The sequence below is a fragment of the Panthera tigris genome, chromosome D4 (genome assembly GCF_018350195.1).
Source record: "Panthera tigris isolate Pti1 chromosome D4, P.tigris_Pti1_mat1.1, whole genome shotgun sequence".
NCBI lineage: Eukaryota > Metazoa > Chordata > Mammalia > Carnivora > Felidae > Panthera > Panthera tigris.
In genome coordinates, this window is record NC_056672.1 from 19,705,857 (window position 1) to 19,777,074 (window position 71,218).

At 46.3% G+C, this 71,218-nt stretch overlaps 1 protein-coding gene across 1 annotated transcript; it reads left to right on the forward strand.

Annotated features, from left to right (window-relative positions):
- The first annotated feature begins 21,480 nt into the window (after positions 1–21,480).
- On the forward strand, positions 21,481–54,541 carry LOC102954995 (phosphoserine aminotransferase). Its single transcript, XM_042964577.1, has 9 exons — positions 21,481–21,611; positions 26,861–26,921; positions 27,856–27,925; positions 30,488–30,693; positions 31,511–31,683; positions 33,892–34,061; positions 41,655–41,783; positions 52,328–52,465; positions 53,400–54,541. Exons 1-9 carry the CDS (start codon positions 21,552–21,554, stop codon positions 53,503–53,505), a joined length of 1,113 nt encoding a protein of 370 aa, XP_042820511.1. The 5' UTR covers positions 21,481–21,551; the 3' UTR covers positions 53,506–54,541.
- The last annotated feature ends 16,677 nt before the right edge of the window (positions 54,542–71,218 follow it).

The following is a 71,218-nucleotide window of genomic DNA, read 5'->3' on the forward strand; positions in this document are numbered from 1 at the left end:
AAATCTTTCCTAAGAATCGAGGTACCTTGCTGTATACCAGAGAGCAGATGCTTTCACACATCATTCCAAGACTTGAAAACCTGTAAGGGGTCGGAAGTATTATCTTTATACCCTTTCTATCAGTCATACCCTGGTACACGCTACTGCTTACAGTCAAGTGAACCGCAGCCTGTTTTTGTGATGAGAGGTGAGAACAGGAAATTTTATTTATTTATTTATTTATTTTAACATTTATTTACTTCTGAGAGAGACAGAGACAGAGCATGAGCAAGGAAGGGGCAGAGACAGACGGAGACACAGAATTCGAAGCAGGCTCCAGGCTCCGAGCCGTCAGCACAAAGCCCAACGCGGGGCCCGAACCCAGGAGCCACGATATCATGACCCGAGCCGAAGTCAGACACCCAACCAACTGAGCCACCCAGGCACCCCTGTTTCCTTTCCTTTATGGACACTTAAGCTTCTATCATTTCCTACAGTTGCTTTCTTCTCCAGTGTGGTTAATATAATAACCTCATAGCTATATAATAAGTTTAAATTGGCTAATGCCTCAAAAAGTTTTGGTATAGTTTTCCATTCATTTTTGTTTTTTTAAATATTAAATACTAGAACTTTTTTAATAAAATAATTTTTTGCAGAAATCAATAATCTGTTTTTAAAATTTTTATTTATTTTTGAGAGAGAGAATGCACACAAGTGAGAGAGGAGCAGAGAGAAAGGGGGGCAGGGAATCTGAAGCACGCTCTATGCTGATAGCAGCGAGCTGACGTGGGGCTCAGACTCACAAACCATGAGACCATAACCTGAGCTGAAGTCAGACACTCAACCCACTGAGCCATCCAGGCACCTCAGAAATCAGTCATCTTAAAGAGTGAAGTCCGTAGTCTTCAAGGCCTCAATTTTGAATACAACTGATAAGATAAAGTTTGGCGTTTTCTGCACTAATAGGAGCAGATTTACCCTGAACCTTTCATAGGGGGTTAACATTTTAGACCTTTAGGTTAACGTAAAGCTTCAGGCCTACAACCCGATTTTGCCTTACCTTTAAAGTGTTTCCTTCTCGGGGTGCCTGGGTGCCTCAGTCGGTTAAGTGTCCAACTCCTGATTTCAGCTCAGGTCATGATCTTGCAGTTTGTTGGGTTGGGGCCCTGCATCAGGCTATCCGCTGGCCATGTAGAACCTGCTTGGGGTTCTCTCTCTCCCTCTCTGTCTGTCCCCACCCCTGCTCTTATGTGCGGGCGCTCTCGCTCTCTCTCTCTGTCTCAAAAATAAACTTAAAAAAAAACAAGTATTTCCTTTTTGTCCCAATTTTAGTATACGTGCTGCCAAAGCAAGCACTTGAGTATTTCCTTTTATAAAGAAGACCAGGATTGAACTTTCCATTAACCTGAGTTAACTCTGTTCTACAATGTACAGAGAAATTTCTAATCATTTAGGGTTCCTTCCTGCCTGGTCAATGTGAAACCCATAATTCTTCTCTGTTACAAAAAGATATCTCTCCACCTGACTTCTTCTCCATCTCCCCCATTCTTCCTCGAAGGAGGGTCAAATGCCTCAGACCTTGGGTTAGAAATCAGCCTTACAGGGGCGCCTGGGTGGCTCAGTCTGTTGAGCACCAGACTCTTGATCTCTCGGTTCATTCATTGGTTCAAGCCCCAAGTCGGGCTCCTCACTGACAGTACAAAGCCTGCTTGGGATTCTCTCTGTCCTTCTCCATCGGCCCCTCCCCCACCTCAAAAATAAATAAGTAAACTTTAAAAAAAAGATCGGCCTTGAAGGTTGTTGGTCTTGTGTGTCTGTAATAGCTTACATTGCTGCTTCAGTCCTTGCCAGTGACTTCAGCACCACACGCCTTTCTTCAGGACAGACTCTGAGAGAAATTAGAAACAGCTTCATTTCATCAGGGACTTCAAAGTCCCATGTGGAAGAGACAGGGTGCTTGCTAGAACGAGAAACCTCTTACCTGCAAGCAGGCAGAGATACTTCTTTGAGGTGGGTTTCCTTTTAAAGGTTTTGAGGAGGGGCGCCTGGGTGGCTCAGTCGGTTAAAAGTCCCACTTCAACTCAGGTCATGATCTTGTGGTTCATGAGTTCGAGCCCCTCGTCGGGCCCTGTGCTGACAGCTCAGAGCCTGGGGCCTGCTTCGGATTCTGTGTCTCCCTCTCTCTTTCTGCTTTTCCCCCACTCACACTGTCTGTCTCTCTCTCAAAAATAAATATTTTTAAAAACTAAAAAAATAAATAAATATTTTAAAAATACATAAAGGTTTTGAGGAGAAGCCACTTTGGAGAGCTACTGCCACGGCACTTGGGCCTCAGCCAGCCCTGGACGTCTGCCAGCCATGGGGAGGGTTCTGTGGCAGCAGGACTGATGCCACGAGGGTGGTTTTCTCCTGGTGGAGTCGTAGTTCACGAGTCATGGACCCCAGACAACCGGCCAAGGGAGTGACATCCTGGAGAACCTGAAGCCAAGATTGTTGTGTAGTGGAGGCAGCTGTGGAAAGAGCCAGACTCTACCCCCATCGCTGAACGAGGCCCCTCTGACCGACCCTGAACTGAGAAGAAACTGGGCAGGAAATAATTGTGGATTTTTAATTTCTTTAGAGCTCAACCTTCAAGAGAAAGGATATTAATTTTTTTTAGACTTTAATTCCTCCCTGAGAATTTAATAATGTGAGGCATTTCATATAGTTCAAATCAGGGCATTTTAATATTGCTGGCATTTATTATTTGGAATAGATTTATGCCTTCATTTGAATTCATCGCATAATCTCCAGTGAGCTCTACTGAATGTCCTACCTGGGAAAATCTAAGATGGAAAATAGATTGCAGAGGGAATTTTTCGGCTAGAGCGTTGGGGTAGCCTAGAGGGAAATTAAAAAAAAAAAATTTTTAACATTTATTTATTTTTGAGAAACAGAGTGAGGCAAAGCATGAGTAGGGGAGGGGCAGAGAGAGAAGGAGACACAGGATCTGAAGCAGGCTCCAGGCTCTGAGCAAGCGGTCAGCACAGAGCCTGATGCGGGGCTCGAACCCACAAACTGTGAGATCATGACCTGAGCCAAAGTCGGAGGCTCAACTGACTGAGCCACCCAGGTGCCCCGAACCTTGAGAGAATTTAATCAATGCTCCGTTGAGACCCATTTCACAGCCTTCAGGGTGCCCTGGCTGACCTCAGGAGGGATCGCAAGGGGATGGTGATAATTCCCGGGGAGCAGCCTCATCACGGCTGAGGACACTTAGCATCCTTTCTCAGGAGGTATAGATGCACTCAGGCGGTGCTGAGCCCTGCATGTTAAGAAACCTAAATGTTAGAAATATTGGGGACACAGGGAGAGAGACATTTTCCCCTCCCTTCAAGCGTCAGCCTAAGTCACCAACCGTAAAGGTGAGTCGGCTTTCTCAGAGCTTCTGGACACTCAGCTTTCCTTCTCCCTGTCAGGTCCCTTTCTTTCTCCCAGGATGAGGGAATGGCTTCTTCTCGCTGTTGAGGTTGGCATTGGGGTTATTCCTTACACAGGCATGGCCTCCTCCTTCTGGGGACAGGCAGGATGTGGTCTTCTCTGTCATCCTGTCCACTCTCTGCAGTAAATCCATCAGAGCCTTCTCTGCCACTGTTGTGGGACAGGGGAGGGAGGGGTAAGGAGGGGTGGCACAGCAGGCCTGCCATTGCATTGCCTGGTAAATAAATTCCACTTGGTGAGGGAAGAGGAATAGAAAGACTAGCCTGGACGTGACTTCCAGACAGAGTCCGCGGTCCACCTTGAAAAGTACTGACGTGGCTACTTCAGTCCCCATTGGAGCCTCGTGGGCTTCTGTGAAGAGGGTTCAGTTGGGTTCAGAACTTTGAAGGGGAGAATGGTAGGATTAACTAGCACCCTAGAAACAACACAGACTGTGTTCCTCCACATGTCAAGAAAATATGACAATTAACTCAGGAGTCCCACCTCCATGGCGTCTGTCATAGGAGAGAATGATCAGTTAGAAATCCTGGCAAAACCACCTCACACCCATTAGGATGGCTAGTCTAAAAAACAAACAAACCGCAGAAGATAGCAAGTGCTGGTGAGGCTGTGTATAAATTGGAACCCTTGTGCACTCTTGGCGGGAATATGAAATGATGCAGACGCTATGGAGAACAGTCTGGAGGTTCCTCAAAAAATTAAAAATAGAACCACCCTATGATCCAGCAATTCCACTTCTGAGCATATACCCCAAAGAACGGAAAGCTGGGTCTCAAATATGTATCTGTGCTCCCGTGTTCACAGAAGCATTATTCACAGTAGCCAAAAGGCGGATACAACCCAAGTATCCATTGATAAATGAATGGATAAACAGAATGTGGTATGTGCATATGCGAGATAATAGAAACTAGATATGTTGGTCTCTGTCAATAGAAAGTACATATATTTTATGCATATGTAACTATATATATATATATAGGCTCCTGTATATATGTATATATGTAACTCCTATATATATATAGGCTCCTGATTCTTTGCACAGAGCTCCTAAAACCCTTGTAATTTCCTAAGTCGTCAGGGCACTATAGGAGCATCTCTTGTTCTAATGAGGTGACTCTGGGTGGACTTCTGGATGGCTCCCGGATGAGGGCTGGTCACCACAAGGACCAAGACATAAAGAAGAGCTTGGAGTTTTCAGCACCCCTCCCCCCCCCCCCCCCCCCCCCCCCCCCCCCGCTTCTCTAGGGAGAGGATAGAGGCTGGAAATGGAGTTAATAATTGATCGTGCCTATGTGAGGAGGCCTCATTAGAGTTCCAGTAGTATGGGGTTCTGAAAGCTTCCAGGGAGGCAAACACCTCCATGTACCAGGTGAGTGATATATGCCACACCAGGGGCAGAATCTCCTGAACTCAGGACCCTCCCAGACCTCGCCCTATGTATTTTTCAAATTTAGTTGTTCATCCATATCCTTTACTATATCCTTTAATAAACTGATAAATATAAGTAAGTGTCCCTGAGTTCTGTGAGCTATTCTAGGAAATAATCAAATCCAAGGGGGAGGTCATGGGAACCTCTGGTTTGTGGCCAAGTCAGACAGAAGATGTGGGTAACCTAGGGACCTACTACTTGCTCTTGGCATTGAAGTCCAACGAAGTTTTAAGGGACTGAGCCCTTACCCTGTTGGATCTGATGCTAATTCCAGGCAGAGAGCGTCAAAAGCGAGTTAACTTGTGGGACAGTCAGCTGGTGTTGCAGAATTGCTTGGTGGGGGAAATGCCCACAAGTCCAATGTCAGAAATCCTGTAAGTGTGGAAGTCGTGTGAGAGTAAAGGAGACACACAGGGGGACGACTGTTTTTTTTTTTTTTTTCCTAATACCACGTACAACAGTCATATTCACAGTGACAGAAAGTTGAATGATGGTTTCCAGGGCTCAGAGGAGGGGGGAGAAGGGAATGGAGAGTTAACGGGTTAAGAGTTTGAGTTTTCCAAGCTGGAAGAGTTCTGGTGGTTGCTGGCACAACAATGTGAATGTACGTAACGCTACTGGACTGTACATAGAAAAATGATTAAGATCGTAGATTTTTTAGTTATGTGGATTTGACCACAATTTTTTTAAATCCTGGGGAAGATTTGTGACGAATGCGTCTTGGATCAGGGCTTCGTTCTTGAAGCCATCAGTTGTGGCCAATGGGCAAGGTCAGCTCAGAACATCTGAGCGTCCGCTCCTTTAGAGAGAGGAGCACTAAGTGCCTGCTGCCGCTGGCATTCATATAACTTGAAACTAGTGAGCCACTGGAAGGCTTTGGAATCCTGTGCCTGAAAGATATCTGTGGCAAAGAAAATCATAAATAGAACGAAAGAGTCATTGAAATTTTTGCAGAAGAAACAACTCTGTAGTTTTGTGCTTTTTTACCAGGCAAGAGGAAAGGGTGAAATATTTCTTCTTTCTGAAGCTGTCCAAGCTCAGAAGAATAAAGCTAATAAATCTCAGAAGTTCAATCTGAGATGCCAGGACAGGGAGGGCAGGAAAGACTGATATTTTGCTGAAGCCCTAGGATAAAATGTTCTTGCTTGAGAAGTATTTCCCCAACGATGTATGATCTTCGGAGTTCAGGCATTTAAGGTCGTGTGCAATTTGCAGCAGTAAGGATTTAGCGATTTTAAAATAAAAAAAAAAAAGTCTTTCTTTTGTAATGTCACCTAGCACTTTGGTTCAGGGTAAAATGTTAATCATTGATTTTTTTTTTTTTTTTTTGAAACTTGGTTTTCTGCTGGGCTAGTCCCTCAGACTGAGGGGTCTACCCACATGGGTGATGAAGTGGAATGTCTGAGAGACAGCGCACATCAGCAAAACAGCTCAGAATTCTGGGTATTGAGAATTTAAGATGAGGTCGTCAGGCCGAGCTGTGCAAAGGAGGGGAAGGAGAGGGGCCATCCAGTGCTTGTCTTCCCAGCCCTCTGCCTTTCTTCTGTGGAGACCATCCCACTGTGGGATGAATTAATCCCACCTCTCTTCAGTATTGGGGTGCTACCAATCCTACCCCTTTGCACCCCTGAGTGCAGGAGTAAGTATGTGACCCAAAGGTCCCGGAGCCCTTCAGGGTTGTTTTCAAACTAGAAACAAAGGAAGAGAGTCCCTTCTCTTGTCTTCTCTTGTGGCAAAGATGGGACAGTCCCTGGCTGTGGTTTCAGGCCTGAGGAGAAATCCAGTTTGACAGAATGAAATGATGTGAAGAGAGAAGCAAAGACAAAGACATATGCAAATACACACCTTACAGCACATGAGGGTTCTGTCCAGGTTGTCCCTGAAGCAAAGATTCACCCATGTCCACCACCTTGAGGTTTGGTTCCAGGCTCCAGAAATGGATTCGTTTCCCCTCTGCCTAAGCTGGTCAAGGTTGAGTTTCTGTCATTCGCAATTGAGTGAGTCCCAGGATACAGCCCAGCACGTCAGCATAGGCCACTCAGCACTCACAGGGTGTGGAGGTGTCCTTCAGAGATAAACTAAGGCAGGATTCGACTACTGCCTTCCCTTTCTGAGAAAACCAGCAGTGACAGGAAGTGGACTTGAACACTGGACTCAGAAGAGCAATCTGCCTTCTGCTCCCACTATTAACTGCCATCTTGGATGAGTTACCTTCTAGAACTTGTAAAACGAGGGGGCTAGATAGTGCCATCCAAACAGCATTTCAGCTTATATTCTTTCATTCATTCATTTATTTATTTAACTTCAGAGAGAGAGAGAAAGCGTGCCTAAAGCAGGAGAGAGGGGCAGAGGGAGAGAGAGAGAGAGAGAGAGAGAGAGAGAGAATCTTAAGCCCAGTGTGGAGCCTGATTTGGGGCTTGATCCCATGTCCCTGGGATGGTGGCCTGAGCCGAGATCAACATTTGGATGCTCAACCCACTGAGCCACCCAGGCGCCCCTTCTTTCAAATATTTAAATGTCAATTTATGCTACCAGTCTTCTCTTCATTTTAACTCCAACCCTGCCTTCGGTTCTTTGCTGACTTGCTCAGTTTTTAACAGGATTTAAAAATGAATCCTTGGGGCGCCTGAGTGGCTCTGTCGGTTAAGCGTCAGACTTCCACTCAGGTCATGATCTCGTGGTTCTTGAGTTCGAGCCCCATGTCGGGCTCTGTGCTGACAGCTCAGAGCCTGGAGACTGTTTAGAATTCTGTGTCTCCCTGTCTCTCTGACCTTCCCCTTCTCACATTCTGTCTCTCTCTCTCTCTCTCTCAAAAATAAATAAACATTAAAAAAAATCATTTAAAAAAAATGAATCCTTCCTGTGCTGCCTAGAAGGACTAAGAGAGGGAAAAATAGCACACCCTGTATCTCCCCAGTTGAATACTCAGATATTTAATAAAGACAAGACCTCTGGACTTGGCAGCACAGGGCAGAAGAAAGAGGAGTCCTCAGCATTTTCTGTTCCCGAGGCTGAATGCTGTCACAAGCTGATGATTTGCGGTGGGACAGAAGTGGCCAAAGTGGCAGAAGGTATGTACCCAGGGTTGAGTTCTGCTGTCTGAGCAGTGATTACAATTGCTATTTTGGAAGACTTGGAAAAATTCCCTGTGTAGGTGTGAGTTCCCCTGACATCCTCATGTAAGATCCTTTTAACAGCCTGGGACTGTAGTTCCTAAGCAAAATACATTAAGGTTTCTGTGTTCCTTTCAGGAAATATCTTGTCTGCGTTGTGAGGAAGGGGAGTAATGCAGCGTCCCTTGAATAGGCTAAGTCCCTCCGAAACACATGCTTGCTTGTTTGTTCCTTTGAAGTGTGTGTGTGTGCGCGCGTGCGTGTTCCTACAAGCACAAGAGCAGTTAAAGAAGAAGATTATGATTGGTTGATACCAGGAACTTTTAGTTTTTCTTTGTGCTGAGAGAAATTTAAAAAAAAAAAATAGGTCAGAAGATTTCTTAGAATAATTCTACTTTCAGAGGCTTGGCTGAACTTCTCAGCAAAAGTCCTTCGTTGGCCACCCGCTAAGGAATGAACTTCACCAGTTCTGGACCCTGGGACAGTCAGCACTGTTGGAAAGTCTTACTCTCAGACCGACGGTGAGTTCTGTATTTACGATGACATCATACTTAATAAAGAATAAAGAAGATGAAGCCCATTCTTTAGTTACTGTCTCTTGGGATACTCTAATATTTGTTTCTGGTGATAAAAACAAAGTGTAGAAAGCCTCCAAGAGGAGAGGCATCCCCAGTTTTGGTTGTCCCTAAAATAGCTGGATCTCACAGTGTCTTCTGAACAAGCAAGACAGGAACCTGAGCAGTTCTGGCTCCTACGCCTTACCTCCTCCCACCTTCTGCTACTACCTGTCAAACAGAACCTTCTCATCAGACCTTATCCCTGGTTTATTTCTTCCTAAGGCCCATGGAGAGGAGCAGGCTGAACAATTATTGGCTCAATTAATTTATCCTGCTTACTTAGGCCAAAAAAAGAAAGGAAGAAAAGCGTGTGTGTGCGTGCACACATATGCCATGGCTTTGTATTTCTGGGTTCTTTACGTTCTGAATCAAAAACTGCTTAATATCTCTTATGTAGAATAAAAAAGCAAAATGCAAAGCAGTGCTCACAGTATGTTACCTTACGTGTAAAGGGGAGGGAAGAAATAACTATAGATATGTTTTTGCCTGGATTTGCTAAAGAAACTTGGAAAGATGCAAAAGAAACTGACAAAAGTGTCTGCTAATAGAGGTGAGATGGAAGCTAGCTGGGGGGAGGATAAGGAAATTTTCATTGTACATCTTTTACATGTGTGGTTTTTGAACCAGGTGAATGTATTGCCAATTCAAAAAAAAAAAAAAAAAAAAAAAAAAAAAGACCTGGTCCCTAAGCTAAACTTGTCTCCATGGTTGGATATTCCCTGTCTACCCTCTGAATGTCCCTAACGTTTGAACATTTCAACAACGATCATGTTACATTGGCCTCCGGAAAACTGAAAAAGGGAGAAAACTGTTAGGGATCAACGCATGGTGTTAACATTTTTCCTATGTAAGGAGCTCTAGGAAAACAAAGGCAAAGAACCAGAGATTTCTCCAGGTCCCAAGACTGTATGTAAGTGCGCCAAGTTCAAAAAGTAGGGAAGAAGAGGGACTCCCCCAACCACTGGGTCTTCTGATATGAACATTTCTAAACGTGCATCACAAATCGGTCAGAAAGCTTCTCCTCTGTGCCAGACCTCTAAGGATAGTTAATAATGTCCCTCTGGCACTCAGCAACTGCAGAGAGATTGAAAAGCAGCATGATGGCAACGGCTAACTTAGTGATAAATGGATGAAAGCAGGTGATAGTTAGCTTAGGATGGAAAGGGACTTCCCACCTACAGAGAAAAACGGAAAAGTGTAACCAAGGCTACTTGGGATACCATGGATCAACCCTGGGGCCGGCAGAACAGGGGAGCAGTGCCTGTAAAGGGGGACAGGAACGTTACGTGAAGCCCTTGCCTGCAGTTTGGAGAGGACACAGGCTTTTACTGAGGGAGTGGCGGCGAGGCGGGGCTGTGGGGCAGAGTGGGGCCAGGCTTCTGCATCTGTCTACACGCACACGCCCTTCGCTTTCTAGATCTCAGATTGCTCAGGTTCAGGTTGTATTTCTTGAAGCTTGCTCTCTTTTGGGAGAGTTCCAGTAACCTTGCAGACACCTTGAAATCATTTTTAAAAGCAGGGAAGTATGCATGAGACCAAAGGGTTATATTTTCTGGGCTGGAAATGCAATAGTTTGGTGTCCTCTCCTTGGTTTGATTGACCAGATTCTTGGTGACCTTAGCCAAATCCTTGATCTGGATTTCAGTCTTCCTTCCACCAAATGGGAACAAATATTGGTTACCATCAGGAGGTAAGAGCTGTTGGAGACACAGAGGGCGGGACTAGCCCTACAGTATCACTTTTCTCAACAGAAACTGGAAAAGCGACACTAAATTCCTGAGATCTATGATTTAAATTCTGTCAACGTCCCCAGAATACACGTAAGACACACTGGAAACGCTTCATATGTAATGCCCGAGAATGCTCCCATGTTGTTTGGAAGAGGGCAGATGCTTTTCATTTTATTCTTCAGAAACACACTTGGTCATTTTTATTTCTTTCTTTCTTTCTTTCTTTTTTTTTTTTTTTGATGTTTATTTATTTATTTTTGAGAGAGACAGAGTGTGAGTGGGGGAGGGGCAGAGAGAGAGGGAGACACAGAATCTGAAGCAGGCTCCAGGCTCTGAGCTGTCAGCACAGGGCCTGATACAGGGCTTGAACTCATGAACTGCAGGATCATGACCTGAGGTGAAGTCAGATGCTTAACCGACTGAGCCACCCAGGCACCCCTTGGTCATTTTCTTCTATCTGTAACCTTAGAGTTTAGAATGCAATTTCTTTTGACCCCTGAGTTCCATATCATCAGTCTACTGGTTCGTTGCCCAAGGAAGTTTGGTCACGTTTAGAGATTTGAGACTCATGGGGCCAGCCTGGCACCACGTCATTCTATGTTACCTGAGAAGATTTTTGGTGCTATAAGTTACAGGGACGTTGGGACAGACATCATCAATATGGAGATTATTATTAATTAAAAAATTTTTATTCTTTTATCCCATTCCCGGGTACTGCCAGCCTCCACCCCAATCCTTGGGCAGGCCATCTGGGACTGACTTTGTGCGATTTATAGGTGAAGTAATTTTCCTCTCTGCTGCCCCAGGACAATGCTTGGGAGAGGCTGGCTCTCAGAAGGTGTGGGTGGATAATTCTAGATGATGTTCCAAGATTCCTTCCAGCTCTGTGGGTACTCTGTCTCCACCCTCTGCCACCCTGCTCCCCTATCCCCTCTTTTTCCCCCACAACACGCATCCCTTCCACAACCTGCAACTCACCAAGGGCTGCTGTGAACTTTGGCTGCTTGTGCCCAGGTAGAGAAGTGCAATCAGATCCAGTGCCTGTTGGACAGGAGCGAGGGATTTGCTAATCTCCCACTTGCAGCTTTGCTCACCAGTGAAAACCTTAACCTAGAATTCTAATTGCACAGCGACATGTCAGTACTCGATGCAGAGAAGGAGCCTTCCAGTCTCTGCACACGCCTTGGGCAGGATGGGCCTCAGCAGTCACCACGTTGCAAAGTGGTGTGCCAGGCTCACCAGACCTTCTCGTGGTCTAATGCCTCTCCTCACCCCACTCTTTAAAAATAACCAACTTTGGCACGCCTGGGTGGGTCAGTCAGTTGAATGTCAGACCCTTGATTTCAGCTCAGGTCATGATCCCAGGGTTGTGGTATCGAGCCCCACACTGGGCTCCACATTCAGATTCTTAAGCCCCACATTGGGCTCCATGCTTAAGAGTCTCTCTCTCCCTCTACCCTTCTCCCTGGCTTGCACACACTCTCTCTCTAAAATATAATAAATAAATAATTAAAAAATAAAGATAACTCACTTAAAAATGATTATTAAGTGTTTAATATTCACTATAGAAAATTCTAGAGCTATAATAGATATCCTTTCTTTCTCCCAGTGACAAAGACTATCAGCATCATTGTTAATTATTCTTCCTGCCCCAGACATTCACTCAGAAAATGCCTACCATGCATGTACTAATGCTAATGCTGGGGCTACAGTGTGAACACAGTGGGTGTGATCTCAGCTCTCAGAGGATATGTGTTCCAGTGGGGGTGGCAGCGGGGTGGGGGTACAATGAGTAAGTATGAGAGTATTTCAGAGCCTGGCAAGTTATGAGAGAGACAGCCCGGGAAATAAAGTGATGAGGAACTGGAGGGTATGCTGATAAGGTGGTCAGGCAAGACTTGAGGAGGTGGGGTCTGAACTGTAGACTGAGGGACAGGCAGAGCCAGCCTGGGGGAGGTCAGAGAATACCGGGGAGGGAAGGAGCTCCAGGGGGTCCCGGGACTGATGGAGAAAGGGAGGTTGAAGCAAGTCAAATGCTGAGCCAAGAGGTGACCAAGGACCAGGCCAGGTAGAACCTTGTGGGCCTGTTAGGAGTTTGGTCTTTGTTCTAAAGGTAATGGCCAGCTGTTAAAGGGCTTTAAGCAGGGAAGTTACATGATCTACTTCATATATGTTTTTCAAAGATGACTGTTGCTCTGAGGAATGAACTGTAAGGGGGCAAAAAGTGAATGCAAGGGGCCCAGGTCTAGAGGTCTGGAAAAGAGCATGGGAGCTTGGGTAGGCAAGTGAAGACAGAAAGAAGTGGATGGAATAGATAAGTTTGGAGGTTCAATAGACTTGCTAAGAAACTGAAGATAACAATGAGGGAAGATATAACCTTCTCTGAAACCTTGAAGAATGGGGTGAGGAATAATTCATTACTAAAGGCAAGCTGCTTTCTGTCTCTAGAGGTAGAGACCTCAATAGACCTTTTTGTTTTAGGAAAATTATCATAGTATATACAGTATTTATTTTTTTTTAATGCTTATTTATTTTTGAGAGAGAGAGAGAGAGGGAGAGAGAGAGTGTGAGCAGGGGAAGGGATGGAGAAAGACAGAGACACAAAACTCAAAGCAGGCTCCAGGCTCTGAACTGTCAGCACAGAGCCCGACGCGGGGCTTGAACTCATGAACTGCAAGATCGTGACCTGAACCAAAGTCGGATGCTCAGCCGACTGAGCCACACAGGAGTCCCAGTATATGCAGGAGTACTTACAAATTCAGTTTCTCAGTGCACAAATCCTTGTAGCTTACCCTAGACTAGGCACTGATCTAGGTGTATTAGCAAATTCACAGACTTTGGATTCTACCACACAGACTAGACATGTAGGGGCCACGGGTAGGCCTGCCCCAAAATGTGCCACTGTGGAATATTGATTATTATAAGTGAAAGTTTCTTTGAAAAAAATGCTTATTTACTTGGAAAGAGAGAGAGAGAGAGTGCGCACAAGCAGGGGGGAAGGGCAGAGAGAGGGAGACAGAGAATCCCAAGCAGGCTCCAGGCTCATCTTGGAGCCCCACACGGGGCTCGAACTCATGAACCATAAAATCATGACCTGAGTCGAAACCGAGAGTTGGATGCTCAACTGACTGAACCACCCAGGCGCCCCTATAAATAAAAGTTTCTTAAGTGCCAGAAGACACTCAGACCCCCCTCTGTCCCCTTGAAAGCAGGAAATAACTCTCCCTATGAAAGGTACCCTCCCTGTACCATGAAGGAAAGAGACATCCTTTTCACCAGAGATGGGCAATTCAGAGCAGAGGAGGCTGAATAAACAACCTTGTTACTCTTTACTAATTTACTCCCCCTGCCCAAATTCTGTTTAGAATTCCCTACTAACCGAAGCTCCCAAAGTTAACTTTTCTTTGTCCTGTCAATTCCTCACAGATGTATTGTCTTTTTGTCTAGAAAATGTAAAAACTGCATGCCTCAGTCATTTCCTTAGATCTCAATTTCATTATTGGTCCTCCATGAGCATGTAGTAAAACAAATAAAAATTAAAATCTCTGGGTTTTTTTCTGTTAATTGGTCTCACATCCATTCAATTCTTAGTCCAGCTGAAAGATCCTGAAGGACAGAGACTTTTTCCTTCCCTTCATACACGTAAATAAATAATAAATGAATGAATTCTATTGCATGTTAGAGGTGATTCTTGTTTTGGAAACAAGAGAAATGTTAACAAGGTAAGAGGAAGCAGGAGCCCCAGGTGTGGATGGGGCGGTTTCGATGTTATCAGGGTGATCATGGAAGGCCTTGTTGAGCTGATGACTTTTGCCACATATAAATAGATTCTCTATAAATTTATCAAACACCAGAAGCTGCAGGAGACAGGGAATATGCCTCATTGTTCGTGGTACATGGTAGGAACACAGTATTTGTGGAATGAATAAATGAACCTGAATGCATTTATTAACGTTCTGGTTTGGGACTATAATTTGTTGTATAAATTTGAGTAGGAATTGTGACCCCCCTCAAGGAGGCAGGTTTGGTTTTTGTTTTTTTTTTTTAATTTCTTTTTTTAACATTTTTATTTATTTTTGAGACAGGGAGAGACACAGCATGAACAGGGGAGGATCAGAGAGAGGGAGACACAGAATCCGAAACAGGCTCCAGGCTCTGAGCCGTCAGCACAGAGCCCGACGCGGGGCTTGAACTCACGAACTGTGAGATCATGACCTGAGCCGAAGTCGGCTGCTTAACCGACTGAGCCACGCAGGCGCCCCCCTTTTTTTTTTTTAAATGGGGGAATCATTGTTATGTTTGAAGAATGGAGATGGTTAATGGTTGAAGTGATAGCAAGTGGCTTTTGTTTTCATTTGATTTTTCCTACTGAGCATATTCCTGTGTTATTAAAAAGTCCTTGCGGGGCGCCTGGGTGGCTCAGTCAGTTGAGCCTCTGACTTTGGCTCAAGTCATGATCTTGTGAGCCCTGCGTTGGGCTGCTTCAGATTCTGCTTCAGATTCTGTGTCTTCCTCTCTCTCTGCCTCTCCCCAGCTTGCGCTCTGTCTGTCTTTCTCTTTCTCTCTCTCTCAAAAATAAAAAGTCTTCAGGACATCTGGATGGCTCAGTTGGTTAAGCATCTAATTTCGCTCAGGTCATGATCTCACGGTTCATGGGTTGGAGGCCCCGCATTGGGCTCTGTGATGACAGCTCAGAGCCTGGAGCCGGCTTCAGATTCTGTCTCTCCCTCTCTCTCTGCCCCTTTCCTGTTCTAGCTCTGCCTCTCTCTCTCTCTCTCTCTCTCTCTGTCCCTCCCCCGCTCATGCTCTGTCTCTCTCTCTCTCTCTCTCAAAAATAAGTAAACATTAAAAAAATTTTTTTTAATAAATAAAATAAAAAGTCTTCGTGTGCATTCCATGTAATAGTGGTATAGCAGTTCACCACATGCATAAACCACGATCTATTAAACTGGCCTTCCCATGTTTTCCAGTTGTTTCCCTCCAGCCACATTGCCCATCTGTCCTTTCCTCTGTTTCATCTCTAGGATTACAGAAATGGTTCACCTATGCAGCTTTCAATTCTTGTTATTTTTTATTAATCCTTGCTGTCTTTCTATACCAAACATAAGCCAGTAAATAAATTAGCTGATGGTCATCATTTATTTCTGAGGCAATGTGTGTTGGAGTTGGGATTTAGTTGAGGTATAAGAAAAAGCAGGGTCAGAAGCAGGAAGTCCCAAGTCCTGCACTGACTCTGCCCCCATTATCCCTGGCTTTGCTCTAGCTCCTTCCTTTATCTTTGTATTTGCTCTGGCCCCCGAAGAGGAAAAAAAATTTAAAATGAGGGGTGCCTGGCCGGCTCAGTGGGTAGAGTGTGTGGCTTATGATCGGGGGGGGGGGGGTTGTGAGTCTGTGCCCCGTGTTGGGTGTAGAGATTGCTTATAAATAAAATATTAAAAAATAAAAAAAATAAAAGGAAAAAATAAAACCACCACCAGATTATTAACACTACAAAAGTCATTCTACATTTTTAAAAAATTTATTGTTTAATGGTTATTCATTTTTGAGAGACAGCATCGAGGGAGAAGGGCAGAGAGAGAGAGACAGAGGATCCAAAGCAGACACACAGCCCAATATGGGGCTTGAACTCACAAACCGTGAGATCATGACCTGAGCCAAAGTCAGGTGCTTAACAACTGAGCCATCCAGAGGCCCCTGCAAAAGCCATTCTAAAAGACACTTGATGGTTTCTATAATGGGCACATGAAGACTTTGGACAGCTGATTGAACAAGTGCTCCGTGGCCCATTTTCATGCTTCCACGTGGAACCCAGGTGAGGCAGCCCAGGTGAAGAGTGTTAATCCAAAACTGCACAGGTACATGACCAGGGGCAGCCCGGCTGGGTGTGGTGAATACTGTGTCTACACATCAGACAGATGGTGTCAAGGGGTTGCTCTCTTCCTTAAAAACAAAACAAAACAAAACAAAACACACACAAAAAAGTAGTGACATAAGTACATTTTCAGGTTTAAAAAAAATCCTGATGCCTTTTCCATACCAGAATCCTTTTAGGATGTTGGGAGATATAAGCAGTGTGCAGTCCCCTGCGGGGGATGCCCAGTGGTCCATACAGAGCGTTTCTCTTAAAATGACTCCCTTAGAGATTTTACTGGTGCAAACTTTGCTGTAGAATGCTCTCTATACTGACCATTCAAAAAGGGAGACAAAGGGGGCGCCTGGCTGGCTTAGTGAGTAGAGCATGTGACTCTTGATCTTGGGGTTGTAAGTGAGCTCCCACACGTAGAGATTACTTTAAAAAAATGAAAAAAAAAAAAAGAGAGAGAGAGACAGAGGGATGAATAGAGCACTACTCTGTATGATACTAATCAGGGTGGATATGCAACATTATACATTTGTCTAAACCCACAGTATTTTACAACATCAACAGTGAGCCCTAATGGAAACTCTGGTCTTTGGGTGACAGTGATGTGTCAACATAGGTTCATTGATTTGTAACAAACTTACCACTCAGGTGGGGAATATTGATAATAGAGGAAGCCATCTATGCATATGTAGGGGATGGGGGAGAGGAAAAATAACTTCCTCTCAATTTTCCCGTGAACCTAAAACTGCTCTAAAGATAAAGTCTACTTTAAAAAAGATATATAAAAAAAATAAATAAAGCAAAATGGATGAACCTTGAATACATTGTGTTAAGTGACATAAGCTGGTCACAAAAGACAAATTCTGTATATTCAGATGTGGAAATATTGGGGTTTGGCAGAAACGGTCAAGAAAGAATTTTTGAGATGTCTTCGGTTTATTAAAAGCTTAGGGATAGGACTCATGGGCAGAAAGAGCTGCACTGGGGTTGTGAGGAACGACTGATTATATACTTACAAGTTGGGAGAGGGTTAGGGATAGCGTAAGTCTCTAAGGAATATTGCAAGAAATGTTTCCAGGACCTTGAGGGGGCTAGAGCTGTTGTTAGGAAAAGGTCATTTGTTACTGTCTAATGAAACCTCAGTCATGAGACCATTCATATGTATATCAGTGGTCCATACGCTTGGAGAATGGTTGCTAACATATATCTTGGAGGGATTTGAGATAAAGGAAGTTTCCAAAGGAATTTGTATATGTTAAAAGAAACTTACAAGAATCTGGAGGTCAGGATAATGTTAAGCTAAGATTGCCTTTTGCCCTTAACAAAGTGTCAACATCCAGACTGCTGAGTTCCTAGAGCAAGGTCATTCTGCCTGTCTCAAGGACTTGGAAAGTTGTAAGGAAATTTAATTTTTTTCTTTTGCCTTTGTTTCCCACACCGTGTTCCCCTTATGAGAGGTACTCAGAGCAGCCACATGCATAGAAACAGAAAGAACGGTGATTTATGGGGGCTGGGGGAAAGGGGAGTGGGGACTTACTGATTAATGGATACAGTCAGAGTTTCAGTTGGGGAAGACGAAAAAGTCTGGAAATGGACAGTGGTGACGGTTGCGCAACACTTAATGTACTAATGCCACTGAGCTGTACCCTTAAAAATGGTTAAAATGGTAACTTTTCTGTTATGTATGTTTTATCACAAATTTTTAAAATGCAGTGAAGTAGGGAGAGGGAATAAACTGAGGTCGTAAAGTAAGCAGGGTGAGTAACTTTTCCCACCTTTTGGGGTCAGAATGAAAAGTGTTATAGGATTTTGACTTTTTGTTTGAGTCCCTTGTCCTGTCCCTCATTTCCTCCAGGAGTAATAACAGAAAAGGATCTTCAGCTCCAACTACAGAAAAGGGCAACAGAAATACTCTTCCCTCATTCCCAACAGGTTTCTTTTCTGTTCAGTTCTCTTCTCCTTCCCCTCTTTTTTTTAAAAGTGTGTTTATTTATTTTGAGAGAGAGAGAGAGAGCGCCTGAGTGGGGGAGAGAGAGAGGAAGAGAGAGAGAGAATCCCAAGCAGGCTCTGTCAGCGTGTAGCTTGACTCGGGGTTTGAACTCATGAGCTGTGAAATCATGACCTGAGCCGAAATCAAGAGTCAGATGCTCAACTGCCTGAGTCACCCAGGCGCCCCTTTTCTCCTTCCCCTCTAAATGGGATGGCCAACCCGACTGGAAATGGTGGCACATTCACATGTTACAGTAAGGGCTCAAGAAATAACACCTGTGAAACTGACATTTGCAAAATACATCTTTCATAAAGAAGCTGCTTTTAACCTCAGTGAGAGCCTACTAAGAGGGGAGGGGCCCTCCTGAAATGCAGGAATCCCCTGGGCTGTCTTTATACATCTGCACTGCAAGATAGGCAAGGGTGACAGAGGGATATTTTGAGATTAAATTACATTTCCCCAGTGTTTTTTTTCTTTTCTCGTTCTCTCATTCAAGCAGGGAGCAGAGTGTATTCCTCGCTGAAGGAGGGAATTATGCAGCAGAATACTGTAAAGCAGTCGTTAGAAGGAGAGCTGGTGGCCAGCAAGCTGAATCAGGCCTGGAGGGAATCTAGGCGGGACCCCTTAACAATATTGACCTGTACAGTGCGTTCTGAAATTTAAATTCGGAGACGTTTAAAAATTGGAAGACATCACATCAACATCTGGGTTTTTGGTTTTTCCTTATAAATGGGAAGACAGCTCCATCAACTTTGCCCATTTGGCAACAACAGCTGGACCTGAGCTGCAGCTGTCGTGTGGAGAGTGGGGTATTAATTCGGATAACAGGAGCCACCGGAACAAAAAGCCCCTTGGATTTCAGTGGCACGACACAAAAGAAGAGATACTTTCTCGATTGTGAATAACAAGCCCGAAGTCGGTGATACAGAGACTGGATGGAGATCCTTCCTTTCTGTGTCTCCACCATCTCCGGGGACCGCAGAGTCTCTGATTTCAGCCTGTGGAGTGGGGAAAAGAAGTGCAGAAACACACCATTTCCCCACCCCGGAAAGGGACATCCTCGGTTCCATTCCACTGATGGGACCCAGGCACTCCATCTGCCTGGATGCAAGGAGAGCTGGGAAATGAGGAGACTGGCTGGGCCACCACTTCCTGGCGACGACTCTGTTCCATGGAAGGAAAGCAGGAACGCGTGGTGGGCCCGTGCAACTCCTGCACAAAAGGGTGCACGTTCCAACTCACCACAATTTCACCACCACCTTTCTATTCCCAAGTGGCCCAGGATACACTGGAATTTGTGGTGCAGAATTAAGGTATTTGTGCCCAGCGTGTGAGGAAGAAACAGAAAGAAGTGGATTCTCTCTGGAATGAAAAAGAGATTCCCTTGGGCTGGGAGGAAGAGAGACAGAGAGAGAGAGAGAGAGAGAGAGAGCCAGAGGTCAGCAGTACCTGCCTGGGCAGAGGCTCTGTGTGCCTCAGTTCCCTGTAATATCATCTCAGAAACTGGAAAGCCCTAGAAGGAATGACCTCGTGGCCTGTCTTGGCCGATAGGATGATCGCCACCTCCAGCCCACCCGAATTTCCTGTGTTCCTTGTGGGACATAGACGTGGTTTCATTGACTGAAGCAGCCATATAAACCTGAATAGTGGAGACAACTCAGCCAAATTTGGGGGGATGGAGACCAAATGGCTGGGTGCTCCCCTCTTCATCCCACACTGCAGGGCCGTGTAAATCCCTGTGGTTAGGGACTCCAGGAAGGAGGAAGGCCAGCTCCCCCACTCCTTCAGTGGATTAGCTGCTCAGGGTCTATAGCTAAGTCTTTATATAAAATAATGGATGCGTGACTATTCTTGCACATCTTAGTTTATGGACTGAGATTCACACCTTTTTACTCAGTTTTTCAATTTCTTAAATGAGGGTGCTGTGGAAGGCAGTGACCTTGTTCATTTGAGCTTTTTCTAGAAATTTTGCCCTCCAACTCACAAATCCAAAGCAGGACCTCCACCCCCAGCCCCATCCCACCCACGTACCACAAAAAACAAACCAAAGCCAAAAAAACCCAGTCATCTTACAAGCCTTTTCAAATGGGGCGGTAGGTCCCCCTGTGGGTGGTGTTACAGGAAGCCCCAGTGTGTATTCCTGGAGCACTAGTTTTGCTCAAAGGTTTGGTAACATATGTTTTATATTCAAAGAAACTAGGTTAAATTATGGAGTAGAAAGCAGACTTCGCAGTTCAAAAAATAATGAAATTCCAGAATCCAAAGAAATATCTTTCTTGTGGGGAAGGGGGGGCCTCCCTGTTTCAGAGCACCATGCGGGTCTCCACGGGAGTTCTCTTGAGAAGGATGCGTCTGTGGAAAAGTTTGAGCAGCGCTGGCCTGGCGCCCGGCTTGGCTTGGGCTGCAGACTGACTCTGGGCCTCTCCCTAGGCTTGCACTGACTCCCTAGTGGTTTCGCATTGCCGTTAATATCTCCTCACGTTTCTAAACCCACAGCTTGTCAGCACCGGTGCAACCTGAGAGCGAATGCCAGGTCGTACTCGCTCTTTTCACAAAAGGAAATGGAGAATCAGCAACTTGAAAGGACTTGCCTGGGCGGGGGGGGCATCCAGATTTCCCAGGCCAGTGCTCCTCCTCGAGTGCTTGGCCGCTCCATCCTTTCATTCTGCAGGAACTCCTGGTCCATCTATCCATGCAGGGAATCTCATTCCCCCTCCCCCCGCACTCCCCCTCCCGTCCGTCCACCCTTCACCCTGTAGTTCCATTCTTGAGAGCCCTGTCTCTCCAATGCGGCATCCGGGGCTGGTGGGGGGCGCTTAGAAAAGTTTCGTGAATTAGTAACCGCTGGTTCTGAAGCATGCATCAGAGCCCAGACCAGGGGCGGGTGAGGTGGTTGGATTGGGGAAGGATTTGCTCCACGTCTCCCAGTGCGACCAAGAGAGAGGGGCTGCGGTTGGAGGGGGGAAACGGTCCGGATCCAGGCCGCAGAAGCACGAACCCACGTTGGCAGGGGCAGCCCTTTCCCGCCGCCCACGATCCTAGGGCGGGCACTCTGCCGAGCTGGGCGGCTGGTGCAATCTCCCGCGCGCCTTGCACTGATCAGAAAGAGAGGAGCTGAGGCAGTAGACGAGAGGAGGAGCAACTGCTCCTGGGCCTTGGCTGAGGCGCATGACCAATGGGGATGCGAGCCCCGTAGCGCGAACCAATTAGCGCAGGGCCTGCGACAGCGCGGGCCAATGGGGGCGCCGACTGGGCGCTGGGAGGAGGCAGAAGGTCTGAGCCAGCAGTAGACTTGCGCTGCCCACGCGGTCGGTTCTCTCGTTTTCCCTCGCCTCCTGCGCGGCCGCATCATGAGCGCCCGGAGGCAGGTGGTCAACTTCGGGCCCGGGCCTGCCAAGCTGCCGCGCTCGGTAAGTCCCCACGAGCGCGAGCCGAGAGTGCGGTGCGGGCGGGAGCGCGCGCGGTTCGCAGTGTATCTCCGAGGCGGGGCGCTCGGATCCCCTCTCCCGGCTCGGAGTCTTCCGAGCGTTCTGCAACAGAGTGCATGCCCAGTTCAGGATCCCTCGCAAGTGGGCTTCTGGAAGAATGCATCTGGGGGAAAGGAAACTCGGCGACTTGCTTCTACAGCTGCCCCTGGCGCCGACTGCCCTGGGCGCGGCGTGCACGACTCGGCTCGCCCGTGCGGCGCACCTGCAGACTCCGGTGCTGTGCCTTCTCCTGGGCTGGGCCCGGGGCGCGGCGGGAAGGCAAGAGCTCTCATCTCTGCGTTCGCCTTGCCCGGCCGGCATTGAGAGCCAGGCAGTGCCGAGTGGATCTGTGAATGGATACTTTGAATGAATGGTGAATGAGGATCGCGTTAACTGGAGGGGATGGCAAACTGGAGTCCCGCGCATGACCCCTCCTCGTAGGGAGTGTTTGGTTTAGCCGGCAATTGGGAACGTTGCTTTTCAGAAATGTAAATCTGAAAGCCTTCAGTCCACCCTTTCCTTGTTCCCCTAGAGAAGCTGCCCCCCCCCCCCGCCACCTTTATTTCAGCTCTGTTCCACGCGTAGGTGTTTTTTTTTTTTTTTTTTTTTTTTAAACTGGCTTGTTTCCTAAAAGCATTCGAGTATTCAAATTCTGTTAGGCTTTGGGCTGCTTGCCCAGTTAGCTTCACTTTGTTTTGGAGGAAATGGGATGATTGAATTCTCCCTGGGGCCACAACCAGACTTTTCAAGTCCTAGTGGAACTGACTCCCTGCCTTCCTAGGCACCATGCCAGCTTCCAGCTCCTCCCCCAACACCCATTCCTCCTTTCCCCATCACCCCCCCCCCTCCCCAGTTGTGAAGAAGGCAGCTTGTGATTTGCCTTGAATGACAAACTGCTATCGCTGCTGTTATATTTTTATTTTTCTAACCAGAATGACTGATAATATGTTGTTGCAACATGAGGCATAGCCAAATGCTTTACAATTATCTATTGTTGAACAGAGTAGAAATCTCCCCGGGATAGAGCCTCCTCTGTGTTGTACGAACAGAGAATCTTACAATTTTAGAAGGGAAAGGATTTCTTGCATTTCTAGGGGCAGGGCTCGCGGTAGCTGAGAGAACAGGGCTTGTTTTTTCTCACCTATTACAGTCGGTTTTAGGCGAGATTCCTTCCCTGTCAGAGCTGTGCAAACGTTTCTTGTACCTGCCTCACCTTTGTCCCTTCTCTGTTTTGGAATCTTCTATTTGTTCCTTGTGCAATTTCTTTCTTTCTTTTTTTTTTTTTTAAGTAATCTCTCCCCACCCCCATGGGGCTCGAACTCAGGCCCCCTGAGATCAAGAGTCCCATGCTCTACCCATTGAGCCACCCAGGCACCCCTCCTTGTGCAGTTTCTTTATGCATTTTTTAAAATGGCAGTTGTGATCATTAGTAACGTAATTATTGTTTTCCTGGGAAGATTTTTGCCCTCAGATGCCCTCTCTGGGTGGGGGAGGGGGTGGGCGGAAGGAAGTGGGCAGATGTTGCTTTTTATGAGTTTTGATTTGATTGAAATGTTAGGATTAGAGAAGGTTTTCAAACTTTACTGTTGACTGTGACCACAATGAAAAATATATTTTACAAAATGACAAAATATATGCATATAATTATAATGAAAGCCTTATATTAAGGTCTTATGAAATATTTGGCCTAAATAACTACAACATACATAGTTTTGTATTCTATTCCACTCTAGTCTATTTCATTTAAAAAACTAGTTGTGAGGAGCACCTGGGTGGCTCAGTCCGTTAAGTGTCTGACTCTTGATAGCCGCTTAGGTCATGATCTCACGGTTCGTGGGTTCAAGCCCCGTGTTGGGCTCTGTGCTGACAGCACAGAGTCAGCTTGGGATTCTCTCTCTCCCTTTCTCTTTGGCCTTCCCCCGCTCGCTGTCTCTCAAAATAAATAAATAAACTTTAAAAAAGTTAGTTGTGACCCACAAAAGCAATTGTACTCTGCAGCTAAAGAAACTCCACTGGAGTAGAGGGGCATGATTTTTGGGGTAGAAGTCTTTTAAAACTCTTTGTAATGATTTGGGTTATAACCTCATTTTAGGGGATACTGTCTGTAAGAGAAATCCAGTCTTTTTTGTTGTTGTTTGTCCAAGATTTTATTTAAATTCAAGTTAGTTAATATTTAGTGTAGTATTGGTTTCAGGAGTAGAATTTAGTCATTCATCATTTACATATAACGCCCAGTGCTCATCGCAAGTGCCCTCCTTAATGCCCCTCACCCATTTAGCCCATCCCCCACGTAGCTCCCTTCCAGCAACCCTCAGTTTGTTCTCCATATTTAAGAGTCTCTTATGGTTTGCCTCCCTCTCTGTTTTTATCTTGTTTTATTTTTATTTCTCTTCTCCGGTGTTCATCTATTTTGTGAGAAATCCAGTCTTAAACAGGAGTTCAAAGATGGATTCACTAAAGTTTATTTGTTCAGCCAGTGCTAATAAGCATCCGGTAGTTTACAGAATAGTGACAAATCCTTTTTTCTAATGCTAGCTTTTATGATTTCTTTCTTTTCTTTTTTGAAAGTAATCTCTATACCCAAAGTGGGGCTTGAACTCACGACCTAAAAATCAAGAGTGTCATGCTCGCTGACCAAGCTGCCGGGTGTCCCAACAATGACAAATTCTTGACATCCCCCCCGCCCCCCCCACCGCCCTTGCCAAAGGAACCTTTTGTTTAATTCTTTATTGTTAAAATGTTGTTTTTTTCAGGGGCATTAGGGTGGCTCAGTCCTTGAGCATCAGACTCATGATTTCAGCTCAGGCCATCATTTCACGTTGGTGGGATGGAGCCCGGCATCAGACTCTGCTCTGAATGTGGAGATTGCTTAAGATTCTGTCTCCTGCTGCCCCTCACTCTTGCTTGTGCGCGTGCGCACTCTCTCTCTCAAAAAGTTTTTTTTTTTTTTTTTTTTTTAGACAAATTACACTCCAGTTTAGATTGTTTTATGACCGTCCTGTTTTAGCCTCTGTCTTTCGAGGAAACCTCTGATGGCAGGATGCCTCTACAGAGGGCTTATCTCACCTGTTTAATGTATGTTTTCAGGGCATTTTTTCCCTTTCTTTGTACTTCATGACAGTTTGCACATACACAAAGGTAGAGAGGGAATAATACAGTGAAATCCATGGACCCATCTCTGAGGATTTTGAATTCTGTGGACGTTTTGCCAGCCTTGCTTGTTTCAGTACTCCCTCCTCCAGCACGCTCTTACTCCCCACCGGCTCTGGGATGATTTTAAAGCCAATTCCAGGGGTGCCTGCGTGGTTCAGTCAGTAGAGCGTCTGACTTCAGCTCAGGTCGTGATCTCATGGTTCTTGGTTGGATCCGAGCCCCACGTCGGGCTCTGTGCTGACAGCTCAGAGCCTGGAGCCTGCTTTGGATTCTGTGTCTCCCTGTCTCTCTGCCCCTACCCTTTGCTTGTGCTCTGTATCTCTCTCTCTCTCAAAAATAAATAAACATTAAACAAAATTTAATAAAAAAAAATAATAAAGCCAATTCCAGGAACGCCTGGGTGGCTCAGTCAGTAGAATGTCTGACTTCGGCTCAGGTCATGATTTCATGGTTCTAGGCTCCGAGCCCCATATCGGGCTCTGTGCTGACAGCTCAGAGCCTGGAGCCTGCTTCGGATTCTGTGTCTCCTTGTCTCTCTGCCCCCACCATTCGCTTGCTCTCTGTATCTCTCTCTCTCTCTCAAAAATAATTAAACATTAAAAAAAATTAATAAACAATAAAGCCAATTCCAGATATCATGTCATTTCACACTTTAACATTCATCTCTGATAGGATTTTATCTTCCTTCTTTAAGAAAAATAAATAAAGGATTGGTGTTTTTTTGTTTTTTTTCAGTGTGTAGTTACTTGCATTTTACTTACTTTGGAGGAACAAAACATCAGTGGGGCTCCCCCCAAGCCAGCTGTGTTTTGTAAGGTTTGGTGAGCCGTGCCCCATTTCCTGACTCTTTGGGATTGGTGGTAAATTGGGTCTCCCCTGCCCAGTTGTCCCTGTAAGGTAGAATGTGGTTAAGGGACTGCAGTAGCCTTAGTAGAGGGGTCAAAGGGCTGGCCAGTTGCATAGCCCTCAGAGCCTTGGCTGATATTACTCATCTGCACATTGGGGATAGGAATATCCCCCTCATGGCTCTGTCGGTATGTCATTACCTCCCCTGCCCATTGATCTTTCACAACAGGTGTTTCTTTCTTTTTTGTTTTTTTTAAATGTTCATTTATTTTGAGAGAGAGCACGTGCTCCTAAGCAGGCTTCTCGGAGCCCAACAGGGGACTGGATCTCAGGAACCGGTGAGATTAGGACCTGAGCCCAAATCAAGAGTCCAGCGCTTAACCAACAGCCACCCAGGAGCCCCTTCATTCACAGCAGGCTCTTCCTAATTCCCGCACACCCACCCTGTTCCATTTGAGCACCTTAGACTAAAAAGATGGAAAATTGAGTTATCAGTTTAATTTCAGCCTCACCGACGTTTTTTGTTTTTCCTTGAACCCAGAACTTTATGCATTTTGTTGTGTTTCTGCATTCAGAGTGAGAAATGTGATAGTGGAGGGGATATTTTCTAGCGCGTCCGTTTTTTCCCAAAGGTCTTATCTTGACAGCTGAGGGTTGTCATCAGAAAAATTCTTTATTTGAACTTTATTTTTTGAATCCAGGTGAATTTTTATACCTAAATAAATTCATGCTTTTGGAAAAGCTGGGTTTTTTTTTTTTGAGTTTATTTTTATTTATTTTGAGAGAGAGAGTATAGAGAGCAAGTTGGGAGAGGGGCAGAGAGGAAGAGAGAATCCCAAGCAGCCTCCGTGCCATTAGTGTGGAACCCGATGCAGGTCTCGATCTCATGAACCATGAGATCTTGACCTGAGCTGAAAACAAGAGTCTGATGCACAACTGATTGAGCCACCCAGGTGCCCCAGAAAAGCTGTATTTTAACATCAATCGCATCACATAATTTCACACTTAACTTGTGTGTAAATTGCATTAGCAGGGCTCTGTGGGCTGGGTGGGAGGAAGGGGATTGGCCGTGGGCACGACAGAAGCTTCCGGACCTCACAGGCCCTATGGGTGGACTCCCTCTCTTTGATGTCCAGAGGGAGTGCTCTGCACAGAATATCCAAATCATTTTATTTTCTCTTGTTTTTTCCTAGGTATTGTTAGAGATACAAAAGGAATTATTAGACTACAAAGGAATTGGGATTAGTGTTCTTGGTAAGATTTACTTTTTGATTCTGAATATCCAGGTTCCAAAGGAAACTGATTAAAATGCATCAAGCCTCGAGTTTTTTCCCCTCGGTCTTCCTTTAGGCCTTTGTAGATCTATTTTTAAGTTTTAGTAATTTTGGTCGCATGATTGATGGAAGCAGTTTTGAAATCAGTACCCATGCTGGTGAGGGGTTCTTGCCTCTCCGCTTACCCTTTCATGGTTGGTTTTTGCTGTTGATAGCATCGGAGATCACATGCCTCACCATGCTCTGAACCTTTATAGTATTGCCTCACATTCATTGTACAGCCTGGGCTATACTTACAAATGAACTCAGTAAATGTTTAAAGGTCTACAAGCCTTTGCTCAAGATCTTGCGCGTTAATAATTTCATTAAGTTTCTCTTACATTATTGAGGAAGAGAACCTTGGAATTTAAAAATTTCCTCTTGAAAATTTAATGTCCTTTTTCTTGTTAGGTAATTCCAAAGGCCACATAGTATTAAGAGATCATAGGGTTAACTGCATGCTTGTTGCTATTAAATTTTGTTCCTGTGGGTTTGGGACGAATACTTGGGTTTCTGTGAAATGAGAGCCGCAGTGCGGAAATTTGTGCTGCTGTTCTCGGGGGTAGCCTTTGTGCATGGGTTCGTGTTTGTGAGAAATCACAGGGACGGAAGGATGAATTAGTAAATGGCTCATTCAATGAGTATGTGACTTGAAAAATCATTCTGCTGTGGCTGTAAGGCTCAAATGTTTGCAATTGGAAAATCAGTTTGGATTTTTCCCCTAAACTAAGTGAGCCTTGGCCCACAATTTGCAAAATCACTGCAATTTCCCGTTATTATTTTATTTGCAAATTGTGCACTTGCTTCTAAAGTTTCTTCTTTTCATTTGGTTTTGAACTGGAACTGCGTTTTCTTGTTTTTCTTTCCTTCCACAGAAATGAGCCACAGGTCATCAGATTTTGCCAAGATTATTAACAACACAGAGAATCTTGTGCGGGAATTGTTGTAAGTTCAAAATTTTAAAGACCAAATTCGTTACTTTTGTTTGATAATCCACATACCTGGGTGTCTGTTATAGTATTTACTCTGCTGTGTGTTAAGAATATTTCATAATTAAAAATAATCTTTTAAAGATTCTCCCAAAGTCACTAAATTAGTACATCATGCTTTTTTGTTTGTTTGCTGTCCTATGTTTGTGTGTTTTTATTTTATGTGGTGTTTCCAAAGATTTGGATTCATTATATCTAAGAAAGATTTTTCAGGCTTAATAGGGATTTAGATAACAAAGAAATGGTCATCTTGGTTAGTTTACTGGCTCTTAAAAATGTGGGTCTCAGACCACCTGTCAGAATCACCTGGCTGCGGGGAGGTATTAAAAAATTTAAGTGCAGGGCCCCTCTCTAGCCCAGCTGAATCCAAATCTCTGTAGAAACTTCATCTTTTGCAAACTTTTTGGGTAATTTTAAGAGTTCTTCACTCCAGGAACTTCTCAGGTGGTCCCTCTTAGCTTATCTGTACCATTCTCCTTACCCAGAGGAAACCTTACTTGTAAATAGATTGCTGTTTAAATGAGAGATATATTATCTATACATTTTCACATAAACGTTATGAATATGGTAATCTTGGGTGGGGGGTGGGGAAATCCACATTTTCGTTCTGCTCATAGAACTGGTGCATGTTCATGGTAGAAAGTTTAGGGGAAAACCTGAATATCACAAATTAAACTAGAATTTAAACTACTGGATAGTTAAACTATGGATAGAATTAAACTATCCATAACCCTATCAGTCAGAGGTAATTATTATTAACATTTTAGGGTTCATGTTTGCATTATTTCATTAACAAGATTGGAATTATATGGACTACTTCCTTTTAAATTGCCTTGATGAAACGCTTCAAGATGGGGCAGGCTTGGGGACACTTTTGTGAGGAGCCCCTAGAAGCCCAGTGCAATGCGAGTGGTCAGAACCAGTAATCGTTCGCGTGACTTCACTCACCGGGTCTGCCTGCTGGGTCCCATGTCCTGTCCACAGCATAATCCTGTGCTTCATGGAACCTTGGCCCCAGAAGATGTGGGCTGTGAGCCTCCTGGGACTGGACTCTCAGTTCAGTTTATGGGCCTGTCCTTTAGTCTCCTAACCAAGTGCCTACCTTGTACCCCTGTCTGCTCTGTCTCTATCTGCTGTCCTTCCATCCAGGTGTTGGCCTTCTTATCTGTCTGGCATCTGAATAACATAGACTTGGAACCCTCTCAGCTGCTGAGAACCTCATGTTTAGAACCTCTCAATGAGACCTGGCAGTAGGCACTGGATGATCACAGGCAGACATAGTTCAGGACCAGATATTTGCACAGCACCCATTCCCCAGGACCCTCTCGGGTTGCTCTGCCCTTTGGTTCTTACCTTGGTGCTGGGCCTGTCTGTAGCCATCTGCCTTCCATATACCTGTTTCCAAGCTCTGACCTTACTCAAAGGTTTGGGTCCAGTTTCCATGGCCTAGTCCCTCTGGAGCTGGCCTTCTCTTAGTGCCTAGAGCCATTCCAACCATCATCTTCATTTTCTATGCTGGAGTCCAGAAATTTCCCTGTTAGTCTTGTTTTTTTTTTTTTTTTTAATGTTTATTTATTTTTGAGTGAGAGACAGAGTGTGAGCTGGGCTGAGGAAGGGGCAGAGAGAGAGGGGAAAACACAGAACTCAAAGTGGGCTCCAGGCTCTGCACCATCAACACAGAGCCCAACGCAGGGCTCGAACTCACAAACTTTGAGATCATGACCTGAGCTGAAGTCGCACGCTTAACCAAATGAGCCACCCAGGCGCCCCCCTGTTAGTCTTGATGTATGTCCGTATGTGATTACATGCTTAGGCCTAAAACGTTATTTACGATTCTTATCACCGTCCGCATGGTTCATAGCATGGACCAGCACATATCTATTTTTAGGACTTCTGGTTGTAAGTGACAGATGCCCAGCTCTTAGCTTAAGTGAAAGAGGGGGTGTGTTACCGTGTGTAACCGTAAAGTGAAGGAGTGATTTAGGTGATGTTCAGGAAGGTCTTTATCTTCATCTTTTGGCTCTGCTTTTTTAGGTGTTGGCTTCACCAGGTGGCCACCAGGGGTTGTAGGATTAGCCGGTTTATCCTTTCCCTCAGTAGAAAGCGTTCCCCTTTTCCTGAAGTTTGAGCAAAGGTGTCAGAACCAAACCCCACTGGCCAGCTCCGGTCAAGCGCCCTTCTGTTGGAGCGAGGGTTGGCCTCCCTTGAACCATGTAGTCTGAGAGTGGTAGCAAGATGACCAGCAGGGTGTTACTGACTTCCCTCCAAACATTCCCCATAGGCTTCCACACAGAGTCTGATAATGGTTGTCCAAGGAGGGAATAGATAAGTGACTGGATTGGGGAAGGCAAAGCCGCGGGTGGGGGGGGGTGGGGGGGGTGGGTGGGTGCGGGGGTGCGGGGGGGACTTTACCATATTTCTTGTAGTATATCCACCCAGGGTAAAGTGCTGGTAGAGAGCATCACTCATTCTTGCACCCTGTGTGTCTCTGTTTACCGTCACATGTGCTTCTGCCCAGAGCCGTTCCAGACAACTACAAGGTCATTTTTGTGCAAGGAGGTGGGTCTGGCCAGTTCAGTGCTGTCCCCTTAAACCTGATTGGCCTGAAAGCAGGAAGGTGTGCCGACTATGTGGTGACAGGATCTTGGTCAGCTAAGGCCGCCGAAGAAGCCAAGAAGTTTGGGACCGTGAATATCGTCCACCCCAAACTTGGGAGTTACACAAGTAAGTGCTGGAGTCTGAGTTCAACAGTGATAATGAAATGCTGACAAATGCTGATGGGTGGGTAGTCCCAGCTTAGATATCAGGTTACCCTCACCAAGGGCAACCAGCAGTTTTTAATTCCTTCTTCTGGTCAATAGTTGGTTTGGTACCATTCAGACTGGATGGTTGTACTTGTTAAGATTGTTCACTGGCTGCTACAGAAAGAGTGAGTATTCATAGGTTCTCTCACCTGAAAACCTAGAGGCTGATTGGGTTCAGGAATGGCTTGATCAAGGGCCCCAACAAGTGCCTGCAGGTCCTGGTGTCTCCCCTCGTCTCTGTGGTGGCTCCACAGTCGGAAAAGCTGTACTCCCTTTTAGAAGATGCTCCTGACCTTCTGTTCTCCCAAGTTTCAGTGCCTTTGCTCAAGCATTTCCAGTTAGAGTCTGACGTCTCCTGTGTTCCATTCCCAATCAGTCATGTGACTGCCAGTGGAATTGGCCACACTGGAGCTTCGTGGGCTTGAGCTGGGGAGGCTGGGGCCCCAAGAAGAAACTCAGTGGACATAGGATAGATGGATGCTGGGTAATGAGAAAAAACTCGAGAAATACCCACCACACCATTCTTGAAGATGAGTTACCCCCAATAACTGTCAAAGGGGTGGGATTCATAATCTTTTTAGGTTGTTGATGGGGATTATAATGCAAGATGGATAGGGTGGTTTCACTTGGGAGGGCTTTGGGATGAGCCTTTCGCTGCTAGGGGAAGTGTGTCAGTCCCATCTACACAAGGAAGGCAGAATGAAAGTCCAGAGTCTCCACCTTTTCTTCTGTGGTAGAAATTCCAGATCCAAGCACCTGGAAGCTGAGCCCCGATGCCTCCTATGTATATTACTGCGCCAACGAGACTGTGCACGGAGTGGAGTTTGACTTTATCCCAGACGTCGAGGGAGCAGTGCTGGTTTGTGACATGTCCTCAAACTTCCTATCCAAGCCAGTGGATGTTTCCAAGGTAGAGTGTAAAAGAGCCTGGCGGGGGCACCCCAGTGTCTCGGATTCCCTGAGAGCATTTTAACATACGTACCAGGACACGGAAAGGCCCAGAGCGTCTTGGGCCAGCAGAGACCTCGAAGCCAGGGCAGCTCACAGCGATGGGCCGACAGTTGCTTATTTCCTGTGGGTTGTCAGAATGCTTACATCTTGATGTTACCCCGTGTTAATGATTGCTTCACAGGGTCACACTGGAGTCCTTGGGGAGTTTATCTGCCTTCGAGGGTCCCTCTTAGAAGTGTTTGGGCCAACACAGTGGGAGTAGCTTGCTGTCTTCCAGGGAAAATGCAGATTATCCAAGCTCAGGGGATGTGTGAAGGAGCTGCACCTGGCCGTGAGCCCATCTCAACTCCCAGAGCATCAACAGGGCATATAGCCTTTCCTAGTGGCACACCAGGGTGGACGGGGGAGCACAGCACTCAGCTGAATGCAACTAGGGGGTGCAAAAAGTAAAGCATTTACTTTTTTTTTTAATGTTTATTTATTTTTGAGAGAAAGAGAGAGACAGACAGAGTGCTAACCAGGGAGGCACAGAGAGAGAGATACATACAGAATCCGAAGCAGGCTCACTAGGCTCTGAACTGTCAGTACAGAGCTCAGCGCGGATCTTGAACTCAAAAACCGCGAGATCACGACCTGAGCCAAAGTCAGATGCTCAATTGACTGAGCCACCTAGGCGCCCTGAATTTCCTTTTTTTTTTTTTTTTTTAATGCTTATTTTATTTTTGAGAGGGAGAGAGACAGAACGTGAACGGGAGAGGGCAGAGAGAGAGAGACGGAGACACAGAATCGGAAGCAGGCTCCAGGCTTTGAGCTGTTAGCACAGAGCCCAATGGGGGCTCGAACCCATGAACCATGAAATCATGACCTGAGCCAAAGTTGGAAGCTCAGCCGACTGAGCCACCCGGGCGCCCCCTTTAAAGCATTTAAAAACAAACTCACTAAATGGTAGCCTGCCTTTAAAAAAAAAAATTACGGTAAAATATACATAACTTAAAATTTACCACCTTAACTATTTCTGAGTGTATAGTTCAGGGACATTAAGTACATTCACACTGTTGTGCAAACAGCATCACCATCTGTCTCTAGAACTTTTTATCTTCCCAAGCTGGAATTCTGCTCAGTCGTCCCCCAGGCCCTGGTAGCCACCACCCTCTGTGAATTGGACTCTTCCGGGTCCCTCATAGAAGGGGATTCAGGCAATATTTGTCATTTTGTGTCAAGTTCATTTCACTTAAAATGTCCTCGGGGGTCATGCACGCGGTAGCAGGGGTCGCACCTTCATTCCTTTTTAAGGCTGAATAATCTTCCGTTGTGCGGTTATACCACATTCTGTGAATAATCCACTTTTGATGACCAGTTGCCGCGCATTGGCAATTCTAAACAGTGTCACCTATAAAGTACTCCCTATCAGGCCCGGCTGTCTTCCCTCCTTATCCTTGGGATGCCGTTTGATATTTATAAAGCATTCAAAGCGTTCATGGGAGGATGTGGGAGAGGGTTCTGAATCTTACATGACAAAATTTTCTGAAGTTCCTTTAAACATCTGTTGCCTAAACTTTCTTCTCTTTCAGGCAGCTTGTCTATTATTTCTCAACATCTTCCGATTGTCCTTTTATACAAACACGAATGCATTCAAAACTGTGTTTCTTTTGGTTACCAAGAACAGTTAGCCCCATTTTTTTATACTTTTTTAAAAAAGGTTTATTTATTTATTTATTTGAGAGAGACAGAGGCAGTGTGAGTGGGGAAGGAAAGGGAGAGACTCCCAAGCGAGAGCCTGACGGGGAGGTTGAACTTATGGGACTGTGAGATCATGCCCTGAGCTGAAACCAAGAGTTGGGACACTCAACCGACTGAGCTACCCAGGCCCATTTTAAATATTGGTTTGGGTGTAGAAAGGACGTATATACAGTGATAGGAATATGTATAAGGTCTTTGTAGTGATTGGTTCGGGCTGGCCCCTTGCTGGTGAGTGGGACCAGGGACATGTGTAACCTGCAGGCCTCTGAACTCTCCCAGGCAGAGATGCCTTTAGAGAATAGAATGCACTTTGAGCAAGATTAGGATAGAATCACTTCCTCATACTTTAGAAAGACATTGGGAAATTTGAATACAGTTATGAAAAATGACCAAGTGTATCTAAAACACCATGCCTTCTCTTTTTCAGTTTGGTGTCATTTTTGCGGGTGCCCAGAAGAACGTAGGCTCTGCCGGGGTCACGGTGGTGATCGTCCGTGATGACCTGCTGGGGTTCGCCCTCAGGGAGTGCCCGTCAGTCCTGGACTACAAAGTGCAGGCTGGAAACGGCTCCCTGTACAACACACCTCCGTGCTTCAGGTTAGCTCCGGGGCATGGCTCGGGGGCCTCGGGGACTGACGGAGGAGGTCTCACTCTTTCCCATCAAAGCGGAGGGAGGTAGCTTTCTGAAGTAAGTAGAGCACGTTTTCATTAGCCAGTGACCTAATGGCTCAGACATCCTATCAGGATTCTTTGCCCAGCTCACCTCTCCCTGTTATCCCCTGTGCACTGTTAGATCAGTTTTCCTTGCCCTTTTTAGGTCTTGATAGCCTTAGGAGTTTACCATTAACCCAAAAGCTCTCTGCAAATGAGTGGCAGGTGTGCATCTCAAACATGAAGCTTTGGAAGCTTCCATGAAACTTTGGAAAAGGACTTTCAAAGGCCAGACCTCCCCGGCTTTCTTTTCTTTCCCTGCTGGGCCTGCACAAAGCTGGCCACCAGGCAGCGAACATACTGGCTTGGGCTTTTCACCCAGTCTGTGCTTGTCCGGTACGCCTGGCTTCCTATTAGCCAAGTGAGAAAAGTGTATTAAAGCACATTCAGGGACAGCGAGGCTCCCCTGCCCCATGGTCTTTTAACGCCAAGCCTCAGATATTTTGTGAAAATCTTGTGACACTTAGGATTTAACAGTTGCCTGGGAGATTTTTACTACTTACTAGCTGTGTGATCTTGGGCAAGTCACTTAACCTGTCTGTGTAGCAGGTTCCTCCAGGACTAATAATAGTACCCTGCTGATAGTGCTGTGAGGATTGATTGATTGATTGATTTACTTACATCTAAAACGCATTTGGTGGTTGGCACATGGTAATTTATAAATGTTAGCTGCTGTATTATTACTGTTTCTCTTGTTGCTAGTTCCCAGAGCTTTAGCAGGGGAGGGAAAAGCCAGAATTTATGGATTACCTTTCAGGCCATGTATGATATAGAATGGTGATACTTTATTTGTATGACCCTTTTAGTGCTCCCGAGCACCCGAGGAGGTAAATACTCTTTTTACTCCCATTTTGCAAGTAAAGAAGCAAAGGCCATACTTGTAGGTCGTGGCACGGCTGGGATTGGAACCTGGACAGCCTGGTTCCAGAGCTTGGGTGGGTTCACCCTGTACCTTAAGTGTTCTCCACAGGTGAAATTACCAGTGTGTGTTTCTTTGTGTCTGAAGGATTCGTCTTAGGAGATCACTGTTGGAGTCCAGCTCTTCCGCTCATGGAATTTTCTGGGGGGAAAGTGCTTTCGGAAGAGCATGTGGAAAGGCAGGCTCAGGCTGGCGCAGAGAGCATTTCCCTCTGAGTTGGGACTTTGTCTGAGTTCTTCCTGATAGAGGCTGCTTCTAGAAAATCTTCTACGTAATTGGCTCTAGGAAGGAAAAGTGTTTTTTTCTCAAAGTTAGAATTCTTTTTTTTTTTTTTTTAACATTTATTTTATTTTTGAGACAGAGAGAGACAGAGCATGAACGGGGGAGGGGCAGAGAGAGAGGGAGACACAGAATCGGAAACAGGCTCCGGGCTCTGAGCCATCAGCCCAGAGCCCGATGCGGGGCTCGAACTCACGGACCGTGAGATCGTGACCTGAGCTGAAGTCGGACGCTTAACCTACTGAGCCACCCAGGCGCCCCTTTTTTTTTTTTTTTAATTTTTAATTTTTTAACACTTATTCCTTTTTGAGAGACAGGGAGACATAGTATGAGTGGGGGAAGGGCAGAGAGAGAAGGAGACACAGAATCCAAAGCAGGCTTCAGGCTCTGAGCTGTCAGCGCAAAGGCCGATTGCGGGTCTGGAACCCATGAACCATGAGATCATGACTTGAGCTGAAGTCAGATGCTCAACCGACTGAGCCATCCAGGTGCCCCAGAATTCTTTTTTTTTTTAGGTTAATTTATTTATTTTGAGAGAGAGAGAGAGAGAATGAGCAGGAGAGGCAGAGAGCGGGGGGCGGGGGCAGAGGAGCCAAAGCAGGCTCTGTGTTGACAGCAAACAGCCGGATGCGGGGCTGGAACTCACGAACTGTGAGATTGTGACCTGAGCCAAAGTCAGACGCTTAACCGACTGAGCCACCCAGGTGCCCCTCAAAGTTAAAATTCTGATGGAAATTTCCACTGGATTTCTGCACCGCTGACGGGGGCACAGCAGCTAATTTGTGTCTCCTGTTTTCCTTGGGGAATGGGGTGTTCTAGTGGTTACTGTCCTGGTCACTTCTAAACCCCACTCTGTTTCACCCTGGTTGAGAATGTTTCTGAAATGCCTGTTAAGGGTGGGGACAGTGGGGCTGAACCTCTTGTCCATCGGTCCTGTTTCTGGGGTTCCAGGCAGTTCCAGGCGCCAGTGATCACTGGCCAAGTTGGAAACAAGTTGGAAGTGCCGAGTGGTGAGGATGCAGGTGCAGGGGAGCCTGGGGAAGGGGCTTAGGTGCCAGGCTGCACAGTGACAGGTGGTGTTTGTCCTCCCTGTTAGAAGGTGGGGCCAAGGCCTGGCTCGCCATCAGGTGGGTCTTTCAGGGTGAGACAGAGACCACCGTGGGCTCCAGGAGGAGGTGGGGGGAACACTGTCCTGAAATGTGGTCTGAAAGCTGGCAAGTTCAGATCACAGCACAGCCCGGAGGGGCGGGGGGGGGGGGGGTGGAGGGCACACTCTCTGGCACCTTCTCTGGTAGCTAAGAGTTACCGGAAGCAAATTCTAAAACATACAATGAATATGTTAAAATGCTGTTTGTTTGTTAATATTAGGGTGAAAAGTCAGTGGGAACAGTGAGAAAGCAGGTCAGTCTGTCTAATAAATATGACAAAATGATAGGAGACAACAGTGTGTGGAGTCAGACCCAGAGACACAGAGAGGGACTCTTCAGTGACTCTCATGTAGGGTCCCTCCCCTACCAGCTCCTGTGCAGGCCTCAGCCTGGGCCTTGACCAGTCAGCTCAGCTGGTCACCTCAGCTGGTCACCTGGAGGAGGGTTACATTGGGTGGAGGAGGGCCGTCACTGCCTCCCCAGAGCTTTCCTGCCTCAGGAGAGGGGGCTGAACCAGAAACAAGGGCAGAAAAGGGGCAAAACTTTTCCCCCCGGGCAGATCAGAACAGTGCTGAGACCATCGAGGGGCAGAATCATTAATATTCGATTAGAATAGTGTAAACGTAGCAGAGAAAGACCGGTTTCAAATGTGTTCTGACCAAGACCCCCTGGAAGTTGCCGTCCTTTCTCTTACCCCGAAAGAAGAGAACAGGAGAGAAGTAAAAGTCCATTGAATTGACCAATTACCGTAAATCTATGGCTTGGATAACCAACTTAGTTCATTTGTTGGTACTTAACAACCTTCAAGGTTAGAAAATTTTAGCTCACGCAGTGAGAACAAACCCCAAGTTAGAGATAAGATTTGTGCCAGATGCCCTCCCCGATCCTTGAATGTGAGCCAATAAGACAGGCAGAAGACTCCTGAGCTTTGAATCACACAGAAGTCCTTGAAAAGGCCCCAAGTTGTTTGAACAGAAGCCTTTTTTTTTTTTCCTTTTAAAATCAGAGCTGAATGACCATTGGCTCTGGGCATTTTGTGTGAACTGGGCTGAGTAACGCTTCACATAGTTGCCTGTAGCCCTGAGCTGTGAATTAGGGTGGAATAAAGGATCGCGTGGGCCTTCTGTTTTAACCCTTTAGTACATCACACTAAGCCCAATGAATGCACAGGCAAGAAGGTACACACACTTCCCTCTGTACCCACAAATAGTTCTCTGACCCTGTAAGTATATATTTGTTTTTTCTCTGTAGTACGAGGTAAAGTAACTAATAAGAAAATAACCCTGTTAATCAAGGCCGCCTCTCTTATCAGAGTAGGAGTGAGGGCCTGCCCAGGGCCTTAGCCTTGCTCCTCATGAGCCCCAGAAGCAGATGAGTTTCTGCAGTTAGAATCTTCAGAACAAACAGCCAGGGAGAGTTTTTCTGAGTATTTCTGGTGTGCTTTTCTAAGCCTTAGTGCACAGAGAGTATTTGTATTGCTTTAAAAAGTTAACATGTATTCTTTTTTTTAAATAATTTTATTTTTTTAAGTTAATTTATTTTCAGATCGGGTAAAGGGCGTCGGGGCGGGGGGGCAGGCAAAGAGAGAGGAAGGGAGAGACGGAGAGAATCCCAAGCAGGCTCCACGCTGTAAGTGCAGAGCCCAGTGCGAAGCTTGAACCCACAAACTGAGATCATGACCTGAGCCGAAATCAAGAGTTGGCCACTTGACCAACTGAGCCGCCTAATGTGTTCCTAGCAAAGATTTCTGAAGTGAGCAGAACCGGCCGGGGTAACCACTATTCACTGCTCGTTGTGGGTCCCGACAGACCCTTAACTGGGCGTATGCAGATATACAGAGCTGTATTTAGTTATGTGAGTGGGACTTTACCCTGTAGACTATTCTGTGAATTTCTTTTTTCTACCCCACAATCTGCCGCGAACACTATGCTATGCGATATAAGCTCAAATACCTGCCTTTCCCCCCCTTTGAATTGCTGTATGGTGTTCCAGTGGTATTCCACAGAATGGATCTACTGTGATTTATTTAGTAACTTAATAGACAAGCTTCGATGGTAAACCTATGCTGTGTGATGCAGGTGGCATTTTAGAAGTGAAGGCATGAATCAGGCATGTTAAATTGGTTAATGGGGAGAATTGAGACCGAACATTTAGGGTCCCTATAGTTTGAAGAGTTTGGATTGTGTGGGGCTAGAAGCTTGAGTTGATAATGAATCGGAAGCCACAGGGAGAACCCGCTTCCTTCCGAGCGGTCTGCCTCATGCTGAGGCTTCATAGGCGAGGCTCCAGGTGCCGGCTCTGGGACAGCATGGAAGACGGGAGGGCTTTCTGCCGAGCGCCTGCTCAGATCCCATTAAGATTAGCACTGAGTCTGAGCATGACAGCTACGGAGAGGGCAGTGTGTTGGTGCGGAGAACTGGCTGGGACTGTGGACCTTGCTGCAACCTTGGATTTGAGTAGCGAGAAAGCAGCTAGGGAACGCTAGGATAACAAAGCTATAGGTGAAAGCGAAATGCGGCCTTGGAAGGGTACGGTCAGTGAATAGGCACCAGTGGCTTTGCCTGGGTCATGGGGCGGGGTGTGCTTCTGTGGTTCGTGGGAGAGTGAGTTTGGGGTTAGAAGGGAGTTCTAGAGCGGGTCACCGGACAGAGGAGTGGGTGGGCAGTGTCATATCTGTGGTTTTTTTTAATGTTTATATTATTATTTTTGAGAGGGAGAGAGCTGGGGCGGGGGGGGGGGGGAGGCAGAGAGAGAAAGGGGCAGAGGATCCGAAGCGGGCTTCGTGCTGTCAGCAGCGAGCCCGATGTGGGGCTCGAACTCACAAACCATGAGACCATGACCTGAGCCGAAGTCGACCGCTCAACTGGCTGAGCCACTCAGGCGCCCCCCTTTTTTTTTTCCGGAGAGAGAGAGAGGCGGGCAGCGTCCTATCTGGAACACACACACATCCACACAGGTGTGCTGTGAAGCTGCTCTAGCAGCCGCACAGGCGGCTGTGTCTGAGCTTTGGTGCCAGCCTGGCTGCCCCACTAGCCGGTGACGTAGTGGCTGAGGGTCCTGGAGCCCCTACGAAACCAGATGCCTTGGTTACTGCGAAAAAAGCCCAGGCTTTGGAGTCCGACCAGGCGGGGTTGCCATCCTGGCTTTATCAGCCACTACATGGGTGACATTAGCCAAATTAAATTCCCCAAACGTCAGTTTCCTCATCTGTGAAATGGGATGATGGTAGCTCCGACCTCAGGATTATTGTGATCCAGAAAAGAAGGAACAACTAGCAGGCTGCCTGGCCCCATAATAGATGTTGGAATACACTCCTCTGCCTTTCTTCTTTCCACTTTGTCCCTCTGCTTTCTCAGTCATTATCCACAGAGCTGCAGCTGAGGCTCTAAATTACTCAGGGGCTGTTCTCCACTCTATTCTCTCTTCCCTTTTTGCCACTACCTACTGTTTCTCATTCCTCAAGCTGGGGAAGTTCTGGAGAGGCTATTACACGTCTGTGGGTGCAGGCTGCTGTCTGCCCACTGCCTACTGAGCAGCCCAGCATTGGCTTCTGCTAACTTCTGAGGATGGAAACACCGGGGTCCTCTACCTACCAGGTTGACACAGTGAATGAGCCAGTTAGTGCCTTGGGCTTCCTCTGGGACAAGCTTCTGGCCATTAGAGTGCTTTCCAGATCCAGTGATCTCCCTCTTCAACCTGTCACGGTGGTAACAGACCCGTGGTGTTAGTGAATGAGGCAGCTCTTGTCCAGGGGTTAGCACCCCAGATCTTTGCTGGGCATTGACTCCTGGCCACTTGGTTTGCACAGATCCCTGGTGGGGACCTCTTTTCCACTCCTGGAGAGTGCACAGCCGAGAGCTGATCTGCATATTCCCAGCTCAAGTGGATGGTATCTCTTCCCTTGGAGACCTGTGCTCCTGCCCCCACAAACTTTGAGTGAGGTACACACGGAGCTGTTTGCTCCTTTAAGAGATGGGCTTTCAGGGTGGCTTTCAGGGCCTGGGTGGCTCAGGCACAGAGCCTGCTTGAGATTCTCTCTCTTCTCTCTCTCTCTCTCTCTCTGCACCTCCTCTGGTGCACACACACACTCTCTCTCTCAAAATAAATAAAAAAAAAGAGAGAGATGGGCTTTCAGAAGGCCACTGGGAAACCATCCACTGCTCTTCAACATGTGTGTTCAGTGCAGTTATGAGCACTTCGTAATGAAGATGCTGTTGACTACTCTTGTGTCACCTACCTGCCACGTGCCAGACCCTGCACTAAGCACTTCATCCGATCTGTCTCCTAAGATCCCCTCGAGCCCCGATGTCTCACAGGTGGCCGAGCTGACATTTTGGCTCAGAGAGGAACACTGCCAAGCTCCAGGAGGGGCTGGGGTGCAGTGGCTCCTCCTGGAACCAGGGACACAAATCCCACCCCACTTGCTCTCCGTTTCTGATCCTTCTTTCTGCTGGAAAGCAGATGAGTCTCTGTCACATGTTCTTACTCAAGTCTCACACTTTGACCAGCGCTAGGTCTGCCTCTTTGTCCTCACTCCCAGGTCAGAGAATCCCAGGGAGGGCTCTGATCGGCCCTGTTAGGTCCCCTGCCCAGCTCTGAGACCAGAGGACAAGGGACCCTGCTGGGTCTGCCCGTTGGGTGGGCATGGGGTTAGGAAGATTGGGACAGCTGAAATGCCAGGTGTCCAGCATAGGGTGGTAGGTGTCCGTCTTTCCAGAGGGGAAAGCCGGGGTTTGGATTTCCAAGGTGACTAATCCTGGGTAGTCTTAGTGGCGGCAGTGGGACCAGAGTCAAGACTGACTCAGCCCCTGCTTCTAGTGCCATACCACACTTCTCCCTCCAGGTGGGGGCCCCGGGCCCCCTGTGAGGGCTCTGCTGTAGAGAAGGTGAACACTGTGCTTCAGGTCTTCCACAACCATAGAGTCCAGATCGTGGGCCCAGAGAAATACAAAATAAAGGAGTGAATGGTACAAACTATGGGAAGTATGGGCTCTGTGAGTGTAGGAAGTGAAGGGTTAACTGGGTGGGGGTGGGGAGGATGCTTGCTGCAAAACAACAGTCGGCTTGAATGTCTTTCCACCTTTGCCAAGCTGAACTAGATGGATTTTCTTTTTTTTTGAATCTTTACTTCAGCATCTATGTCATGGGCTTGGTCCTGGAGTGGATCAAGAACAACGGCGGTGCAGCAGCCATGGAGAACCTCAGCTCCGTCAAATCGCAGATGATTTATGACATCATTGATAATTCGCAAGGATTCTACGTGTAAGTTGATGGACTTTCTCTCACATCTTGCCTCTTGTGAATTTATTTTCTTTAATTAATTAATTAAAAGGTTTCATTTATTTTTGAGAGCACGCAAGCGGGGGAGGGGCAGAGAGAGAGGGGAACAGAGGATCCAGAGTGGGCTCTGTGCTGATGGCAGCGAGCCCGATGTGGGGCTCAAACTCAGGGAGTCGTGAGACTGTGACCTGAGCTGGAGTCGGACGCCAAACCGACTGAGCCACCCGGGTGCTCCTTGCCTCTTGTGAATTTTCACGCGTGTATTTGACGTGTGCCTTTGAGAAATGGACATGTTTCCCTTTCTTGATGTTGAAGTGCCAGTGAGCTGGGTGGTCATGGGCCCCAGCAGTTGGAGGCAGGTGGGTTCTCCCCTTGTACGGCCCCACCTGCGGAATCGCCGGCCTAGGGACCTGTTTCCTGGGGGGTGGTGATGTCTCTCACACCAAAGATCTCTCCTGGGGAAGAGTCTCAGTTCTTCCTGGGGCAGACCCCTTCTCCCTCTGTCTGCATCCTTGGTACATCCCTCGGGAAAAATCACGCAGATTTGCTGGAAGCGCTCCCCTTTATGTAGGGATTCCACTGGAGGCCCTTGGTATAAACACCTAGTCCTGATCCCCTCAGCCGGGTCGCCTACCTTTTTAGAAGTTCACTGCTTCCGTTATTATAGGACAAATATTCCCATCCCGGACCTGCAGTCTGTGAATGAGGAGACTTCTAGTTAAACATTTTTGTGACTGGGGAGCCTTGGGTGGCTTAGTCGGTTGAGCACCGACTTCAGCTCAGGTCATGATCTCGTGGTTTGTGGGTTTGAGCCCCGCATCGGGCTCTGTGCTGACAGCTCAGAGCCTGGAGCCTGCTTCAGATTCTGTCTCCCTCTTTCTCTGCCCCTCCCTCACTTGCACTCTGTTTCTCTCTCTCTCTCAAAAAAAAAAAAACAAAACAAACAACAAATTTAAAAAACCAAAACAACATTTTGGTGACCAGAAGATTCATGAATGTGTGTTGACTACTGGACCCGCTCCTGTGAGGGACAGAGAAAACGTATGGGCCTTGTATTCGTCTCCTAGAAGTGCTGGAACAAAGATTCACTAACTCGATGGCTTCATGCAACAGAAATCCATTCTCCACGTTCTGGAGGCCTGAGGTGCAAGGTGTCAGGAAGGCTTTGCTCCCCCCAGAGACTCCAGGGAAGAACCATTCTTTGTGGCTCCAGGCATTCCGTGGCCTATGGTGCATCACCTCAGTCTCTGACCTCACCTTTGCTGTGTGTCCTCGCTTCTGGTTGCTGGATTTGGGGCCTACCCAGATAATCCCAGATGGTTTCTGTCAACTAGAGACCGTTAACTTAATTACATCCTCAAAGACCCTTTTTCCAGGGGTTAGGACATGGATCTGCCTTTTGGGGGGCCACTATCCAGTCCCCTACCATAGACCTCTCACCAGAATGCTGAATGTGAAGCACCTAGCACAGTGCCTGGCACACAGGGAGCTTAATAGATGGTGTTTTTGTTTGCGTCCACCCCCCCCCCTTCCAGGTGGCATACAGGTGTAGGAGACTTTCTGCTGCATGTATGTACATGTACACACATACACGTATGTTTGTGTGTACACATTTGTATGCATGTACATAAACACATACTCATTTACCAAGCCTGAGACCTCCTCAGTGACTGTTACTCTTTGGGTTCCATGATAGTAACTGACTGATAGGAACTAGAGAATGTATACTCTTCTTTGAGAATTCAGTGTGCCACGACAGATGGACAAGACGATGCTTTAGGCCTAACTTTAATACTTCTCCCTGACCACCCATGGGTGGTGGGTGGGGGTGTACTTGTGGAGTAGGTAGGATAAAGCAGCCTGCTACTGCTCCCTCTCTGTCCTTAAAATGCTTTTGGCTTGTTCCTGTGAGTTCTTGGCATGCAGTGACCCTCTAGCCACAGGCCCTGGGGGAGTTGGGTTTGGATGGATGCCTTAGCCTTTAGGCTTCTCCCCCACATGTGGTCTGGGGAGAGGTGTGCACGTTGTGCTTTCTGTCTACTCTGGTTCTGCACAACAGCGAAGTACAGACTGGGGGCTTGGTAGATGATCCGAGGAGTTCACAGCCAAGGGCTCAGTGATAGTTACTATAAGCTTGGAGCAGTAAGATGATAATGCTTTGCCTGCAGGTGTAGGGGGGGTTTGAATGAGCTTGATTGCACCTTGGGCATGAGTAGAGTTAGTCAGAGGAGGGCAAAAGTACTTTTAGGAATTTTTAGGAAGGCAGGGCCCAGCCCCGCAAAGGTACTGAGGGGAGAAAGTACATTGTGTTTGGGGAGCTAAGAGTGGGTTGCCTAGAGGGGATGGTTGTGCTGGAATGAGAAAGAAGGTCTGGAAAGGTCTGAAGACACACTTAGTCTGCCTGTTTAGTCTTCCACACATCCACCTATCCACCTATCCACACATCTACCCCCCGACCTACCCTTCTATCCACCCATCTGTCCACCCACCAACCCATCCATCCATTCATCCATCCCATCATGACCCACATGCCCATCCGTCCATCCATCCATCCATCCATCATCCATCCACACACCTGTCCATCCATCCATCCATCCATCCATCCATCCATCTATCCATCATCCATCCACACACATCCGTCCATCCATCCATCCATCCCATCATGACCCACATGCCCGCTCATCCATCCATCCATCCATCCATCCATCCATCCAGTAAATTTTCCTGAGCACTTCTCTGGGCTAACGTTGTTCTAGGCCCTGGGATACACAGAAGAATAAGGTATCTTTCCTGACCCCCACAGTACTCAGAACCTGAATGTGAGTGAAAGCACTTGGCTGTTGTGGAGGGGAGACCAAATTTTCTATTAGCTTTTGGCTCCATTTATTTCTAAGGAGATGTGTAGGCATGAAATGAGAAGACAGAAAGAATGATAATGCCTCTGGAAGAATCCAGAGAATTAGAAGCAAAACAAGGCATAGGAGAGAAACACTGAGAAACCCCAGAATTCCTTTTTCCCCCAAGGTTCTTATACTCCAAGCACGCAGCCTGGCATTTCCCAGAAAACAGCCTGCTGAAGCCAACATGGCAGGCGGGTTGTCTCCTGAGGAATCAGGTCACTTTCCCACCTAACACTTTTCATTTACTTATGCACAACCTTGACCCGGAATTTTCATCTTCAGAGTAAACCTCTTTCTGGGAACTTCCATCCGCCCTGGGCTGCCTGCCCAGAAAATGTCATCCTGGCGCCTGACGTTCTTGTGGGACCCTGTTACTGGAGTCAAGCGGCCTTTTGCTTGCTCCCCGCTCAGTGTTTGCAGTGGGTGCTTACTAGCTCTTCCTGTATTCACTTGGATTTTCAGGAACTTCTTCGCTTGTCTTTTCAGCTATAGACATATGGCCCCCGAGGGAGGTGAGCAATTTTAAAGAATACCAAATAGCCTAGAATTAGACTTTGTCACTTACCACCACCTCTAGCTCCTTATTTTTGTTCCCCCCTCCTCTTTGGCTTCCCCCAACTCATAAGGCAGCCCATTATTGAACATGGTTCTGGGCAGTTTCTAGGGGGTTGTACCAGCTCTGCCAGTGACCCTGGCATGGACTCCGACACTAGAAAAGTCAGCCTTCGAAGTCCCTGAGTTCATTACGTAGTCTAACCATCCACATGGTGCTGGTTGACCCTGACTTGAGCCCATGTGGACAGTGAACCCCTCTTTGCCACTTATTAGCAAATGACCTAACTGCTCCAGACTCTGTCTCCTTATCTGTACATTGGGTGTAATGATGGTATACTTTTTTTTTTAGTTTGTTTATTTTGAGAGAGACAGAGACAGTGCAGTGGGGGAGGGGCAGAGAGCGGGAGAGAGAGAATCCCAAGCAGGCTCCACACTGTCAGTGCAGAACCTGACACGGGATTCAAACTCTTGAAACCATGAGATCGTGACCTGAGCCCAAACCAAGAGTTGGACACTTAACCAACTGAGTCTCCCAGGTGCCCTAATGGTACATACTTCTTATGACTGTTGTGAGAAGTAAATGAAAATCGATGTGAATAAAGAATATATAACAAGGGTTCAGAAGAAGGGTTCTAGCGTGGGTTACCTTATAGAAAGCCCTGGAAGAAGTACTTGGCACCTAGGGAAAATTCCTTAAGAGTTAGTTCCTGGGGCGCCTGGGTGGCTCAGTCAGTTAAGCGTCCTATTTCGGCCCAGGTCGTGATCTCACTGTTCATGAATTTGAGCCCTGTGTTGGGCTCTGTGCTGACAGCTCAGAGCCTGGAGCCTGCTTTGGATTCTGTGTCTCCCCGTCTACCTCTGTCCCTCCTCTGCTTCTGCTCTCTTTCTCTCTCTCTCTCTCAAAAGTAAATAAGTAAACATTAAAAAAATAAAAAATAAATTAAAAAATGTTAGTTCCTAATATTATTATTTTGTGTTACTATGGGAAGCCCTTAGAATGGTCCTGACACACAGTGCTCACTATATATTAGATACTAATTTTGATATTATAAAGATGTCCAAGTGAAGGTATCCGTATCCAGACCTGAGGTCCCCTTTCTTGTTACCTTCTTTTGGGGATCAGACCTTAGGAAAGAGGGGAGCATGGATGGGTCTAGTGATAACACTAGCATAAAACAAAGCAGGCAAAGCCCTGGTGCTTTAAGGTACACATTTTATGACAGCACAGCCCCGTGAGGCAGACAGTAAGCCTGTTTTCCAGAGGCACAGACAGGTGAAGGTGAAGGTGGCGGCTGGGAGGCGGGAGCAAGCCAGGATATGCACTTGAGGATATGCACATTAAGGACGCCAGGGGCGCTGGGGCCGGGGTCCTTAACTACTACACTAGGCAAACTACAAAACTCATAGACTGTGACTCTCTATTCATAATGCAGGGATCAGTGGAAAACCTTAGAAATGATCAAGGTCAGAATTGTGATTAGTTACAGCTAAATATGTAAATGTCGATTACTTTGCTGTACTCCAGAAATAACAATGAAAAGCGTGATGAAGTAAAAAGATCCCATTTGTAGTAGCCACAAAAATGATAAAATATCTACAAGTAAATCCAGATGCTCATCTGGGCAAGTTAATGCAAAAGGATCGCTGCAGATTTTAAAAAATAACATATTTACATTAATCAAATGTAATGTTAATGTACAGTCTCCTAAAACTCATCCATGTTAATGTAGTGGGGCAGTGATAGGGACAGACAGTATTACTGTCCGTGGAAGAGTCAAGGCCAGAAGCTGTCCATGTTTGCTTGAGAATTGCATTTTATTTTTTAAAATTAATTAATTCATGAATTTTGAGAGAGAGAGAGAGAGAGAGAGAGAGAGCTTGGGCAGGGGAATGGCAGACAGAGACAGAGAGAGAGAGAGAGAGAGAGAGAGAGAGAGAGAGAATGAGAATCCTAAGTAGGCTCCACACTGTTAGCAGTGTGGAGACAGATGTAGGGCTTCAACTCAAGAACCGTGAGATCATGACCTGAGCCAAAGTTGGAAGCTTAACCAGCTGAGCCACCCAGATGCTCCTACTTGAGAATTGCATTTTAAATTAGAGAAGAATGTTCGAAACTTTCTAAAGTTTTGATATTTGAAGCATTGTAATCCACTGAGACAAATTGTAGAGTTAGATATTTGCATCATGCCATGCTCAAAAAACAAGTTGTAATTAGTCAAAAGATCTAAATGCAAGAAACTGAAATAAAAATACCAGAAGAAAATATAGGAGAGAGTTTAAGTATAGGGAGTATAGAAGGTCTTTCTAAACAAGCCATAAAACTCAGAAGCCATGAAGTAAAAGACAATTACGTGAAAATCTTTAAAATTTACACAGCTCATGACATCACAAATAGAGTGAAAACAAAAACAAATGACAGACATGAGAAAAGATGTGTAGTAGCAAAATATATAAATGACTATCCTCGGCAAGAGCCCACAAGTGGAAAACGATAACCAAATACAAATGGGGTGGTTGCTAATGGTTTGAGCCAGTGACCCAGAAGAAACCCAGCTGGCTAATAGGCAATGAATGCCAACCTCCTTAAGAAATGCAGATTATAATCAGGAGATTTTGTTTTTCCCCTCTGATCAGCAGAAATTAAAAAGATGGATAACGTCAGGCAAGGGAACGCACTTGGTGTGTCAAGTATAAATTTGGATATTTCTGGAGTGACGTTTGCATCACCCATCAGAATTCAAAACTCTCGCTCTCTGCCCAAGGAGTTTTACGTCTAAGTAGATGCCTGTGTCCTTTCTCTTTGTGGATACAGAGGTGTGCCTAATTGTGGATACAGATACATGCCTAATTTGGTCCCTGCAAGTCCAGTGCTGTTAGGTGAAGATCTGTAGACAACCAGCATGCCCATCAGGAGGGGTGTGACGAAAGAAGTTAGGGTCCATCCTAATCGGGTAACGCGTGCGGTGAGAAGAGTGAGGGAGGTCTGTGTGAACAGACGTGGGAGGCTGGCCACGTTCTGTCATTGGGATAGAAGAGAAAAGTAAGTGTAGGAAAGGATGATGCATGTATTATTTCACTTAGAAAACCACAACATGTATATTTGTAAGCCCTGCATAGGTGTGTATATACACACATGAACATACATATACATGTCTGCACACACATTTGTATGTTTAAAAAGATGCTGAGGAATGCACGCCAGGTTACTGATGGTAGCCGTCTCGGGGAAGGGGATGGTAGCTGTCTGCATTTTGACTCTAGATTTTCATAAGTTGTATAGAAATTTAAAATTAACTTTAAAATAATGTTTATTTTGAGAGACAGGGAGGGAGAGAGAGAGCGAGGCTGAGTGGGGGAGGTGCAGAGAGAGAGGGAGAGAGAATCCTGAACAGGCTCCAGTGCAGAGCCCAGCTTGGGTCTCGATCCCACTAACCATGAGATCACAACCTGAGCCAAAATCAAGAGTTGGGAAGCTTAACTGATTGAGCTACCCAGGCGCCCCTAAAGTTAGCTTCATTTAAAAAATCTGGCAGTAAAGAGAGGCCTCGTGATGGTGTTTTGCAGGCTTCTGTCCCACCGGGCACATTCTTTTCCTTGCTCCCTGTGCTTCTCAGCTTCCTCATAGAAGGACATCGCTGAAGCTCACGTCCTGTGCCCTGCCAACCCTCACCCCCTCTGTGAGGTGGGTGATTGCTGAAGCAGTGCCTTTGCCCCACCCGGTCCGCTCCGGAACCTTGAGAAGTCCTTGTGTTCCTCAGGGGTCATTCTGGAGCTCTAATCCCAGAGACCCAAAGGGTTTCTCAGCCGCATGCATTTGAGGAAAACTGTATCCCTATAGGAATTGATCATGTGGGGAGCTTAAAATTCATATGAAATTCATGACAGGCTCTGGGAAGTTTAGTAGGAGTCAAAAAACTGGTTTAACCCTGTGACTGCAGGATTTGCTAAATTTATCAGGCCATGGAACTGCTTTTTCAGTAATCCCTCCCACATCCACATTTACCATAGACATAGTGGGAAGCACTGCTTAGAGTTTCTCCTTAAATCTTTGTAGTCCTGGGATTACCCGGCTGATTACACCCTGCCTACCAGGACCCACCCTAGCTCTCTCAGCCTTGGCACCTTCTGCTAGCTTCCGAAATTCAGTAGTAACTCCCCAGATTGCACACTGGGGAGCAGTGGCCAAGTGTAGCCCACGACAGTGCTTTGTAAAGCTCACAGAGCGTTTATTTTATTTTATTTTATTTTATTTTATTTTATTTTATTTTGTTTCATTTTATTTTTAATTTTAATTTTACCATTTTTGACAGAAGGAGAGAGCGTGAGCGGGGGAGGGACAGGGAAAGAAGGAGAATCTCAGGCAGGCTCTGTGTCGCCAGCGCAGAGCCCATGCGGGGCTCCAACTCCTAAAACTGCGAGATCATGACCTGAGCTGAAATTAAGAGTCGGAGGCCCAACCGACTGAGCCACCCAGGGGCACCTCGCAGCGTGTTTAACACACAACTTAAGCCGATACCGGAATATGGGAAGATCTTTAAAAATCCAGATTTCTTCATTTTTTAATTTTTTTGTGTTTATTTATTTTTGAGAGAGACAGACAGAGCATGATTGGGGGAGAGGCAGGAGAGAGAGAGACAGAATCCGAAGCAGGCTCCAGGCTCTGAGCTGTCAGCACAGAACCTGACCAGGGCTTGAACCCATGAACCGTGAGATCATGACCTGAGGCAAAGCTGGACGCTCAACCGACTCCAGATTTCTTACTTCATAACCCATGTGTCCCTGACAGTGGAGTGGGGCTGGTGGGGGGGACTTTGGTCAGGAGGACCATGTGTTTCAAGAAGAAGAAGGAGCATATTTCCCTGGGGAGGCAAAGAACGGGGCAGTCACATTTGTTAGGTAACAAAAGGAGTTTGTGCTGGTGTGGCCTACGGACCTGTTCTCATTTATATGACAGCGGGGCCCCTGTTGGCATTTGAGTTTACCCCCCATGCTTGAGGCTCCCCAGTGCCCCTGCCTTAGTCACAGGCCCTCATTCTTCCAAGCAGGAAACCTCTTTGTAAGAGCTTTCTAGCAGGTCTCTCCACCTTCTGGTGTTCCCACTCTGTTCTCCTCTGCGAGCCATTGTTCTTTTTAATTCCCTATACGGCCATCACACCAGATGGGGGCAGTGAATCCCCTTTAATCTTTGCTTCCCTTGAGCCTTACGCCACAGACCCTCTTGGGCTCGAGCGAACGACTTGTGTGCCAACGCATGGCTCTCCTGCTGCCGTCTGCTTTCACGATAGAATGGGGTAGATTTGGGGTGGGGGTGAACTGTAAATAAGATATTTCATTCTTCCTCCTTTTAATTTTTTTCTCTTCTTAAATTAGACGTGCTTTGTGCTATAATTGGACCCTCCTGTTGGGAGCCTGAGGCAGCAGAATATCAAGAGGGTAGCCAATGAATTTTTAATTTAAATGTCAGCCATGAAACCTACCACCTCGTGAAAGGGGGGTGCGTGGAATTCGGGCTCAAAGCCTATTACCGGATATTTGGTTTCCCTCCTTGGCGTCTCTTCTGCCTGTGGGTGTGCACTTGACTCTTATTAACTTTAACAGGAATTATGTATGTGCCCTTAGGGGAGAGCATAACTTTTAACAGGGGCCTCCTCACACTGCTTTTATTTGCTGTTTAATTTTAATGAATCACACCCTGTGGAAGTGTAAGAACAAAACAAGATGAGCTTGAAAATAGAGAAAGGGTTATTACATATTTGACTCTTCTTTATTCTGGGTCTAGATGTCAGCTCTTCCCTTTGTCTCCTTTGATTGTCAATGGGACTTAATCTTGGCTGCTTATTTTTCAAATCTGAAACCGAAGTCAAATTTCTAAACTTTCCTAGATAAAAATTCACACATCATTTCATTTTTGAGAGTTTGTATAAGTCTTGAGCAAGGTGCTGGGAATAAAAAGATGAATTTGTTGAATTTAACTGATACTTGTATAGTTTAATATGTTCCAGGCACTATTTCGGATTGTATCAGTTACCTGTTTTGGCATCCCAGATCAGGCAAGACAGTTGTCAAAGCAACAGCCATTTTCTTTGCTCATGACTTTGGGTCAGTAGGTTGGGCTGGGCTTAGCTGGGTGGTTCTTCGGCCACTCTCACTTGGGACGTTTATTCGTTCAAGGTCATCTGGTCATTCACCTGGAGCCAGTGATCTACAGTGACCTCACTCACATGTATAGGAATTGGTGCTGGCTGTTACCTGGGCCTCTTTCCAGCAGGCTAGCTCAGGCTTGCTAATATGGTGGCCATGTTTTAAGAGGACAGCTATGGAGGCCGCATTCCCCTTGCAAGTTGCACAGCAACACTTACGTTGCAGTCTCTTGGTCAAAGCAAGTCACAAGGCCAGCCCAGATTCAAAAGCTGTGGAGAGCTAGACCCCGTTCTTGCTGGGAGAGCTCTAGAGAATTTGTGGCCATTTAAAAATATACCTCAATATACCTCAAAAACTCCCTATAAGTCGTGGCTCACTTAATCCTCACATCAACCTTAGAAGGTATGTTCCATTACTCTTCCCACTATTCAGTAAATGAGGAAAGTGAGGCACAACAGAGAGGTTTAGTAACTTACTCAAGGTCACACGGCTTGGGACAATCAGTGTTGACAAGTGATTTGAAAGCTGTTCATTATTAAATTTTTCAGCCACTCTTAGGACTGACATATTTTTTCTCTCTAGCCTTGTAGAGAAACAATGTCACATTGTCATGTGGCTGCCATATGTTAGAAGCTCCATGTATGTTGTGCCACTGAACTATCACAACTAATCTGAAATGGAGGTGTTATTTCCATTATTTAGGTGAGAAAACTGAGGCTCATGGAAAGTAAGTACAAGTCATACAAGGCAGTGCTAACTCACTGTTCCATATGCAAGAATGATCTCCTTAAGTAAAAGTTATAAATGTCCTGGGGCAGACTTTTTAAATCTTCTATTGTAATGACAAAATGTTTAAAACAATTTTTCTGTTGATTGTTAATGGCTGTCGCACGTTTTGGAAAAGTAGCGAATAATAAACATGCTTTTCAGATGTCCGGTGGAGCCCCAGAATAGAAGCAAGATGAATATTCCATTCCGCATTGGCAATGCTAAAGGAGATGATGCTTTAGAAAAAAGATTTCTCGATAAAGCTCTCGAACTCAATATGATCTCCTTGAAAGGGCATAGGTGAGTATGCTTCCAGATCAGAAGCTCAGGTCACTGGCGTAATGTTCTGTTTTGTTTTTTTTTTTTTTAATTTTTATTTATTTATTTTTTTAAGTTTATTCATTTATTATTTCTGAGAGAGAGAGAGAGAGAGAGTGAGCACGCACGGGGGAGGGGCAGAGAGAGAGAGAGACACACAGAATCGGAAACAGGCTCTAGGCTCTAGGCTCTGAGCTGTCAGCACAGAGCCGGATGCGGGGCTCAAACTCACAAACGGGATGATCATGACCTGAGCCGAAGTTGGACGCTTCACCAACTGAGCCACACAGGTACCCCGTAGATTTTATTTTTAAGTGATCTCCACCCCCAACACAGGGCTGAGATCAAGAGTCGCATGCTCTACTGGCTGAGCCAGCCAGGCGCCCCTCTCCTCTTGCTTATAGAGCCCTTAGCATGATTCCCTGGCTGGGTGCGTGGTGGAGCCACGTCTACAGGCTTTTGTCAACATTACTTTTGAAAATGTGTTAGATGACCTTTACGGCACAGAGGTTGCCGTCTCATGTCTGGTGAGAAAGGATCACTCTTGCTCCCGCTGGGCATCAGAAAGTCCTGCATGCTCTATGAAAAAATGTGTCCTCGCCACGTGGGAGGTGAGACATCTGTCCTGCAGTGGTTGCTGGCCCCCTCCTCCCTACCCGGCAGGCCCATGGGTAGCTGAGTTAATCTAGGTCATGTGTGAGCATGATGGTCCTTCACTGCATTTGGGAGAATTTCCTCATGATGAGAGGTTTGAAGCTCCTGGCCATCTGTGAGGCTTTCAGGTGACAGGTTGGGCATGCTGGCCTCAGGTGCTGCGTCGGTCTCAGGAGCCGGTGACTGGGAACTGGAAAGACAGTTGTCTTGATGCTAAATTGGATGCTTTTGTTCTTCATGGTGGCCTCTTTGGTCCCTCTAGGTCTGTGGGAGGCATCCGGGCGTCTCTGTATAACGCCGTCACGATTGAGGATGTGCAGAAGCTGGCTGCCTTCATGAAGAACTTTCTGGAGATGCATCAGCTGTGAACACATCTTAACCAGTGTGTACTCTGCCCTTGAACAGTGTACAAAATTGAAAGTAACTCGGCAATGACGACAGAAACTTAGCAGACACGGTATTTTTCTCGGGTGAACATGCTTATCATAGATCTCGTTTTTCAAAGAACAGCAACATGTCCACAGCTGTGCAAAGCTGGGGAGACTTAATGGCCACCACCTTAATTCTGACTTGAACTGGAAGCATTTTAAAAACCTTTTGCTTTCCTAGTGAGTTCCAGCTGATTTTGTCCTTGCTGCTACTTTTCCTGGCTAGATCTCAGTATTCAAACTCGCCTGTGGACTCAGTTATGCAAATTGAAGTTACTTTTTCTGGAAACACAAAAACAAGGCATGGAGGCTGGGTGGGGACCTCTAGGTGCTGAATCTTGATCCTTTACAGAATGACACAGAGGGGTGTCCTGGGTTCTGCACCTGTTACTTCCAAGTCCACACTGACCAGGTAGTGAGTGTTTAGGGGTTCTAGGCTAAAAGGCAAACTGGGGATCTTTCTTTATACTGTTATTCTCATAAAGAGATAAAAGTGATATACTGTATGTTTATATAGCAAGGTGTGTTTTTTAATACCCAATAGTTTATATTCTATGCAACATGTTTCTAATAATATGGTTCCTAGTGATGCATGTAGAGACCTTAGAATCATCGATCTCACATAGTATGCGTTACGCTTGCAACGGTATGTCCCTCCCCTCTCTCTTCCCTCTTAAAAAAACTGCTTTGCAAGGTTTCAAAGTTCCCAAATTCCCTTTTACGTTCCTTTTAGTGGGGAGAAGAGAAGGTTGCTTGGTGGCTTTGCTCTTCATTTTTCAGTGAGGCTGTTAAATTAAAATTCTCTGTTAAACTCCCTTCTCCTTTGTTCACTTGACGGTTCTCTTTAGAGTGTTGGACCAGTGATGCTGTGAGTTCCGGAAGATCTTTGCTGAAGAGTCTTTTCCCCTATTGTTTATCCGTTGTCAGTATTTTCTCATGACTATGTGGAGGACATTAAAGTCTTAAAACACCTAAACCTTTGTCAGTGAATTTCTTTACCTGCTTTTTATTTATTGATTTTTTTTTCAAGCCCCCCAACTTGGGGCTCAAACTTACAACCTGGAGAGCCAGCCAGGCGCCCCCGCTTTACCTGCTTTTTAGGCGCATTGTTCTGTTAAAAAATTGATGATGGAAAAACTTGAGTGTGAAAGTAGCATCGGATGAGGGTAATTTAGTTCCACCAATGGTATGTAGGTGTAAGACCTGAGACGTGGGTGCGCCCTTTTTTTTTTCTTTTTTTTTTTTTTTAAATGATTCCATGCACTGGTGGCTTTCCATTGGCTTTTGGAATGGACGTTATCAGGAAACCACCTTACAGCACAGCTCTTGGTATAAAGGTCTATGAACTCTGTCACATGGAGGCCGGAAACATGCCAGCAGGACAGTTCTGAGTGATCTGTGTTTCGTTGGTTTGTGTAATAGGGACTCCTGATCTCTTATCCCAGCTCTGCACCAGTAGGTTGGGTTACTGAGGTTCCCTGGTCAGGGCTAAGCTTCCCTGGTCTTAGTTCTTTCAGCTGTAAAAAGAAGGATTGAAATAATTCCCCCACTTGTCCCAGAGATGTTTAAGAGCTTAAAACGAGAGCTCAATGCAAGATATGAATAATAACTATAAGAAATGTTTAAATAGTGAGAGCCAGCCAGCCCATGGAGGCCACTCAGGTATTCACATGGAATAGTGCTCAGCGTCTGCCTCACCTTCTTCATACTTCCATGACGGTAAGTTCCTGTGGTTTGTACTAATCCCGAGTCTCCCAAATGCCACTCCTTCTCTTTTTTTAATGTTTTATTTTTTGAGAGAGTGCGAGCGGGGGAGGGGCAGAGAGAGGGCGACACAGGATCCGAAGTGGGTTCTGCACCAACAGGTTGACAGCAGAGAGCCCAGTGTGGGGTTTGAACTCACGAACCGTGAGACCACAACCTGAGCCAAAGTCAGATGCTCAACTGACAGAGTCACCCATGTGCCCCTCGTGGCCACTTCTATCCACTCCTGTTGCTGTGGCCTGCTCTGCTGTCTGCCCTTGGAGGATTACTTCTGCAGCCTCCTCTCTCCCAGCCCCCACCCCTGCACAGCCAGCTGGAGTATTACCTCCCCTCATGCTCCTCCGTGCTAGGTGAAAAAAAACCAGGGTTCTCAGTCTGGTGGTGTAACTTTGCAGCATCTGGCCTGGCCTCGTCTTTCTTACAGTTATGGTTCTTGGAATGGTCCGTGCATTCATTCTCCCACGCTGTGACACATACACAATGGCCTAGAGTTCCTGCCTTATTTGTGCCTCCATTGGAACAATGCTCCTTTCCTTTGTTCTCACCAGGGTGACCCTTTATCCCATCACACACCTGCATTCTCTCCTGAGACATCTGCTTATCTCCCTTTCCCCGTAGAGCACTGTGGAAGGAGCCTTGTCTCTACTTCCAGCACCGGCATCCTTCCCCTTAGGAGGGACCCAACGACGGTCTGTTTAAGGAATGAAAAGTCTTAATGAAGGTCATATCGGTCTTCCCGAGTTTCACAAACTGAACCTGGAGTAAAGGCAAAGGTACAATCTTACATACATGGATTATTTTTAAAGCTTAGGGTACAACATACTTCCATTTTCCGCTAAACTGATCCAGTAGGTGTGTGGTTGAATGGGGAGATTTAAAATCTTGGAGGGCTCCCAGACCCATTCTTCTAAATCTGTGAACGCTTTTGGGAAATGGTCACACCAGCATTGTATGAGTGCCAAGGGTAGCGACTTGTTGGGACTCCGATTGCTGGGAGGTGTGTGTCCAGTGAAAACCTTGCCCTTTGTATCATCTCAAGTGAATGAACTGATGCCAACCTGCTTAGCACGTGGAGAGCGGTGGAAGGGGATCTGAGGATGCAGCCTCCCGGGTCAGCAGGCTGCAGGAGCCAGAACCGGCTGGTCTTCCCTCTAAGATTAAAAGCAAAGCAGATAAAACAAGTGTCTTTCAGGCCTTGGTCGATCTGTAAGGCATAGTGGCCTCACATTCCTCCGGATGCTCCAAATTCTACTCACCCCACACTGACCTTGGAGTTTTACTTTTCTCCTTCAAAATTCTTGCCCATACATAAATCATTCTAATGCCACCTGAGTGAGAAAAAAAAAAAAAATCGTTCCCATGTTCTTCGTGTTTATCTCCGCACACTATTTGGTCTCCAACACTGTGGTTCTGTTCTTCGCACGAGAAACAAAATTCGTGTTCTGTCCCGGTCTTCATTCCCCCGCTACTGTATGTTTATCTGAATGTTCAATGCCGCTTCATCACAATGTAGCTGATCCTGGAAGGTTTGACAAGCCCTTTGGTGAACTATGCGATGTAACAAATAATAATTCTCTTGCCCCCACCTCCTTTGGAGGTGAAAGCGCCACTAAGACCCATGAAATGGACAAGACCCACTGATAGATGAGATGTTCATTTCTGCCGAAGGCATTAGCTGGTCTGGCCTCGTGTCACTTCATGATTAATGTTTGTTGTAATGTGTTCTTTGGAAGGAAAATAAAATGAGGAAGAATTTTCTCACATTTGATCAGAATGAACATAATTAAAAAGTGAAATGCTACTGGGTTTGGGAAGAAATCAATCACTTTAATTGGAAGGAAGATTCCTTGCCTCTGTCGGTAATTGGACTCTTGGTAATTTAGAATTGGAATCCATGACAGTTTGTGATAAATTGGCTCCTTTTGGGCCTAAAGAAGGTAAGAAGTTCTAATTACCTCTGGATTATTCCAGAGTGGATGGAAAAGCTTGATAAAAGAAAGAGATATTGGGGAAGAGGTAGAAAAGCCAGCAGTGAGCAAAGGTTTATTGAATTTCTTCTTAAGAAGGTAAAGGATAACATAGTTTATTTGATGTGATAAAAACAACAGCATGGTATTTGTGGTATTTGACATCCCAGAGATGTAAATTGGATTTTCTAGGAGAATAGGGACCTGGGCATATTAGAAAAACTCTGCGTGCACAGAAGTTCTGTAATTAGGCTATAGTATTTAGTGCATGAGAATATTGACAACCTTGGGCCCCACTGGGGGAAAGTATGGAATTTGTACTTGAAGTGTTTAAGCATATTAGCAATTAGCACTAAGTTTAAGGAAGTCCTATGCATTTTATTCAAATGAAACATACTTTGTGGTACTAGAAATGTAGACAGGGCCATAATTAATGAAACTGCTGACCCGGTCACTGTTGGTATCCTGTCCTTGTTTCTATACAGATTGCCTAATGGTGCCTGAGAAATAGACTGGAGTTTAGGTTGCCGCACTGGGTGATGAGTTTATTTTGAATTTTGTGGTTTGTTTTATATATCTATATAGTTGTAGAGGTATAGATGTAGATAGATATAATTTCAAACAGTCAAGTTGACAGATTAGTACAAAGAACTCTTGTGTTACTTAGATTCACCAATTATTAACATTTAGCTTCATTTGCTTTGTCATTCCCCCTCTCTCCATAGATACATTCCCCGCCCCCCCCAAACCATTTAAGGATAAATTGGAGACGTTGTGCCCCTTTACCTCCAACTGGTGATGATTTCTTAAGAACAGCAACATTCTCTATCCCCACAGCGCGATGATCTGAATCAGAAATGTAACGTTGAGACCGTTGACTCATCCATCGTCCATATTTCAAATTTCGCCAGTTATTCTAGTCACATTCTTCATAGCTATTTCTTTTAGCCCGAGAAACAGTCCACAATCATGCACTGTACTTAGTTGTCATGTCTGTTTCAGTTAAATATGGAACAGTTCTTTGGTCTGGCCTCTTTGTTCTTCATGCTATTGAGTGTGAAGAGTGTAAGCTGCGTGTAGTGTGAAATGATAGTGTCGGTTTGAGTTTGTCCTGTTTCCTCGTGATTGTTTCCGCAGAAGTGATACAATGTCCTCCGTGCGTCCTCGCCAGAGGCACCTGCTGTCTATCTGCCTCACCGGTGTCTTGCTTAAGGTGGTGCCATGAGGTTTCCCCACTGCCAAGTTATCATTTGTCCCTTTGTGGTTAGTAAGTAGTTTATGGAGAGATATTTCGACTATTCTGCTCTTCATGATGGAAAAGGTAAAGTGATTTATTGCTGATGTTCCACCAGTATTTCTACAACCTACTCCTCTCTCTCGCAAAGGGAAAAACAAAACAAAACACTAAAATATAAGCAAAGGTGTGCAAAAAAAAGTACATTGGGAAGTCAGAAGCCAACAGCTGGGGATATATATCCCAGGACCCCTGAAGAGTAACAAATGTATTTTGGAAATGTGAATGGTATGGGTAAAGTGTGCTTTTTGGGGAACCAGGAAGGAAGGGGAAAAAATCTTATCAGGATATAGGGGCCAACTTGTGGAAATTTTCTTCTCTGTCCAGTCAAGTTTGTTTATATCTCAATATTTTTAGAAGTACAGGGCTTTGGCAACACAGACCTTTAATCTAATAGCCGGATCATGAACCACACAGCCTCATTATACTTTGAAAGATACCATATAACAACCTAAAGTTAAGGTTGCTTCTGAAGATTCTGGCCTAGCAGAAGAGCCCCCAAGAGAAAAATAAAATCTCGGCTTCCATCTAGGCAGGTAAAAAGCCGGAAGCATCTTAAATGACTGAGAAATAAAACTTGAAGCTGAAATGTAAGAAACATAAGAGGTTATAGGTCATTCTGGGAGGAAAAATAATGATCTTATCCAGCAGAGTAGAAGGCTGCTGCCGGCTAAATATTTTTTCCTGTTCCCTTCCCCCGCTTGAAAAATACACTTTCTTTAGGGTGAAAGTCCAGGGGTTGAAGCAGAAATCCTTAGGAGTTCTTAGGAAATGACAGGTAAGCAAGTTAATAACCTCAGGTAGCAACCATTCTATAAAATACACTGGGGGAAATATTTCTGACTTTTTGATGCATTTAAATCTAGGATGGGGCACCTGGGTGGCTCAGTTGGTTGAGCATCCAACTCTTGGTTTCAGCTCAGGTCATGATCTCATGGTTCGTGAGTTTGAGCCCTCCATCGGGCTCTACGCTGATAGCTTGGAGTCTGTTTGCACTTCTCTCTCTCCCCTTCTCCGCCCCTCCACTGCTTGTGCTCTCTCTCTCTCTTAAAATAAATACGTTTAAAAAAATAATAAATCTAGGATAATCTTACACACTTTCTAAAGAAATCTGCTCAAATGAAGGCTCCAGCTGACTATCACCCATGCATTTTCCCCTTAAGACATTTCCCATCTCCTGGTAGCACATTGGTCAGTGGATATGTAATTCAGTGTCTTCCATGAGCATTCCTGGGAAGACAGGGGCAAGCCAAATAATCAAGGTATTGTACCATTTAGGATTTTGTTGGTCACAATAGATAGAAAACTTGATCTAAACTGGCAAAAAAAAAAAAAAAAAAAAAAAAAAAAAAGGCAGGGAAGGAATCCATTGGTTAACATAACTGAAACATTCAAGGGCAAGGCCCACCAGGTCTGGTTTGCTCCAGAGGCCCATGATGTGTAGCCTTTGGGTTCACCTTTCTAGGACCTTTAGACCTTCCTGCTTTGCTTCATGATAATATTGTGGCAATGTCAGTTCCAGACCTCGGCTCTTAGTACTTAGGTTGACCAGGGGATGACAACAGACCTGTGTTTCTGCCTCCCCAGTGAGAGGGTCCAGGCTCGCTCTGCTGGGGTTGTCCTAGTCAGGTTCTCATTCCTGAACCAAATAGTAGGGTGGGTGGCCAACCACACCGAAACCATATGGAAGCCTGTGCGGTTTGGCCAATCAATTCTGCTTTCTGTTGCCTTCATAGAGCCCACAGCCTAGTAGGGGAGGCAGACAATAAATAAATCATTGGGTACAAGATATGAAGTAAAGGAATGGACCTGTGAGACTCTATGCCAGGGGGATGCAGTCTGGTTTGGGAAGTGGGGAGTGACGTTTGAATTGATATCTGAATGGGAGAGCAGGAGTTAATCAAGAAAAGAGATCAGGGAGAGACAAGAGCCATTTGGGCCTTTGGGGGGAACATTTATCATTTTATTTTCTTTTGGAAGAGTTGGTTCATGATGCCGCAGTTCCTATGAGTGACCACATGAGGACGACTGCAGGAAAGCACCAGCTGACCACAGGTGACCACAACCACAGGGGGCGGGATGAGCACCCTGGATTGGCCACTGTGGTGCCTGGGGCGCTCCCTTTCCTGCAGGGGTCTGAGGGCCAGCAGGGCTGGGGCTTGGATGGTGACAGTGAACTATGTAGGACGGAAGTAGATAAGTAGGTAAACAACTATATAGCAGGAGAGTGTGTACTTGCTGGATTTCAACCCTGAGCGTATCTTGTTCTTCTCAGCCTCTTCCCACTGTCAAGGGACCACCAAACCTTCCATACGTGATATCCAGTAAATGTTGGCTAAACATAGGGATGACTATATTGACAGCCATTGGAAAATAACCTACGTTCATGCCTGATTGATACTGATAAGATTTCACCCCAGAACAAATTAGCAAACGCTTCCCTAGATTCTGAAGTGTCTTAGGCATTGATTCTCTACTAGAAGCTTCTGGAAGTTGAATCGACATCTGCCCGAGGTTTGCAGGGTGAGGAGCTCTAAGCATGGAGATATATGTTGATTGCGTTTTTCAGTTTTGGAAGCCCATACGGAGTGATAAATTCAGTTGTGTTTTGTTTGAACCATTTACTACTTATTATTAAATTAATGGCCACATCAAAAAATCATGAGAAGGAGCATTCTTGATACTTGTCTTTTCTTGAAGGGGTAAAACATTCTGGCCTGCTGTGGTGACAAACGTCTGGAACCAGTAGATGCTGCTTGTTATGGTGAGAAAGGCTCTAATTTGCCTTTCTTCTACCTTGCCCAGTTTTGGGGTCATATTTGTTACCCACCTGGTCTTGGGTACTGGGTCTGCAAATAGCAAGGTTTAAGCTTTCTAATAGCAAACCATCCCAAGGCAAAAAGCATAAGACATCTTATCCTTGGTACCACCCTTCTGGCCTCTTCCACCATTTTTACCTTTGCAGAAATACAAACGAGCTTTATAGCTGTGTGAAGGACTCTCAGAACTGAGCTAGAACAATCCCCAAACCAATTGGCGTCGGTCTGTTGGCTCTGTGCAGCCTGAAAGCATGAAATCATCATTGCCAGTTATGCCCTCTTGTCATTCCCCTTCGTTCTACAGTTTCCTCTCATGGCCTGAAAGCCTGGCCCAGAACTGACCCTTTCAGCTTGGTCTCCTTTTATTATCTGAAGTGTCTTTCCTGTTTAGGTCTGAAGTCCAGGCCTTTAGAATTTTTTAAACTTATTTATGTATTTGGAGAGAGAAAACCGAGAATGAGAAGGGAAGGGACAGAGTGAAAGGTGTGAAAGGACAGAGTGAAAGCGAATAGAGGATCCGAAGTGAGTGGGTTCCATGCCGACAGCAGATGGACCCGACGTGGGGCTTGAACCCATGAACCTGTGAGATCATGACCTGAGCCGAAGTCAGATGCTTAACCAACTGAGCCACCCAGGCGCCCCCAGTCCTTTAGAAGTTTGAGTAAAAATCCCACACCCAAGTCATTCATCCATCCACCAAGGCACTCACTTACCTATTCATTTAACGAAATGGGGAACAGTGTTGGCAAGATCATTATCCTGAAAGAATTTGGAGCCTGGTAGGAAAATGAAAACGTTTATGTGCAATTGTCATACTCCGGGTCAAGTGCAAAACCAAGTTGGGCTGCCACATAAAATACAAGAAGTCCAGTGAAACTTGCATGGTTTATTTGCTAAATCTGGTAACCCCATCACCTGGGAAAGTGTCAGGTGCAAGGGAACACATACAAGGGGGCTAGTGAAAGCTTCCTAGAACTTCCATGGAGGCCCACACATCAGGGGTTAGTAGGGAGAGGGCGAGGGTAGGGCAGTCTTCCATGAAGAGCATGATGTACTGCATGTGTGAAGACCGGGACTCAAGCCACCCCAGGGAACTCAGGGACATGAAGTTCAGGACATGGTGGGTGGAGGAGTTTTGTCATAGAAGGAAGACAGTGAGGCAACGAAGTCCTGCCATGGAATCTGGACTTGATCCTAAGCACAGACATTAGCCATTGTAGGCCGTTAAGCAGCATAGCGATGCAAGATGTGCATTCGAGAAAGGTCCTGATCAGAGGGGGGAGTCTGGAGATGGGAGATGGTGGGTGATGGTGGTGGCCGTGGGAAGGAGAGGGGGATGGACGAGCTCCCACTGCATGTGGGAGGTGAGGGGAAGGGACGGTCAAGTGTGATGTGAAGAGTGGAAGATGGTCCCACTCACCAGGATGGGGGATGCAGGGAGAAGGTGGTACCGTGCTGTCATTTGCCTGTTTGCTCCCTGCCTTTCCACTGCTGTGCTCGGGGCTGGGGCTGCCCCTGCAACCCGTCTCTCAGATTGGCTTGCCAACTCTTCCAGACAGGGTCAGCCGTGGAAAGCGTTGGCAGGGGCTTGGAGGGTGGGAGGAAAGTCAAGGACAGGCCAACTCTCCCTTGGGCCCTCTTCTCTCTTGGGGCACCTGCAGCTGGGCCTCTGAGTCCCCGGCCCACCAGGCAGCCATTCCCACTGCGCCTTCAGGTCCTTCCTGGCAGCCTGGCTCTGGCCTCGGCAACATCATCCGCTTCTTTGTCCCTCCAGCCATGAGGTGACTGTGGCTTCTGCTGCTGTGACTCTGGGCTGTCTTGCCATTCCGTCTGGCTTTTTAGATTTCCATCACTGGATGAAAGTTGCTCTATCAAACTGCTTGTCTTGGAGCTCCTTCCTTTCCCTTCCCTCCCCTCCCCTCCCCTCCCCTCCCCTCCCCTCCCCTTCCCTCTCCTGCCTTCCCTTCCCTTCCCTTCCCTTCCCTTCCCTTCCCTTCCCTTCCCTTCCCTTCCCTTCCCTTCCCTTCCCTTCCCTCCTCTCCCCTCCCCTCCCTTCCCCTCCACTCCCCTCCCCTCCCGTCCCCTCCACTCCCCTCCCCTCCCCTCCACTCCCCTCCCCTCCCCTCCCCTCTACTCCCCTTCCCTTCCCTTCCTTCAGTAGGCTTCACGCCCAGTGCAGAGCCCAACATAGGGCTTGAACTCACCAGCCCAGAGATCAGGACCTGAGCTGAAATCAGGAGTTGGATTGCTTGATGGACTGAGCCACTCAGGTGCCCCGGGGGGCTATTTTTCTGAGTGGCCACGGAGTAATATGGACATGGTAAGTTCGAGGGGCCTGCACGAGACATTTAAATGGAGCTGTTCAACAGGTGGTCACATCCACAGGTGGAAAGCTGCAGCAAGTGGTGACTGATGGAGACGGGTTTCCACGGTAGTTGAAGCCGGGGGAATGGGTGAGATCCTCTGAGAGGCAGCATAGGGGAAGAAGGGCAGAGAGCCGCCTGAGACCAGGTCTCAGGGGACGACAGGGCAGGGCGAGAGAGAAAACCTTGGGGAGGGTTGGCCAGCACGGAAACCAAGAGAGGAAGATACTGTCCCCATAGAGACATTGTGTGAGATGGTAACTTTGCTTACAGGTCACATAGATGAGGCTTGAGAAGCACAGCTTTGAACCCGTCAACCGAGAAATCACCGCGCGTCCAGGAGAGCGCATTCAGGCAAGTGGTGGGGCAGCAACGGCGGGTATCTACTTAAAAAAACGCATTGGGGCGCCTGGGTGGCTCAGTCGGTTAAGCATCCGACTTCAGCTCAGGTCACGATCTCGCGGTCTGTGAGTTCGAGCCCCGCGTTGGGCTCTGGGCTGATGGCTCGGAGCCTGGAGCCTGCTTCCAATTCTGTGTCTCCCTCTCTCTCTGCCCCTCCCCCGTTCATGCTCTGTCTCTCTCTGTCTCAAAAATAAATAAATGTTAAAAAAATTTAAAACAAAAACAAAAACAAAACAAAACAAAAAAAACGCAAAAGGGGAGACACTTCAGTGTGAGCCTGCAAGCCCTGAGGTTTCCCGAGAGGACGGCAGACTCACACCCCACGTCCCTCTCACTCTGTCTGTGAGCTCCTCCTGCACAATGAGAGGTACAATCACTGACGTGGCTGAAATGATCATTTTCGTCTCGTTTTTATTCAGAGCAGATCTAACAGAATTTGTATAAAGTATGTGAATTAAATGTCCATATGGTGGGACTTGACTGTATCCTCACGATCCCCCTTCCCTTCTCGGTTTTGACACCTGCCCTCTTTGGCTCTTCAGAGCTGGACCCTACTTCTTCAGTCCACTGTCAGTTCACTGTGCGTGGCTTCTTTCTTGCCCGCATGGTCCTCGTTGACATCTTGCTCTCTCCCCTGCCTCCTGGTGGTCTCACCCCTCCCTGGCAGCTGTTAGGTCCCTTGAGATTGGTTCACTGCGGGCAAGGAACTGTCAACAGTGTAGGTAGGGGGAGATGACGGGGCAGCCAAGTGAGCCAGCCCTGAGTCTATGCACCGGCGGATGGGGGTCAAGGGCAACGGGAGAGAGAGCAGGTGGGCTGTGCTTCAGTTCTGAGACAGGTGTGCTTGGATCCGCACCCAGCTTTGCCTTTTTAAAAAAAAAAAAAAAAATTTTAACATTCAGTTTTGAGAGAGAGACATAAACAGAGCATGAGTGGGGAAGGGGAAGAGAGGGAGAGGGAGACACAGAACCAGAAGCAGGCTCCAGGCCCTGAGCTGTCAGCACAGAGTCCGACGTGGGGCTTGAACTCACGGACCGCGAGATCATGACCTGAGCCAAAGTCAGATGCTTAACTGACTAAGCCACCCAGGTGCCCCATAGCTTTGCCTTTCTTTATTGTCTCTTTGTTTAAAAAATTTTTTTAAGTTTATTTATTTTGAGAGAGAGAGAGAGAGAGAGAGAGAGAGCAGAAGAGGGGCAGAGAGAATCCCAAGCAGGCTCCATGTTGATTCCACAGTGTGGAGCCTGATGCGGAGCTTGAACCCATGCCATGAACCGAGAGATCATGACCTGAGCCGAAGTCTGACGTTTAACTGACTGAGACTCCCAGGCGCCCCTCTTCGTTTTCTCTTTTGACCCCATCCGGTTTTCTGTTGCCCTTGTCCTTCAGGGGACGGAAGTCAGCACCAGCCCAAGACTAGTCCCCAAACGCTTCCTACTTCCGAGCCCTAATGAGACTTGTGTACCTACCTCCTGCTTGGGTTGCCCTGGCATTCTTTATAATGGGGCGAGTGATTCCTGCCCTAGGCTATCTTTCCTGGTATCTTTCCTTGTTTTTATTGATACTGCTGGAGGAGGTCATCGAGAGGTCATGACCCCAGTTGACCCGCAAGCTGGGTCTGGGCCAGCGGAGGCTCTTCGCCCCACACCCTCCTGCCAGACATTCCTACGGCGGCACACAGTCTTGGGAGAGCAATATGTCGCTGAGACCTTCTGAACCCTGTTAAGGCTTCAACATAAACTCTGAAGATTCTGGCAGAGACGCTCTTGCCTCGCGGCCGCCCAAGACCAGCCTGGTAAGTTCCCTTGCTTGTTAAGACCAACACCTGTCCGTCTGCAGCGGCCTGCCCCTGTCCTCTGTCTTCCCCGACCTCCATGGCCACGGCCAGTATGCAAACCAACAGGTACTCTTTTTATTTTTAAGTTTATTTTTTTATTTGAGAGAGAGAGAGAGAGAGAGAGAGCACGCGCGAGAGTGCTCAAGCACGAACAGGGGAAGGGCAGAAAGAAGGGGAGAGAGAGAACCCCAGGCAGGCTCTGCACCCGCACAGAGCCCAGCTCGGGGCTTGAGCTCACAAACCATGAGATCATGACCTGAGCTGAATCAAGAGTCTGATGCTTCAGAGACTCTTAAAAACTGAGAACAAACTGAGGGTTGATGGGCGGTGGGAGGGAGGGGAGGGTGGGTGATGGAAACCAATTTGACAATAAATTTCATATATTGAAAAAAAATTAAAAAATAAAATAAAATGTGAGAAAAAAAAAGAGTCTGATGCTTAATCGACTGAGCCACCAGCAACAGATAATCTTAATGCTTTTTCTTCCAAGTATATACAAATCAAATCACACTTTTGTGATCAAAACTATGCAAAGAACCAAACATATACTTTCCATTTTATCCTTCAGGCATAGTTGGTATTATACCGACCTGTTTCTTCACCCTCGTTTGTTCTTTGGATTCTTTTTTCATCGAAATCTGTTTTTCTTCAGATGATTGTCTACTAATTCATAAAAATCGTACGTGAATCTGGCTGTGCTCGGTATATTTTACTCTCAGTAGTCTTTGAACAGAGTGCTACCTTTAAGATGCCCATGCAGGATTCACAACAACAGTAAAATGCTTTTAAAAAGTAGTATCTTGGGGCGCCTGGGCAGCTCAGTGGGTTAAGCGTCTGACTCTGGCTCAGGTCATGATCTCGCGGTCCGTGAGTTCAAGCCCCGCGTCGGGCTCTGTGCTGACAGCTCGGAGCCTGGAGCCTGTTTCGGATCCTGTGTCTCCCTCTCTCTCTGCCCCTTTCCCCACTCACACTCTGTCTCTCTCTCTCTCTCTCTCTCTCAAAAATAAATAAACATTAAAAAAATAAATAAATAAAAAGTAGTATCTTATGTTTGCAGAGCAGCTTAAATATATTTTTTTTAATTTTTAATTTTATTTTTGAGAGAGAAAGCATGTGAGCAGGGAGGGGCAAAGAGAGAGGGAGACACAGAATCTGAAGCAGGCTCCAGGCTCTGAGCTGTCAGCACAGAGCCGGACGCGGGGCTCGAACTCACGAACTGTGAGATCATGGCCTGAGCTGAAGTCAGACACCCAACCGACTGAGTCACCCAGCACTCCTGTTTGCAGAACAGTTTATACAGCGTATGGTACGCTGTTAATTATCCCTTAAAACCCAGTTTATCATGGCTGAGATTGCTCGCACACCTGTGGGATCAGCTCGGGACTGTCAGTGGGGCTGGGGCCACATGTCTGTCATCCCTCAGCAGATCTTGTGCTCACGGTGGTGGCGGGCTTCCAGGAGGCAGAGTAGACACTGCGTCTTGAGGCCTGGCTCTCAACTAGCACAGCGTCGTCCCTGCTACATTCCACTGGCCATCGCCTGCAAAATGGTGAACCCAGATTCTAGGGTGGGGAAACTGCGTCTACCTCTCCATGGGAGAAGCTATAAAGTCACCTTGTCAAGGATGAGGATACAAGGAGATCATGTGGGCCATTTTTGCAATTTTGGAAGACAACTGTTGCCTTCCTCAAAGAGGTGGTCAGGAACCTTCATTTTCTAGACCTCTCAGATTCCTAGAATTCTCCATCTCTGGCTTGGTGGTCCCTTAAGATTCCCCATCGCTTTGGGTGAGGGGGTGTTTTGAGACTGGTGTTGTCATTCCAAATGAGGAGTTCTGGGATTGACATCCTACCACTCCTCATACATTATTGAGAAGGTTCCCTCCGTGTATGAGCAATTATATTTCTGTGTATATTTTGAGAAATAAATTGTACAGGCCTCTTTTCTTTCACACCCCCTAGAGATGTTATAGAGGTAGTAAAAGTGTCCAAATTTGTGAGAAATTGGAATAATCAAGAGTTACCTGTATGGAATGCTATTAACGATAGCAATTCACGCTAGAGTACCTTTCATCTGAGACGCTCAGGGTCTGTTAACAGATTAAAAGTAGTAAAAGACACTGATCTAGAGAATTTTCATTATCTTGTGCTCTGCAAACTCAGATTTTCATTGGTTTGAATGGGCCTGAAAATACATTTTTATTACTAGGGGCCTAGAAGCCTCTAGCAGTGTTCTTAATAAAGCAAGGTGAGTTATAAGCAATCATCTGATGAAGGGTAAATGTACCATACTCCATTTTAAGAAAAATACAATATAAAAGTCTTACCGTGGAAGAAAATCTTTATATGGTCTTTTAAGAAAACTTCAAGAAAAATGAAGACATGACACTATATTAAATTTAAAGCCAGTGACTTATAAGCAAAGAAAAGCAAAGGTGGTCTGATTAAAGCTGTTGCATTGTTCTGGCATTTTTTACGTCTCCCCCATTTCTGTGGCCTTTTTAGATCATAAGCTTTTAGGGCACAGAGAACGAGTCCATTTTGATGTAGTACTGAGCAAATGCACAGAGAGGTTCTCAATAAATAGGTATTAAATTCTCCGTCCAGAAAGGGCCTTGAGACACCTTCTCTTTACTCCCTGGTAGCACTATTTTAACCAGCCCAGAAAAAGAGTTTTTTTTCTTCTTTAAATCTCGAAATTCAGAGATTCCATGATAAGAATTTCCTTCTCCCCTTTGTTTCGTGCTCTGCTGAGGACATTGGCAGAGTGGTGTGAACCTGCCGTCCTGACGCACAGCTTGGGCCGCTGTGCTGTGGCCCTGTGCTAAGGGGCCTTTCTGACAGGGGCTCTGGGCTCCAGTGTGCCTTGGTCACGTTCTCTGGCGGAACGTTGGGTGCCTGACCACTCTGACCCTCGGTGTCATTTGCAGTCCTGGGGGGGGTGTTCAGTGAGCTTGTGTGGTACCAGGTGCCTGAGGCAGAGTAGGCATGGAATGAATCTTTTCCTCCTTTTAATGAGTGGCAGAGAAGAACTTGGCCCTAGGGATGGGCCACTTGGACTCCAGCTTGGTGCTTCTCAAACTTTAATTTTGTCTGCATCTCCTGTAGATCTTGTGAAAATGCAGGATCTGATTCAGTAGTTCTCGTGTGGGGCCTGAATCTGTTCCCAGCAAGCTCCCAGGTGATGGTCATGCTGCTGGATCGTGGACCATACTTGTAATGGCAAAGGTGAGGGGGCTCTTGTCTTTGTCCCGGCACCAGATGTCTGCTGCTGAAAAAACTTCTGTGATGGGAAGTATTATTTTTTTTAATGTTTATTTATTATTGAGAGAGAGAGAGAGAGAGCACGAGCGAGCATGAGTTGGGGAGGGGCAGAGAGAGGGAGACACAGAATCCGAAGCAGGCTGCAGGTTCTGAGCTGTCAGCACAGACCCCAACGCGGGGCTTGAACCCATGAACCGTGAGATCATGCCCTGAGCCAAAGTCGGACCCTTAACTGACTGGGCCACCCAGGTGCCCCTGTAATGGGATTTCTGAAACCTATTTCCCTCACAGGCAAGAGGCCTGTGCCACCAGGTCAAGGAGAGCAAAAGAGACCTGTAGGCTGTGGGTCTGGTTTCCGGCACCTGGAATTGGAGGCAGAGAGTCTGGGTTTATTTTTATTTATTTATTTATTTATTTGTTTATTTATTTATTTTTGAGAGTCTGGGTTTAAAAACTAGGAGCACCTGGGTGGTTTAGTTGGTTGAGCCTCTGACCTTCAGCTCAGGTCATGATCTCAGGGTTTGTGAGTTTGAGCCCCCCGCATCAGGCTCTGTGCTGACAGCTCAGAGCCTGGAGCCTGCTTTGAATTCTGTGTCTCCCACTCTCTCTTCCCCTCCCCTGCTCACGTTCTCTCTCTCTCTCAAAAATAAAAATAAACATTATAAAAATACAAATAAAAACTGGCTCTCATATCCCCTGGCTGTGTGTTCCTGGGTAAATTATTTAACCTTCTGTGTCTGTATCTCCATCAGCAGCATGGAGATAATCATAATCTCCCAGGGGCTATTATGCGGATTGAATGAGATAACAGCACAGGCACATAGTAAACACCCAGGTTGTGTTACCTTAGCTCTGATTTTCACCAGGAGACAAGTACTGTTAGAAGACGAGGTGTCAGCAGAACTAAGGAATCTGTAAGACAAACGTTCCTACAGAATGTGAGCCTCCTGGCCTCCTGCAGCTGGGAGGCACAGCGGAGAAATTGGTGGCGTAAATAAGTCCACACCAGGGGCCTCTCGCCTCCAGCAGGCAGGGTCAAAGGTTGGCTTTCAGGGTCAGAAGGTCAGCCCCTGTCATTCCTGTTCTTTATTTCATTTCTTCCCCTTCTCCCCTGTGGGTGGATTCACCTTTTATTGCAAGAGAGAAGGAGCATGCATTAAAACAAACCTATGCTTACTTGGAAACTTCACGACTTTTTAAATTGAAAAAACTCCCGAGCAAGAAGAGAAAGGAGCCGATTTAGGACAGACTTTAATTGGCTATTAGCGCGCTTACTGGGCGGTGGAAATTGCCTGGCCTTTGGCTTCAGACCATGCCGGGCACCCACGGCAGGCATTAATAGCCTATTAATGCACACCCTGTCACTGCTTTATTTCCTAATTAATACTTCCTGCTTTAGGGGTAGGGGAACACAGCTATAAAATTGTTTTCTCTATTGCTTCAGCAATGAGGGAGAAAAAGTGTTATTAGCACCTCATGCCTGTCACATTAATGGCTGGACTAGAAAATCAGAAGGATTAGTATGGGTTTTATTTTCTTAATCTTTACCTCAGGGTGGAGAAAGGTCAATCCCAAACCCAACCCCAAGCTTAGGTCAGGAAGCTAGAATTTTGACAGCGTAGTCAGCTCTCAGGTTCCTCATAGCGTCTTAGAAGTATGGGAAATAGAAAGGAATGATGCAGTGTGGGGCAGATTAGCCTCATTCTCTTTTGAGTCTTGAGAGGGAACGAGGAGGAAGAGGACTTCTCTGTGCATTTGGGCAGGTTGTGCACTCTACAACAACACTGATGTAGAACATTTGCTTGTGTTATTATGACAGCTTTCTGACAGATGGAAGTCGTGTCTTGAGGAAGTACTGTTTGCTCTTTTTCTTAGAGGATAGAGAAGCTCTCAATGGGTGCGATTTTATCCCCGAGGGGGTATTTGACAGTGTCCAGAGACATT

Coding starts and splice junctions, on each gene's coding strand:
- LOC102954995 (XM_042964577.1), top strand. CDS start 21,552: ATGAGCGCCCGGAGGCAGGTGGTCAACTTCGGGCCCGGGCCTGCCAAG. Junction 30,694..31,510: donor CAAACTTGGGAGTTACACAA/GTAAGTGCTGGA, acceptor CTTCTGTGGTAG/AAATTCCAGATCCAAGCACC. Junction 31,684..33,891: donor AGCCAGTGGATGTTTCCAAG/GTAGAGTGTAAA, acceptor TCTCTTTTTCAG/TTTGGTGTCATTTTTGCGGG.